The 72,089-nt window shown below is 41.5% G+C and overlaps 2 protein-coding genes across 2 annotated transcripts; both read left to right on the top strand.

Moving 5' to 3' along the window:
- Positions 1-13,395: 13,395 nt before the first annotated feature.
- LOC311060016 (GTPase IMAP family member 8-like) lies at positions 13,396-22,680 on the top strand (the record flags this gene model as incomplete). Its single annotated transcript, XM_084078141.1, has 4 exons — positions 13,396-13,426; positions 13,521-14,231; positions 16,465-17,160; positions 22,565-22,680. The coding sequence occupies 4 exons, from the start codon at positions 13,396-13,398 to the stop codon at positions 22,678-22,680; spliced, it is 1,554 nt and encodes a 517-aa protein (XP_083934267.1).
- A 76-nt stretch (positions 22,681-22,756) lies between these two features.
- LOC311060017 (uncharacterized protein) lies at positions 22,757-33,028 on the top strand (the record flags this gene model as incomplete). Its single annotated transcript, XM_084078142.1, has 13 exons — positions 22,757-23,186; positions 23,449-23,516; positions 23,613-23,691; positions 24,735-24,802; positions 25,784-25,961; positions 26,304-26,459; positions 27,935-28,025; positions 28,321-28,535; positions 29,584-29,831; positions 30,113-30,223; positions 30,350-30,500; positions 32,365-32,412; positions 32,508-33,028. The coding sequence occupies 13 exons, from the start codon at positions 22,757-22,759 to the stop codon at positions 32,762-32,764; spliced, it is 2,100 nt and encodes a 699-aa protein (XP_083934268.1). The 3' UTR covers positions 32,765-33,028.
- Positions 33,029-72,089: the final 39,061 nt, after the last annotated feature.

The following is a 72,089-nucleotide window of genomic DNA, read 5'->3' on the forward strand; positions in this document are numbered from 1 at the left end:
TACATGATCTGTGGGGACTATAAGTACACTGTTTAGGCTAATGTACATCACGGGGACATACATGTCATACTGAAGTTTCGATTCTTCTGCCTATTTCAAACACACTTTCAGTTTTAAGTTTTCTATGGGGACCTTTCCACTTAGCTCTCTCAGCTCAAGGTTTGGTGTGTTAGTGAACAGTAGCTAAAAACAGCAGATCTACAAGCTCAAACACATCACAATGCGACGTGTTTTGAGCTTGTAGATCTGCTATTTTCGGCTGAAAGGTTTGCTGTAGCTTTGTATAGACTGTGTGTATAGCTAAGGCAGTGGTTCTCAACCTTTTCAGGCCCTTACCCACAAAAATAATCATAATTTTGAACTTGGGACCTCCCACCCTGACAAGCTTGGTATGTAGGAGTTGAAGCATTACATTTAGTTTGACTCGGTCGCACACATGTTGTGAAAATAGCAGATCTACAAGCTCACAACGACTCACTCTGCAAGGGATTGTGAGCTTGTAGATCTGCTATTTTCGGCTAAGAGGTTTGCTTAAGGAAAATGAGCAAACCAAGTATATATAATTCCTACATTCAATCATAAGACTAACCAGTAACAGCCACCCATGCAATGACTATTAAATGCAAGGCTATTATGCCAGACTATTCAACTCAAAAGACCTGGTTCACTGGTGTGATCTGGTCTAATAATAATAATGTAAATAAATAAATAATTTCTAGCTAGAAGCAAAGCCAGTACTACTTAGATTGCAAACATAATCCAGCTACACACATTATGCTGTAAAGTTAACACACCTGCAGAGCAGCTCATGCAAGCTAGCCAGGTAGTCAACCAGAGTTATGTACAATCTAGTGCTAGTTAGCTTGTAGTTTATTATCTACCACCTACTCAAATGTAGTCTAAGGCCATGGTTCTCAAAGTGGGGTCCGGGGACCCCCAGGGGTCCTTGAGTGGGTTCCAGGGGGCACCCAGATAAATGTTGGATAGTTAGTAACCAAATGGACCCTTATGTTGCTGTAACTCTGAGAGTGTACAAATGGAACCAAATGGACCCTTACGGGTCCATTTGGTTCCATTAGTACACTCTCAGAGTTATGGTGGTCCGTGGTCTAATGCAGGGGTTCCTGCATTAGACCAGGGCCCTACATACCAGGGCCCTACATACATCAGCTATTTTCCAAAAATCTTGATATTCTTTGAAAATGTTTGAATATTTTTTACATTTTTAACACCACATCTGGAACTCTTTTCAGATGGGGGTCCGCGACCAAATCCGCATTCATTTAGGGGTACTTGACCTGAAAAAGTTTGAGAACCACTGGCCTTTCAAGACTTCATCTCTCTCAGCTAAGGGGTCCCTGCTTTATCTCTCTCTCAGCTAAGGGGTCCCTGCTTCATCTGTCTCTCAGCTAAGGGGTCCCTGCTTCATATCTCTCTCAGCTAGGGTTTGGTGTATGTGAACAGTAGCTAAAAATAGCCAATCTACAAGCTCAAACACATCACAATGCGACGTACTGACGCTTGATTGATTGATTGCTGTATTTCATTTAGTAAGACATGAGAACATCAGTACATGGAAGTACAAATTCACAATACACGGTCTACTAAACTGGAAGACTCATTAAGCACTGAACTTGTTTAAGATGAGATCCCCATGCACACAAATCATGATGAAAACACGCTAACACACGAGTCATTTGCGCACTTCCAAATAATCTTTTGATGAGTTTCTATACAAAAGAATCCACTCACTATCAGCGTAATCAAAGTTTTTCTTACCTTTTAAAGTAGTCACAAGCACATTTAGCTCCAGGAAGAACTCAAACACGCTTCAGCGTCGGTGAAAACATTTGTTACTGAAATGGTCGGTAGAATGGGAGAGCTCAGCTGTGCTAATCAATGAAGACTCACAGCTGAGTGGCGATATTGACTGAGTGACGCCCACGCCGACAGACATTGCTTTCAAAGCTACTCCTTGGGCCAGAGGGCCCATTCCCCTAGGCAAAGCCCGATTTTTGCGACCCCCCCCCCCCTCGCTACATATAAGGTAAAATATAAGGTGCTCATCCGCTTGCCCCAAATGTTAACAAGGTGTCCGAAGTATTTGTGTAATGTATTAGTCCATATTTTTCAATAAAAACGTGTTTTAATCCCGTCTGTGGCTGGACGCCTCCCCCCCCCCCCGTTCACTTCATGTTTACATTGAGTGTAATTACGGCTTTTACCAGATGCGCGTCGTCACTACCGCCCATTGGGAACTTCCGACAGAATCGGCCACAGACGGGATTAAAACACTTTTTTTATTACAAAATATGGACTAATACATTAAAGATACTCCGGACACCTAGTTAACATTTGGGGCAAGCGGGTAAGCACCTTATATTTTACCTTATATGTACGTTCATTTTCGGCCCCCCCCCCTCCCATGATAGCACATAGGCTGTGGACGTGGATATTGGCATTTGGTACCATTTTAGTCCAAACCTTACTATACTATACCAAATTGTTTATACTATAAACAACATAAACTTTATGGACATTATAAGTAAATTAATGATAGCCTTTCCATAGTAGTAGCATTTTATATTTTTGGGATTTTTTATTTGTTTTCATTAGCGGATTTTCATTATTTCCAAAAAGAACTCAACAGCCAATATCATATGAAAAGTAATGTAATCTTGAACCTAAGGCAACTAAAACAATTATAAATATTATAATATTATTTTTTTAATACTGTTTCATTCAAATGGCACAAAGCAAGTAAAAGTATTCCATAAATAAACAATAACCACATTGCTCCACATTTACCCATTGACAGGGGCGATTTTGTGTCCTTCAATGTGTGTTGATGTGATTTTCTCAATAGAGTCTATATGCAACCGCAGTAATAGTGTTTGTTTTTCTATACTAATGGGGACACAGTAGGGCGGGCTATGCAAATCTCTGACCTGTGATTGTGTGTGTGTGAGAGACTGCAGTACCAACTAACGTCTGATGGGGGCAGTACAGGCATCGTCCCCTTTAGTCAAAACACACACTTTTTCAGTCATGTTTCATATTTCCATGCATTATGAGACAAGGCCAAATTTTGGCACCAGACACATCAGTGACCTCTCCCCTACCCCCTGAATGATTTGTGTTGTGGGGACATACAAATTTGTCCCCATAAAGTTTTTGGTCCCCTGTACGTGACTGTGTAAACAGGTGTGTGTCCCCATCAGTATAGAAAAACAAACACACACACACACACACACACACACACACACACACACACACACACACACACACACACACACACACACACACACACACACACCCTATGCTTACTCCCCCACCCCCTCTCTCTCTCTCTCTCTCTCTCTGTATCTTAGGAGAAGTAGCTGTCCTACTGTCTGTCTCTCCTACACTGTCTGTCTCTCAGCTGTCCTACTGTCTGCCTCTCCTACACTGTCTGTCTCTCAGCTGTCCTACTGTCTGTCTCTCAGCTGTCCTACTGTCTGTCTCTCCTGCACTGTCTGTCTCTCCTACACTGTCTGTCTCTCAGCTGTCCTACTGTCTGTCTCTCCTACACTGTCTGTCTCTCAGCTGTCCTACTGTCTGTCTCTCAGCTGTCCTACTGTCTGCCTCTCCTACACTGTCTGTATCTCAGCTGTCCTACTGTCTGTCTCTCCTACACTGTCTGTCTCTCCTGCACTGTCTGTCTCTCCTACACTGTCTGTCTCTCAGCTGTCCTACTGTCTGTCTCTCCTGCACTGTCTGTCTCTCCTACACTGTCTGTGTCTCAGCTGTCCTACTGTCTGCCTCTCCTACACTGTCTGTATCTCAGCTGTCCTACTGTCTGTCTCTCCTGCACTGTCTGTCTCTCCTACACTGTCTGTCTCTCAGCTGTCCTACTGTCTGCCTCTCCTACACTGTCTGTCTCTCAGCTGTCCTACTGTCTGTCTCTCCTACACTGTCTGTCTCTCAGCTGTCCTACTGTCTGCCTCTCCTACACTGTCTGTATCTCAGCTGTCCTACTGTCTGTCTCTCCTACACTGTCTGTATCTCAGCTGTCCTACTGTCTGTCTCTCCTACACTGTCTGTCTCTCAGCTGTCCTACTGCCTGTCTCTCCTACACTGTCTCCCTCTCAGCTGTCCTACTGTCTGTCTCTCTTACACTGTCTGTCTCTCAGCTGTCCTACTGTCTGTCTCTCTTACACTGCCTGTCTCTCAGCTGTCCTACTGTCTGTCTCTCCTACATTGTCTGTCTCTCAGCTGTCCTACTGTCTGTCTCTCAGCTGTCCTCCTGTCTGTCTCTCCTACACTGTCTGTCTCTCAGCTGTCCTTCTGTCTGTCTCTCCTACTGTCTGTCTCTCAGCTGTCCTACTGTCTGCCTCTCCTACACTGTCTCCTTCTCACTCTGCCCTGTGTGTGTGTGTGTGTGTGTGTGTGTGTGTGTGTGTGTGTGTGTGTGTGTGTGTGTGTGTGTGTGTGTGTGTGTGTGTGTGTGTGTGTGTGTGTGTGTGTGTGTGTGTGTGTGTGTGTGTGTGTGAACACATTCACAGACACAGGTTTCCGTATCCGCTCTAGACCAGATCTGCAACCTGCAACGCCCTTTTCACCTCCTCTTGATTGGTTCTCATGTCTTTTCACCTCCTCTTGATTGGTTCTCATGTCTTTTCACCTCCTCTTGATTGGTTCTCGTGCCTTTTCACCTCCTCTTGATTGGTTCTCGTGTCTTTTCACCTCCTCTTGATTGGTTCTTGTGTCTTTTCACCTCCTCTTGATTGGTTCTCGTGTCTTTTCACCTCTTCTTGATTGGTTCTCGTGTCTTTTCACCTCCTCTTGATTGGTTCTCGTGTCTTTTCACCTCCTCTTGATTGGTTCTCATGTCTTTTCACCTCCTCTTGATTGGTTCTCATGTCTTTTCACCTCCTCTTGATTGGTTCTCACACACACACACACACACACACACCCTATGCTTACTCCCCCACCCCCTCTCTCTCTCTCTCTCTCTCTGTATCTTAGGAGAAGTAGCTGTCCTACTGTCTGTCTCTCCTACACTGTCTGTCTCTCCTACACTGTCTGTCTCTCAGCTGTCCTACTGTCTGCCTCTCCTACACTGTCTGTCTCTCAGCTGTCCTACTGTCTGTCTCTCCTGCACTGTCTGTCTCTCCTACACTGTCTGTCTCTCAGCTGTCCTACTGTCTGCCTCTCCTACACTGTCTGTCTCTCAGCTGTCCTACTGTCTGTCTCTCAGCTGTCCTACTGTCTGTCTCTCCTGCACTGTCTGTCTCTCCTACACTGTCTGTCTCTCAGCTGTCCTACTGTCTGCCTCTCCTACACTGTCTGTCTCTCAGCTGTCCTACTGTCTGTCTCTCAGCTGTCCTACTGTCTGTCTCTCAGCTGTCCTACTGTCTGCCTCTCCTACACTGTCTGTCTCTCAGCTGTCCTACTGTCTGTCTCTCCTACACTGTCTGTCTCTCAGCTGTCCTACTGCCTGTCTCTCCTACACTGTCTGTCTCTCAGCTGTCCTACTGTCTGTCTCTCTTACACTGTCTGTCTCTCAGCTGTCCTACTGTCTGTCTCTCTTACACTGCCTGTCTCTCAGCTGTCCTACTGTCTGTCTCTCCTACACTGTCTGTCTCTCAGCTGTCCTACTGTCTGTCTCTCCTACACTGTCTGTCTCTCAGCTGTCCTACTGTCTGTCTCTCCTACATTGTCTGTCTCTCAGCTGTCCTACTGTCTGTCTCTCAGCTGTCCTCCTGTCTGTCTCTCCTACACTGTCTGTCCTACACTGTCTGTCTCTCAGCTGTCCTTCTGTCTGTCTCTCCTACTGTCTGTCTCTCAGCTGTCCTACTGTCTGCCTCTCCTACACTGTCTCCTTCTCACTCTGCCCTGTGTGTGTGTGTGTGTGTGTGTGTGTGTGTGTGTGTGTGTGTGTGTGTGTGTGTGTGTGTGTGTGTGTGTGTGTGTGTGTGTGTGTGTGTGTGTGTGTGTGTGTGTGTGTGTGTGTGTGTGAACACATTCAGACACACAGACACAGGTTTCCGTATCCGCTCTAGACCAGATCTGCAACCTGCAACGCCCTTTTCACCTCCTCTTGATTGGTTCTCATGTCTTTTCACCTCCTCTTGATTGGTTCTCATGTCTTTTCACCTCCTCTTGATTGGTTCTCGTGCCTTTTCACCTCCTCTTGATTGGTTCTCGTGTCTTTTCACCTCCTCTTGATTGGTTCTTGTGTCTTTTCACCTCCTCTTGATTGGTTCTCGTGTCTTTTCACCTCTTCTTGATTGGTTCTCGTGTCTTTTCACCTCCTCTTGATTGGTTCTCGTGTCTTTTCACCTCCTCTTGATTGGTTCTCATGTCTTTTCACCTCCTCTTGATTGGTTCTCATGTCTTTTCACCTCCTCTTGATTGGTTCTCACACACACACACACACACACACACCCTATGCTTACTCCCCCACCCCCTCTCTCTCTCTCTCTCTCTCTGTATCTTAGGAGAAGTAGCTGTCCTACTGTCTGTCTCTCCTACACTGTCTGTCTCTCCTACACTGTCTGTCTCTCAGCTGTCCTACTGTCTGCCTCTCCTACACTGTCTGTCTCTCAGCTGTCCTACTGTCTGTCTCTCCTGCACTGTCTGTCTCTCCTACACTGTCTGTCTCTCAGCTGTCCTACTGTCTGCCTCTCCTACACTGTCTGTCTCTCAGCTGTCCTACTGTCTGTCTCTCAGCTGTCCTACTGTCTGTCTCTCCTGCACTGTCTGTCTCTCCTACACTGTCTGTCTCTCAGCTGTCCTACTGTCTGCCTCTCCTACACTGTCTGTCTCTCAGCTGTCCTACTGTCTGTCTCTCAGCTGTCCTACTGTCTGTCTCTCAGCTGTCCTACTGTCTGCCTCTCCTACACTGTCTGTCTCTCAGCTGTCCTACTGTCTGTCTCTCCTACACTGTCTGTCTCTCAGCTGTCCTACTGCCTGTCTCTCCTACACTGTCTCCCTCTCAGCTGTCCTACTGTCTATCTCTCTTACACTGTCTGTCTCTCAGCTGTCCTACTGTCTGTCTCTCTTACACTGCCTGTCTCTCAGCTGTCCTACTGTCTGTCTCTCCTACACTGTCTGTCTCTCAGCTGTCCTACTGTCTGTCTCTCCTACACTGTCTGTCTCTCAGCTGTCCTACTGTCTGTCTCTCCTACATTGTCTGTCTCTCAGCTGTCCTACTGTCTGTCTCTCAGCTGTCCTCCTGTCTGTCTCTCCTACACTGTCTGTCCTACACTGTCTGTCTCTCAGCTGTCCTTCTGTCTGTCTCTCCTACTGTCTGTCTCTCAGCTGTCCTACTGTCTGCCTCTCCTACACTGTCTCCTTCTCACTCTGCCCTGTGTGTGTGTGTGTGTGTGTGTGTGTGTGTGTGTGTGTGTGTGTGTGTGTGTGTGTGTGTGTGTGTGTGTGTGTGTGAGTATGGCGCTCTTATCGTGCCACGTCAAGGTGACGTTTCACATGAACGCGTGATTTTTTTATTGCTCTGCACTGTACCGTCTGAACTTGTTATTTTTTTCCCATTGACTTACAATGGGTACACGACGCGATGGGACGTGCATGCGTACCCTTCCCGCGTGACAACAGTAGGCGGGCAATGAGGGCAGCATAAAATCACACGTGAATATTGTTGATTCACAGCACCGTGCGTGCGTGTGTGTGCATGACAGATGCACACACACCCTTTTTTAAATACAGTGTTACAGTATCACAGTACCTGAGACAACATCTGTCCTACTCCGATCTGCTCCACTAGATTTTCTGAATCAGGAGCAGTAGGCTCATCGCCCCTATGTTACGGGCATCATCACATACAGTTTGCAACCCTTATTCATGCTTTGAAGAAAACAGACGGTGTTTTTACTTTTTTTTTCGCTTATAGAGTTCCGTCTCCATCAGGCCGCAGGCCGGGCAGTAGTCGGCTCCGTCCAGGAGCCCCCTCTTCGCGTGCTCGGACCCTAGGCGGGCCACACATGTGGGGTGCCCGTCGAAGCGCAACATCGGGGCGCTGCAGTTGTCACAGCGCCCCTGTAGTGTGGCGGTCATCCTTTTTCCGGACGCCATGCTCTCAGCGTCGAGAGCTAACTAGTAACAACGACGCTTGGTGCGAAGGTATCGTTTTTCTTTACGCAAGAGCCGTATTTCTACGGTGAAAAAAAAAGTCCGAAAGATCACCTGGATTCTGTCAGAGCCTTGTGGTCGCAAAGTTCAATCCTGGCCTAGTTAGTTAAGCTAACAATCCTGTGGTGAAAAAACTGAGCAGACCTTGAAGTGAAGTATTGAATATATAAAATACATATATATTCAAAGATTTGTACAAATCTTCCACGATTATTTAAAAAAATAGCAGATCTACAAACTCACAGCGTGGCACTCGGTGCCACAATATGAGCTTGTATATCTGATATTTTTAAATAGCCAAAGCAATCTTAAAATGACACTGGGATAGCATTAATTTAATGTCTCACACACACACACACACACACACACACACACACACACACACACACACACACACACACACACACACACATGCATACGCGCGCACACAGTGTCATTTTAATATTTCTTTGGCTATTCAAAAAATGCAGAAATACAAGCTCATATCTGTGCTATGAGCTTGTAGATCTGCTATTTTTGAAAAATCTTGAAAATGTGTGCACATTTTTGAATATATATTTTAGGGCTGGGACTTTAACTGATTAATTTAGATTAATCAATTACAGAAAATTAACGCGATTAAAAAAATGTATCGTATTTTAATCGCGCTTAGTTTATGCACCACAGATCACTGGACGAGTTTCAGGCGTACCGATCATACCAGTGCACCAAACAACAGCCAACACACCCCAGTGCACGCAATGGGACAAGAAGCCGATCAGACTGCTTTGCTTGGCCCAGTGGATGGGAAATTTAGATTTAAAAAACTCTCTGATGGAAGCGTGGATAAAAACACGGTTGTGTGCAAAACTATTTTTTGTTGCTTAAACGTATGTATTCACTCATTGATTCACTCATATACCAAAATCTGTTTTAACTGAAAAGAAATTGCTTCTCAGGTCAAATATTGATATGCGATTAAACATGCGATTAATTTAGATTAATTAATTACAAAGCCTCTAATTAACTAGATTAATTTTTTTAATCGAGTCCCAGCCCTAATATATTTTTTAAAGCGGACATTTGTAACTCAAATCTTTGCTTCTTGGGGTCCCTGGAACAAAATATTTTGAGATGGGGGTCTGCGGCCAAATACATATCTAAAAATGTTTTCTAAATCCTAACAGTATGTTGCTATATGCAGTGGTGCTCCAACTTTTCCATGTCAAGAACCCCAAAGGACCCCCATCTCAAAATATGTTGTTCCAGGGACCCCCAGAAGCACAGATCAGAGTTAAAAATGTTTGCTTTAAAACATATGTGACCAAATTTGACTGGGAGACAGTCATCTAGCATTTTTTCATTTTTTCATGTCATGAAAGCAGGGAATCATAGCAAAATAATGATATATTGGTTAATAAGATTGAGTGAATAGTTTTGAACAGTGTTGTGTTCTATTTTTTTTCGGAAGGTATACGCTACGATACGATGCGCGTGGTCGTGGGTATACGCTCTCGCGTTTTCAATGGATGAAACAGTTTTTGAAGGTATACGGTAGCGCCGAAAAAAAATCTCAAGGTATACGCCGTACACAGCATCTGACGGTAGAACACACCACTGGTTTTGAAACTACAGCTTATAGAACTGTCAAGTTAAAACTCTTCAGTAGAGAGAAGACCAGTTGAATGGATCTCATTCAGAGATAGTACTACTGGGCTATCAATCCCATCATGCATGCGGGATTTACATATCCTTTGATTAAAGGGTTAGGGTTAGGCTCTCTTTGTTATGTATGCTCTCTGAGACCAAGTATTTGCCACTGCCCCCTGCTGGAACCGGCTGGTTCCAGTGTGCAGGAGGACTTAACAAAGATACCTTTTCACAACAGTTTTAACAAAATATGAGTGTTTATACATCTTTATTTGACATTTACATTAGACACAAGCCAACAGACTAGTGATACCTTTCAAAACGATCGCGTAGAAATAGCGGATTTTACTGCGATTCTGGGATGTTTGGATGGAAACTGAGGATTTGGTTAGCAATGCTAGCAAATGCTAGCTCTAACCTTATATTTTATGCATTTATTTCATATATACATGTTGATTTAAGCTCTGAAATTTCTGTCAGACATACTCTTGTATGTGAAGAGTCTAACTGGGCTATTAACTCATTTTGTATAAAAAAAAAAGTTTTTCTCCTTTGCTGAACAATGGGCACCAACGAAATGACTGTCCTCCAGATATAAAGGGTCACATATACTGTATATATATATTCAAAGATTTGCACAAATGTTCCACGATAAAACAGATCTACAAGCTCATCGCGCGGCACTCAGTGCCACACTATGAGCTTGTATATCTGCTATTTTTGAATAGCAAAAGAAATCTTAAAATGACACAGATATGCGTTCCCGGTCTTAAAGGACAACTTATTTTTTTTACAACCAAGGTTTATATTTTAGCTTGTAATTAAAGTAAATAAAAGATGAGTGTTAATCTTTTTTCATTTACTGCTTTCTATAGTTTTAGATATAAATCAATCTGGTTTCAGAGCCAACCTTAGCACTATAACAGCCGTTACTCTAGTCACCAACACCATTTTATCTGCACTGGACAATAAACTGCATTGCACCGCGCTCTTTGTAGATTTATCCAAGGCTTTCGACACCGTCAACCACAATATTCTACTACAGAAACTGCACAACATTGGTTTTAGCGAGTTAGCCTCCGACTGGTTTCAAAATGATTTACTCAATAGACACCAATCTGTAAAATCTGGGAGCACTCAGTCTGAGTTCCGTCCGGTCTCCATGGGTGTCCCCCAAGGCTCCATCTTAGGCCCCGTTCTTTTTACTTTATATATCAATAATATAATTTCTTCCCTTAATGACTGCTATGCACATCTCTATGCGGATGACACGGTCATATATTGTATTGCCAAAAGACAGCCCAGCTTGCCAATAGGAAGCTGCAGCTTGCCTTCAATGTCCTCCAGGAAGCCCTGGTTGAGCTTAGGCTGGTTTTGAACTCAAAGAAAACTAAGTTTATGATATTCACCAGGGCTAGAAACTCCAACCATGAGAACTTAGACATAATCTCTTCAAGTGGCTCTCCAATTGAGAGAGTCTTAGAATATAAGTACCTTGGAATATGGCTCGATGAAAAATTATCATTTAAACTTCATGTTGACAACCTGGTCACAAAACTTAGACAAAAAATGAGCTTTCTTTATAGAAATAAAACATGCTTTCCAGTTTCGTGTAAAAGAAACATTATTGAAGCCACTTTTCTGTCTGTCCTGGATTATGGGGACACTATTTATAGGACTGCTGCGCCATCAATTTTAAAGCGCCTTGATACAGTATACCACTCTGCCTTAAAATGGATAACTGGTGACAGTTACGGCACCCATCACTGTACCCTTTATGGGAATGCTAGCTTATCCTCTCTCTCTGAGAGGCGTGATAAACACTGGTATCTCTTAATTTTTAAAGCCATCTCAGGTATGCTCCCGCCTTATATTTGTGGTATGTTGGAGCAGAACCCTAGCTCCTACCAGACCCGCTCAAGTGATTTCCTAACACTTAAGGTTCCTTTTGCTCATTCAGACCTAGGCAAAGCAGCATTTTCTGTTAGTGCTCCATCTACTTGGAATGAGCTCCAGAAGTCCCTAAAAATTAGATCACTGCCTTCCTTGGGTCAATTTAGGGCAATGGTTTCCAACACTTTTATTTCAGACTGTAACTGCTTTATTTAATTTTCTATGTATCTGTTTTAGTTCTGGTAAATATTTTGAGTATACTGTATTTTGAGTATTCTTTGTCTTCTGTTATTTAAATTAATATATTTGATATGGAATCGTATATTTGTATCTCTGTGGATAAAATTGTTGTATCTCGGCTACATTGAAAATGAGGGTCTGGCCCTCAACTGTATTCCGAGTTGAAATAAAGGTTATGATGATGATGATGATGATAGTTTTAGCAAATTTCGCGATCTTTTTTACAGTGGGTGGGGGCATTCGGGCAGGTGGCTAAATATGTATTTATTTACACAATAACCGGGCGATTTCTTTATTATTATTTACAGTAGCTCTTCTGGCCCCCAATAACTCACATCTGGCCATCAAATATCACAGACCCTTTTTAATAGGTCAATGCATACATATTTAGCCACCTGCCTGAATGCCCCCGCCCACTGTAAAAAAAAAAAGATTGCTAAAATTGCTAAAACTATAGAAAGCAGTAAAAATAAATATTTTAACACTCACCTTTTATTTACTTTAATTACCAGCTAAAATATAAACCTTGGTTGTAAAAAACAATGTTGACCTTTAATTGATTAAATACAAAAAAGAACACCTGGGGAGACCGACAGACATACTCCCTTTTGAACAGAGATAAACAAGCTCTTTCATTGAATAGGAGCTCTAAGGTCTCTATTTAGATATGGAGAGAGAGATTTAGATATGAGACAGAGGTACAGACCTTTTAAGGGTCCATTTAATTACAATCTACAATTTAGCTGGGGACCCCCTGGAAGCCCTTCAATGACCCCTGGGGGTCCCTGCACCCCACTTAGATATTGTAAAGTAATGATACACGGGCCACCTGTTGCCTAACACTGCTCTATAGTAAAACAGACCTAAGTTTCACTGTACTTTGTGCATTATTTTTTGATCTAAATCAAATCTCTTCGCCAAAATGGCCGATCTACAAGCTCACAACGCGTCCCGTTGGGAGTGGGACGACTGGGACGCGTTGTAGATCGGCTATTTTTAGTGAACGTTCCAACTGGAACAGGGATGCTGGGGTTCAAGTGGTTAAATAAAGTTAAAAAAAAGTTATTTACAATCTGTCCTAATCTCTCAAGTTCACCTCGTGACATACTGTATCTTAGGGGGAAAGATGTACATATATGCGTACTTTATATATAAATGTACAGTAAGGTGCTCTAAAGTAACAATGTAATTCAGGGGTGCTGTGGATGAAAAAGTTATTTACAGGGGTGTCCTGAGACAAAACAAGTTTGAGAACCAATGTGTTATCAAACGTTTACATTTCAAGGCTGATAATGTACAAACCAAATGGACCCACAAGGGTCCATTTGTACACGCTCAGCGTTACAGACCTGTAAGGGTCCATTTAGAACGTCTCAAGGTATTCATTATATTGTCAAATGTGTGATATAACAGTAATAACAACAAAACTATAATAACAGCAGATTATTGTGACTAACTGTATGTTACTGTTTTACAGTTCAAACAACAGCTGTAGACAGGATGGCCAGTGGAACCTCAGCTTCCATCAGAGGTGCGTTCTATTAAAACACATGAAACCAGCAAAATGACACTGGTTTAGTTACATCTGTGATCTTTATTAATATTATATTTATTTTTCCAACCAGGGAAGGACAGAGAATCAACAGAACTGAGAATTGTTCTGATCGGGGGAAGAGATGATGATAAACCCATTGGAAAGAGTTCAGTAGGAAACATCATCCTGGGCAGAGATGTTTTTGAAACAAACAGAAGAACAGTCAAGAGTGTCATGAGACAAGAGGTAGTGTCTGGTAGACAGGTCACTGTGGTCGACACTCCAGGATGGGAGTCTTATCATCCCCTAGATATGACCCCAAAACTGACTCAGTTAGAAATCCAACAGAGTGTGTATCTGTGTCCTCCAGGAGGACCCCATGCCTTTGTCCTAGTGATGCCATTGGACGAGCCATATGCAGGAACAGATATGTCAGTAGAGGAGCATTTGAGTCTTCTCCTCAGTGACCGAGTGTGGAAACACACTATTGTAGTGTTCACTGTAGCTGATAAAAACAAAATGAGACCTGATCTCATTAGATCTAGCTATGAGTTAAGATATCTTAGTGAGAAATGTGAAGGCCGCTTCCATGTTCTTAACATTAGTGACAGAGGAGATAGAAGTCAGGTCACAGAGCTGATGGAGAAGATAGATCAGATGGTGACTAGTAATGGTTGTCACTATGAGACAGAAAAACACGTCTCAGAGGAACTGAAGGAGATGGAGAGAACTATCAGCAGAAGAGCAGAACAAAGGAGGGCAGACGCTCAGAAACAAACAACTGGACTTCCAAAAGATACTGGTATGTTTTGTTTTACTTTAATAATGATAATATTTCATTAATCTCTGCCAAGAGGTTTATGAGTTCATGTCTGTCTGTCTGTCTGTCTGTCTGTCTGTCTGTCTGTCTGTCTGTCTGTCTGTGTGTCTGTCAGTCAGAGTAATGTGAATGACAAAATTGAAAAACTAGTGTTAGAGACAGATTTTTCATACTCCATTTTTCTCCTAGGCTCATAAAAAATTGCCATATCGCCTTCTCTCATGAAAGTGTGTGTGTGTGTGTGTGTGTGTGTGTGTGTGTGTGTGTGTGTGTGTGTGTGTGTGTGTGTGTGTGTGTGTGTGTGTGTGTGTGTGTGTGTGTGTGTGTGTGCGTGTGCATATCGCTACTGTTGGGCAGAAACCTCATATCTCCATATCAACTTTTTATCTTATTCCTTAAATGAACGCCTTACTTTGTCAAACTACAGTTTCACACAAAAGTAGCAAAAATATCAGATCTACAAGCTCACAACACGTTGCATCGTGATGAGAGGAAAGTGTTAATTCTGTGAGGGTTTTATAAATATTTATGTAAACACTTTAACCATTATCACTTTAACCAATAATATGTATTTTAAAATTGCAGCTCTAAAAGCTCATAGTGCGGCACTCGGTGCCGCACTATGAGCTTTTAGAGCTGCAATTTTAAAATACATATTATTTTGGGTGGTCCTTGACATGAAAAAAGTTTGAGAACCACTGATATATAGCAACATAAGTAAAATAAAAAAAACTGTTAGGATTCAGAAGACACTGAAGCAAAGATTTGAATTGAATGAAGATTTACAAATGTTTGCTTTAAAATATGTATATATATTCAGAGAGATTTATACAAATTGAATGTTCACGATTTAAAAAAAAAATGCAGATATACAAGCTCATAGCGCGGCACTCGGTGCCGCGCTATGAGCTTGTAGATCTGCTATTTTTGAATAGCCAAAGAAATCTTAAAATGACAGATGCGTTCCTGGTCTTAATGGGTTAACAAGAGCTTGTGACTAAATAATAATTACAATACAGTAAATACATTGGAACACAGGCTGTTTTTTCTATTTCATATCAAGCAGTGTTCATTTTGTCGACTAAAACTATGACGAAAAATGTTCATCCACTACCTTTATTCACTGACAAAAAAAAAAAAAAAAACATGAAATAAAAATTAAGCTATGATGACTAAAACTAGGACCAAATATATTTACAATTTCATCAACAAAGAAAAATAATAAAATGACTACAATGTTAGATGGAGGGACTGGTGTTCTTGCATGTAATTTTATTATGTCATTCAACAAGCTCACAACACGTCACAGACTTGTTGTGAGCTTGTAAATCGGCTATTTTCGGCACACAGCTAAGTATAAATCAGGCATTACAACGCTATCACAGCCCGCTAAAATACATATTTTCGTCATTTAAATTAACTGTAGATCTAGTTGACTAAAATCCTATGATACTAAAACTAAAACTAGACTAAAACTAAAACATTTCAAATGACTTAAATATGACTAAAACTAAATGGAATTTTATTCTAAAGACTATGACTAAAACTACAAACTAAAACTGATGACAAGTAATGGTTTTGGACATACAAGGTTTCCACCCGACAATGAGGATATGTGACAATAAATGGAGGTACTTCCTGGTTCTACTGGCAGTGTGTACTAGATAGATGAAGCTGATCAGTCCTGCACACACACACACACACACACACACACACACACACACACACACACACACACACACACACACACACACACACACACACACACACACACACACACACACACACACACACACACACACACAAACAGACACACAGACACACAGTTACATGAGTCTAGTCTAGGTAGTAATGTACATTATTATTATTCTATGATGTCTCCTGGTGGGTATTTGTTCTGAACTGTACACTGAACACACCTTTCTGCTGTTAATATGTTCAGTCATTTCAGATATTAAGAACAACATATAGACCTGGACATTTTAGCCTTGTTTCTTAATCATATCAATCCTGGCATGCCTAATTTCCGCATGTTGTTATGCTGTAGGTGATCATTTTCATACAAATCTACAAGCTCACAACACATTGTGTTGTGAGCTTATAGATTTGCTATTTTCACTATTTGTTGTGTGATGAATTGTGAAATAATTAAATGTCTTAAGTGGTTAAATAAGAAGCTGTCAAAGTGAAAGTAAACAATCTTTTTCTCTGACAGGACTGACAGACCTCAGGATTGTGTTGTTGGGAGAGGAGGACTCTGGGAAGAGTTCAGCAGGAAACACCATTCTGGGAGGAAGTGGTTTTAAAGTTAGTCTGAGGTCAGTGCAGTGTGAGGTGAGACATGGTGAAGTAGCAGGGAGACATTTGACAGTGGTGGACTCACCAGGCTGGTGGTACAACAGTCCACTACAGGACACCTCAGATATGGACAAACTGGAGATCCAGAACAGTGTGTCTCTCTGTCCTCCTGGACCACATGCTGTTCTTGTGATGGTTCCTCTTAATAGAGCATTCACCAAAACACAGAGAGTAGCATTAGAGGAACACATGACACTTCTGTCACAGACTGTATGGAGTCATGCTATAGTACTGTTCAACTATGGAGACTGTCTGGGAGACAGAAGCATTGAGCAGCACATTGAGGCTGAAGGAGAAGACCTCCACTGGCTTGTTGACAAATGTGGGAACAGGTATCATGTCTTCAACAATCAGAAGACAGATGACACTCAGGTCACAGAGTTGCTGGGGAAGATAGAGGAGATGGTGACAGGAAACAGAGGTGGACACTATGAAGATGATGGAGATGTTTCAGAGACGTTGTCAGAGAGGAAGAAGATCACAGAGGAACATGTCCAGACATTCCTGACCAAGACACAGAGACAAAGAACTGCTCTGAAAGCTCTGTTTGAAGGTGATGTTTATCAAGTGTGTGTGTGTGTGTGTGTGTGTGTGTGTGTGTGTGTGTGTGTGTGTGTGTGTGTGTGTGTGTGTGTGTGTGTGTGTGTGTGTGTGTGTGTGTGTGTGTGTGTGTGTGTGTGTGCGCGTGCGCGCGCGCACACGCGCGTGTCTGTCAGTGTGTCTCTCTCTCCCTGACCTTGATTTTTATATTGATTAATAATGTATATTCTACATTAACCACTTGAACCCTAGCATCCCTATTCTGAGGGGAACATTAGCCAAAAACAGCAGATCTACAAGCTTGTAGATCTGCTATTTTCGACAAAGAGGTTTGGTGTAGACAGAGGGGGGAAAAAGAGAAGACCAAGTACAGAGTCACAGGTCAAGTTTACTCAGTATTGAGGGTTTAAGTGGTTAAATGTCTGAAAATACACATTAACATGAATCCAACATATTAATAGATACGATAATGTATAAACAAACATTCATTTACACAACATTGATGATAGTGCTGTCAAACTAATCTATGAAGCTATCTATGAAATCTATGAAAAAGTTTAATCTGCAGCATAATTGTATCCATATATTGGGGGTCCCTGCTTCATTTCTCTATCAGCTAAGGGCTCCTTGGCCTGAAAAACGTTGAAGAGCCCTGTTATAACATATGGTCGAAAGTAACTAATTACATTTACTCAAGTACTAATGCAAATTGAGATAAATAATACATGATAAGCAATACATACATTAGGAGCATTATTAGATTAAGACTGAGTGCCGCGCTATGAGGTTGTATATCTGCTATTTGATAAAAATTGTGAAAATGTTTTTCTTTTTTATATATATATTCTTTTACTCAAATCTTTGCTTCTGGGGGGTCCCTGGAACAACATATTTTGAGATGGGGGTCCGCGGCCAAATACATATCATTTTGTGGTCCTTGACATGAAAACCACTGATATTTTAGCAACAAGTTTTTTCTTCGAATTTTTGTTATAGGATTTAGACAATTGTAGAATCCCCAGAAGCAAAGATTTGAGTTAAAAATGTTTGCTTTAAAAATATATATATTCAAAGATTTTCAAAAAATCCCATGATTTTTCAAAAAATAACAGATCTACAAGCTCATAGCGCGGCACTCGGTGCCACGCTATGAGCTTGTATATCTGCTATTTTTGAATAGCCCAAAGAAATCTTAAAATGACAGAGATGCGTCCCAGGTTTTAATGGGTTAAGTGAAAATGTCTATGCAGGACTTCCTCCATTGAAATGATCTAGTGACCAACAGATTGACACATTGGTGATTTAATTCATGTATGTTCAACTCATTTGCATAATTGATCACATAATATTCAGTATAACTTCAAATTATTGATTCATTTTTTTTTACTGTTCTGTGGTTAGTGTTGTTGCAGAATTATTATACAATGTAATAACTCATTTAGCTGAATCTCTGAATCCAATCCTAAATCAGTGTAAAGTGAACTAATGCTGTGTGTGTGTGTGTGTGTGTGTGTGTGTGTGTGTGTCTGTGTGTGTGTGTGTGTGTATGTGTATGTGTATGTGTATGTGTGTGTGTGTGTGTGTGTGTGTGTGTGTGTGTGTGTGTGTGTGTGTGTGTGTGTGTGTGTGTGTGTCAGGAGAACATCAGAGTCTACCAGATGTGAAGGTGATGTTGGTTGGTGGAGAACAGGAGCAGAGCTGGAGATGACATACTGCAGGATAATGTGTTTAAAGAAACTCTATTCAAGGTGAGTAATATTATATGAATGTTATGTTATAATGAATGATTTCACTCAAAGTAAGTAAACAGTAAAGTGATCAAATGTGTTTTCTGAAGATAATGTAAAAGTATCTGCTGTCATGAATGTTCATTGATCATGTGATCAATGAACTGTCAGTGATCAATACACACAGATGTTCATTTTCAAATGAACATGGAGTCCAACACATGTAGATTCTCATCATGTCTGTAATCTTTAATGCAAACCATGACTGTGTGTTAGCTCTGTGGTTCTCAAACTTTTTCATGTCCAGGACCCCCAAAATGATACATATTAGTCTGTGGACCCCCATTTGAAAAGATATGTCAGGGACCCCCAGAAGGGAAGATTATTATAGCTATAGCAGTGATTCTCAACCATTTTAACTTCAAGGAGCCACAATTTGATATGCATTAAACCACTGTCCCCCGTTTATCTCTGGAACCCCATCTACACAGTAAAATCATCAGTGTTCATTTAACTCTGAGAGTGTACAAATGGAACTAAATGGACCCGTGAGGGTTCATTTGGTTGCATTTGTACACTCTCTGAGTTACAGACCCATAAGGTCCCATTCGGTTCCTAACTATCAATCATTTGGCTGGGGACCCTCTAGAACCCCCTCAAGGACCCCTGGGGGTCCCCGGACCCCACTTTGAGAACCACTGTGTTGGCTAACTTTATAGGAGTACACAGTAACAACAACACACTAATCAATTTATTTAAAAAAGGAAAAATCGATAATCGATTATTAAATAAAATAATACATTAATAATCATGACCTATTTTGAGCATATAAGACCTCGAACGCAGGTTGTCACTTTTTATTTGTCACTGTGTCACTTTTTGATTTGAGCTAAAAGCATAATTTTACACTTTGGCTAATCTAAAATAGCAGATATACAAGCTCGTAGCGCGGCACCGAGTGCCGCGCTACGAGCTTGTAGATCTGCTATATTTGAAAAAATTTAAAGCAAACATTTTTAACTAAAATCTTTGCTTCTGGGGGTCCCTGGAACAAAATATTTTGAGATGGGGGTCGGTGGCCGAATAAATATAATTTTGAGGGTCCTTGAGATGAAAAAGTTTAAGCACCACATATAGCAACATACGTTTTTCAGAGAACTGTAGGGATGTAGAAGACATTTGTAGAATCTGCTTCAGGTCTTATTGGGTTAAAGTCTCAAAAACGTTTTAAAAAACGTAAAAGTTTTAAAATAGCCGATCTTCAAGGTCACAACACGTCGCATCACGACGCGTTGTGAGCTTGTAGAATTGATATTCACTGTCTTTGCATGATATTGTTGTCTGACGAAGTATGAAATAACCCTTAAATGGTTAATCAATGTGGTAATAAATAACATTTTCTTATAAGAAAAATACCTGCACAACTCGAGTATTTGATTAATTGAAAAAGTAATCGATAAAGTAAATCTGTCACTGTTAGTTATTCTGTTTACTTCCATACAGTAGCTCTTTGCTGGTACTGATCAATAACCTGTGTGGACAAAGTAGGCTACCCAACCTCAATATTTGAGTCGAAATACTCCTGGTCAAATATTTACTCAACTACAAATGAAAGTTGAATAATGATGCTCTCTGCTTCAGTGGTTTAAAGTAGCTAAGTACATTTACTCAAGTACTCAAAGTATAGTTTTTAGGATTTTTTACTTAGTAGTTAGTAGTAGCTTACTAGAATATTTCCCATTTTCAGTACTTTTACTTCTACTCCACTACATCTCAGAGGCAAATATTGTACTTTTACTCCACTACAATTATTTGAAAATGTTACAATAGTTACTTTTCAGATATAACTTATGATATGATGAAACATACATTAACCACTCTTGCCCTATTTTATACATAGGCTATTTGAAAATAGCCGATGTACAAGCTCACAACGCGTTGTGTTGCAACGCGTTGTGAGCTTATCTGCTCTTTTCTTTTTTTTATCTGCTCTTTTCAAACATTTGAGTACTTTTAATGTAGGTACTTTAAGTATATTTTGATGCCAATACTTTTGTACTTTTACTCAAGTAACATTTAGAAAACAGGCATTTTACTTGTAACAGAGTATTTTTATATTGTGATATTGCTACTTTTACTTAAGTAATATATGTGAGTACTTCTTCCACCACTGCTCTGTTTAATAAAACGTGCTCAGAACATATTCTGTGGAGAAGATAGAATGTCAAATTGACTTATGCACACCTGTACGTCAAGCTTTCAAACACAGAGTTTCAACTTTTAGAACTTTTTTCAGTTTCAGAAGTCATTATGACATGATATTAATCCCATATTACTGTGGCATTGTTAGACAAAGTGATGGAGAACTAGAAAAAGTGCTCTTCGGAGCACAGGTCTCCGCCAGGTCAGGTAGGCTATTGTGGCCTCCTGGTGGCGCTATAATAGGCCAACGTGAAAAGGGTGCCGTTTCTTCTTAGGCCTTGCACGACAATCGGACACTGACTGCATTCATGATTTGAGGCATTTTGTTAACAACATTGGTAGTTTCGCTAAATTAGACCTGCTGGTGGCGTTATAACAGGCCAATGTTAAAAGGGTGGCATTTGTTCCTCAACATAGTGTGAATGTGCATGGACAGTTTGACCGCAATCGGACTGTGCGTTCATGATTTGCGAAATTTTGTTCAAAACAAGCCAATAATGCAAACTTTAGATGTCAATCTTAGCCAATCAGTATGGAATATGAAAAATCAAACACATCCGTCGTGATCACATGACTATAGAGATCAAGTGTACCGATTTGCGTGAAATTTGGATAAAATTGGAAGGAGTGGTATAAAATAATATGTTTTACATAAGTCGGCCTCCTGGTGGCGCTATAAAAGGCAAATGTGAAAAATGCAGGGCAGAGGTTTTTCCTTGACCTCTAGGGAGTGCGCATACAAAGTTGTACACAGATTGGTGCAGTTATAGGTAAAAACACGAATCGGCCTGTTATAGCGCCACCATGAGGCTGATTTGAAAAAAATCAAATGGTAGTTCTTCCTCGGCCTAGTGGGAATGTGCTTGCAAAATGTCACGGAAATTGCATGCTGTGTTCATGATTTGAGGCATTTTGTTCAAAACGGAGCACTCCTGCAAACTTTGGAAGACATTTTTAGCCAATCAGGATGAAATATGAGAAATATGAAAGACCTGTTTGGTTTAATAACTATAGAGATACTGTGTACCGATTTGCGTGACTTTTGGACAAAATCTGTAGGAGTACTGTCAAAAAATATGTTTTGCACAAATCGGCCTCCTGGTGGCGCTATAAAAGGCCCATGAGAACAATTTGGGGCAAAGGTTCTAAATTGGCATCCAGGGAGTGTGTGTGCACAGTTTCGCTGCGATCAAGACAACGGTGCCGGAGATTAGCTGGTCACAGACGGACGGACACACGGACACACACACACACACGGACACACGGACGGACGGACGGACGGGGTGGAAAACATACTCTCTCGCCATGCCTTCGGCCTGGCGGAGACAATAATACATTCAGTGAGTTAATTTCTGGTAGGATTGAAGAGGAACTCCAGTGAAGACAGAATAGAGTGAATGTTTTTATTATTATGACTAACATACAGTAAACTTCATATTCCAGGAGTTTAAAACCCAGACTAAACTGACAGAATGTGTCAGACAACAGAGACGAGTTGCTGGAAGAAAAGTGAGTGTGGTGAACTGTCCAGACTGGTCGACTACACCTCCATCACAGAAGATCAAAGACGTCCTTCTACACGGTGTGACTCTGTGTTCTCCTGAACCCCATGCTGTCCTGTTGACTGTTGATGTCAGGTCCAGTTTCTCTGAAGCTGACAGGAGATCAGTGGAGGAACACATGGAGCTGCTGGGGGACAGAGTCTGGAGACACACTCTGGTTCTGTTCACATATGGATGGTGGCTGGGAGGGAGACGTGTTGAGGAGTACATAGAGTCTGAAGGAGAACCTCTGAGGTGGATCCTGGAGAAATGTAGATACAGATACCATGTTCTAAACTCCATCAAGTTGGACACTTCAGAAGTAGAAAAGCTGATGGAGAAAATAGAAGACATGGTGATGAGGAACAGAGGACATTTTGGACAGATGCCACTGTTTGAAAGATTAAAAGGAATAACAGAAGAACAATGGAAGAAGAGAGAGCAGGAGATGATAGAGAGGATGTTGAAGTCTGTGGTGACGGAGACAGAAGAACCAACCCTACCAGCTGTCAGGAGAAGGAACAGCATGGACCAAGAGGATGCACAGAGCAAGGACTTTCCTCCCGATAGTGTGTGTGTGTGTGTGTGTGTGTGTGTGTGTGTGTGTGTGTGTGTGTGTGTGTGTGTGTGTGTGTGTGTGTGTGTGTGTGTGTGTGTGTGTGTGTGCACGTGTGCGTGCGTGCGTACAATTTACATAAGAATGGATGGGTTTATTTTCATGAAACTTGTAGGGAATGACTAACTTTTGTGTGGAAGAGGTCAAGGTCAAAATGACATCATGTTTCATATTATCATTGTAAATGTCTTGCTGTCTGTTGTCTTCTGTTCCAGTGAGTGGTGGAACACGCTCTTCAGGAGTTGGAACCATGAGTGAAGTTTACAGCCTGGCAGACACTGATGTAAGTGAGAGAGATGAACATGTTTCATTGCATCTTCATAGATGTTTCATTAAAACACATTATAATTCTTTATTTGATGTTTTATTGTATTCTAAGTCTGTGGTGAAGGAGCCAGTAGAATCAACCCTACCAGCTGTCAGGAGAAGGAACAGCAAGCCGTGGCATCCTCCAAGCAGTGAGTATCAATATCCTGTTTACAGTATATCATCATGTCAGGTGGAAACCTTGCATGCTCATTACCTTTTTCAGGAATTGAAAAAAAAACTACCTGTGTTTCAATGGATCCAATATAATACATTATTTACTAATATTAATGAATACTATTTACTCAAGTTTTACTTTTCATCGGATCAATATTTATAAAAACCACAGAGACTATTTTCAATACTTGGGAATTAATTCATGAAAATTCAAAGTTGAAATATGGAGATACCTGACAGTGATGATTTTGTAATCGTGTGTGTGTGTGTGTGTGTGTGTGTGTGTGTGTGTGTGTGTGTGTGTGTGTGTGTGTGTGTGTGTGTGTGTGTGTGTGTGTGTGTGTGTGTGTGTGTGTGTGTGTGTGTGTGTGTGTGTGTGTGTGTGTGTTTGTGCATACGTGTTTGCGCGCGCGCGTGTGTGTGTGTGTGTGTGTGTGTGTTTGTGGGCATACGTGTTTGCGCACGTGCGTGTGTGTGTGTGTATATATATATGTTACAGTATGATTGGAAAACCAGTCAGATTGAAAAAGGAGTGCTTGTTTTCACCTCCCGCACTCCCCCGTGGCAAGGCGGGGTAGCACACCAAAAAAAAAAGAAATGACGTCTTGGAGGTACAGAGACTAGGGGGAGACGATGATTTACGATTATGTCCCTATCGGGACATAACTCGGACGGCGCTGAGTCAACTGAAGGTGACTTCACAACGCTCGGCACGGAGACTCGCTCGCCTAAGCTCGCTCGTCGGTTTCTCTCGTGGCTCAAGTCCTTTCAGACGGCACGTCTCCGTTCGGTGAAAACGAGTGCACCTTTTTCAATCTGACTGGTTTTCCAATCATACTGTAGCATATACACAAATGACATAAGAATGGATGGGTGTATTTTCATTAAACTTGTAGGGAATGATCAGCAGGTTGCCCTGAAAAGATGAACTTCTTTGTAGAAGAGGTCAAGGTCAAAATGACATCGTGGTTCATATTATCATTGTAAATGTCTTGCTGTCTGTTGTCTTCTGTTCCAGTGAGTGGTGGAACACGCTCTTCAGGATTTGACACCATGAGTGAAGTTTCCAGCCTGGCAGACTCTGATGTAAGTGTGAGAGAGGAAGATGTTTCATAGATGAAACTTAATTGGACATCAATCCCACTCATGTTTATCCTTATTTCTTTACCTTATATACTATATCATACATGATCCTTGTAACAGATTTATTGTGTATCATTATTGATGTTATGTCTCCATCATACCTGATCATTATAAGAACACTGATGTATTTTATATCTTTATTCATGGCATTTGTAAGAACAATAATATGTGTTCCTTTTTCCTCCCTGGCTCTTACATCTTTATTAACATTTCATTACATTTAGTTAAACATGTGTGTGATTAAACATGTAGTTTATTAATGATACAGCAATAATCTGTTGATAACCAAGAGCTTTGGTGTTTCAAATATTTTTTATTGTGAAGCACAGGATAGGATTATACATTTCTGTTCATATACATGGATTGCTTCCTTTTTTCCCAAAAAACAAACAGACATTTAATAGACAGATAAAATGAAACGAATTACACTCAAACTTAAAGCAAAAAACAAAAGGACCCCCCCGCCTCCCTTCCCCCTCCCCAGAAGTGCTGCCCCAAATTATGTATGACACAGGTCATCCACAAGGATTAGCCTTTCAACCTTTAAGAAAGGAGACTAAAGGCTTCCAAATCTTTTCAAAATCTTGGTTACAAATTAAAATATTTTTGATCATATTTTTCCATTGTTGATTGTAAGATAAATCAGATTTAAGTACAGACAATTGATATACCATCCGGCCGATCTATCAGGATGATATTTTTTCAATAATTGACATGTCAGTGAATATTCCCTATCTTTCAGTCAGGCTCTGGTCTAAAAATGTTACATTTTATACATTTACAACCAGATAAGCTTATATTGAAGTGAACATACAGTATTTCAGCGTTATTATATCAGCGTTATTACAATATTTGTAAAAGCTCAAGTTTATTGTTTTATGCAGTTTGATGGATCCTGTATTAATGTACACTGTTGTGTTTCAGTCTTCTTACAGAGGACACTTTGGACATTCGTCTTCATCGCATGAGACACGACAGAAGACACTGTTTGAAAGACTGACAGGAAGTAGAACTTTAACACCAGAAGAATGGAAGAAGAGAGAGGAGGAGGTGATAGAGAAGATGTTGAAGTTTGTGATGATGGAGCCACAAGAACCAAGTAGTGAGTCTTACTTTTATCCTCTTATGTGGACATTAATTGTTTACTAAAATAATATTTTATTTTATAATGTGTGGGTATGTGCGTGCATGCATGTGTCCTTGCATAAATTAACAAGAATGGACGAGTGGATTTTCATGAAACTTAGAGGGAATGATCAGTAGGCTGTCTTGAAGAGATTATTAACTTTTGGGTGTAAAAGGTCAAAGGTCAAAATGACATCATGGTTCATATGTGAGGAACAGAGACATGTAGAGATGTTGTGCTGGGCTGCAGGGTTTTCACATCCAGGTGTGTTTTTATTATCATCGTAAATGTCTTGCTGTCTGTTGTCTTCTGTTCCAGTGAGTGGTGGAACACCGTCTGAAACAGGAAGTCTATACTGCTGGTCACCTGCCAAGGTCTCTGATTGGCTGACAACACATCCTGGACCAACAGCGCCCTCTTCAGGATATGACACCATGAGTATAGCTCCCAGCCAGGCAGACACTGATGTGATGAGTGTGAGAGATGAAGATGTTTCATAGATTAAACTTCAGTTTGACATCAGTCTGACACATTTTAATTTCTTATTGTTTCATTAAGAGAAACATTAGCACCTCCAAATTCATTCTTAGGTATAAAAATCTATCCCAACCCACGTCTCATAACAACACATTAATGTCACATTAATTCTGACCATTCCAAAAAGCTACATATCTTCACAAGTCAGCTATTTTAACAACAATCTCAACTATATAAAATGCTATTATTATAGTTGTGTGCATGTACAGTAGACCAGGAATTATCTATCTATCTATCTATCTATCTATCTATCTATCTATATAGACACACACACACACACACACACACACACACACACACACACACACACACACACACACACACACACACACACACACACACACACACTGGCCCTCATTTATCAACGTGTGCAGACCAAATAATGGGCGTACGGCAAGATCACCGCAACTTTTGGCATTTATCAATATATCCTGACGTTGGCTTCATCCTACCGTACGCTGAGATCTCACGTCTGGTCGAGACCAGTTGTTGACGTTGGCTGTGCCCGTTTATTCCATTGTAGACCTGCAGAGCAACATTGTCTGACTGTCTGACAGGCATCTGGACACATAATCCACTCCAAAATGTATATCTACACTAATGAATAATCCCTGTAAAAATATAATATTTTATAGACTAATTTAAACAAACTGCTTTAACAGTCATTCGGTTAAGCTCTGATCTCAGATCTGGCTGCATTGGCTATTTGAAAATAGCAGATCTACAAGTTCACAACAGGTCGCATCGCATGGACAGTTATGTGATGGATGTGACATATTAACTCCTTAGAGACCACCTCATACACACCTCTTTGATAACCAGTTGGACGTGTGGCCAATGAGAGGAGAGGAGAGGACCACACAGTGTTAAACAGTGTAACCTGCACTCTGAACCGGATCTGTAAAGGTTTATTTTTTAACATGGGTTTGAATGGGGGACTAAATAGGGGGCGTGGCTACGTGGTTTTGCCGATTATGTCGGCGTGGTAACGCGAAACGGTAATACAAGTAATAGCCTGGTTGGCCCGGTCGTTCCGCACGCTTTGATGTATACATTGCCAGGGACGTGTAAACCGTGTGGGAGGAGTAGCATTTGGGGCGCCGCGTGCCGCCAAAATGGGTAGTTTTTTGCGAATAACGTCGCAATGGTAACGCTCAACGGCAAAACACTTCCGAGCACACGATTCCCGGCCAAGTCGCACATTTTGATGTATATATTGCCGGTAAACCGTAAACCGCGCGTCAGTTACGGACGGACAAAGTTTTGTGGCGTGAAATAAGTATTATGATTAAGTATGGCGGATTACAATAAGTGTTTTGCCATTACATGGCCTTTGAAAGAGGTTGATCATTCCATGGACATTGTGAGTAAAACCAGCTCCATACAGAATAATCACACTGACTGAACATCAGGAAAGTTACTGATTGTTTGTTTTCTGCTTTTTATCTTTCAGACCAGTTTTTCCCCCATCGTGCACACAGAACACACAACCAATGAATACAGGTAGGTCATCCTCAACAGCTTCCTCCACATGTAGAAGTTGTGTCTTTGAGAACATCAGCTGATCATTCACCACAGCTGAGTCTTCCTGTTTCCACTAACATGTTGTTTCTATTCAAACAACCACTGTGATGGTACATGAACTGGATACAACATGTGGCAACATGACACCTCATGAAGTCAATAGATGATATATTCCACGACTCTCTTCCTGTTTTTGTCCACTGTACTAACTAAATAAAGGCAGAAAGGCCCCAAACATATCTTAATACAAATAAATGCTTGTTTTGTGTCACAGGTTCACGTTCCCAGAGGCGGGGCTGTTCCAGTGCAAAAAGACAGGGTTGGCGTTTGGAACGACAGGGGAAGGAGAAGTCCTCTACAGGACTGTGCAGTGGGTTGAGGACCAGCTCCAGTCAACAAGAGGGACTCCTGCAGGTCCTCTGTTTGACATTCAGTGTCCTCACCAGTGTGTCTGCCAGCTACACTTGCCACACTGTGACGTCACACCTGGTGAGGCATCCAATCACTTTCAAGTTTCTTGTTCAAAGTCACTCTGTATAACAAATCTGTTGAAATACAACACCTTCTGCCTTATGTGTACTGAGAATGAAACTTAGTGTGTCTGACACACAGCAAGGAAGAGGCGGATCGAAGGTTAAAGGTCACAATGGTGAGTCTGTTGACCAAATGGTGAAAAACAAAGGATAGATGAGGGGCGTGGCTCCGCTGGCTGCCACGGCTCAGCTCTGATCCAGTGTACTGTAGTGTAGAGGAGAAGCTGAGTCAGCCATAATTATCACGATGATAAACAAATGAAGCAAGCGCACTGCAACTGCATAAAGGTTAAGCAGGCTGGAAGCGCTACAACACTAGAAAGCTAAGTGTAGAGTAGCTGAACTTTACCATACGTAAAGATTGGATAAGACCTGGTTGGTGCGCAGACCAGGTTGTTGTGGAGCGTGGAGGTGATTAGAGACGAGGGGCAGGTGTGATGATGATCGTAGATGAGAGGCAGGTGGAGCTGTCAACACCGGCTGATGAGCGCGGAGTGAGCGCCAAATGTAGATGAAGAGGTGAGGATGGCCGAGTCGTAACACACAGCCAGCTAATGTAAAACTACGTAGATGTAGAGGTGGGTCGTAATGTAAACTATGTAGATGTAGAGGTGAGTCGTAATGTAAAACTATGTAGATTTAGAGTTGAGTCGTAATGTAAAAATATGTAGATGAAGAGGTGAGTCGTAACGTAAACTATGTAGATGTAGAGGTGGGTCGTAATGTAAACTATGTACATGTAGAGGTGAGTCGTAATGTAAAACTATGTAGATGTAGAGGTGAGTCGTAATGTAAAACTATGTAGGTTTAGAGTTGAGTCGTAATGTAAAACTATGTAGATGTAGAGAGTCGTAACACACAGCCAGCTAATGTAAAACTATGTACTGTGGGCGAGCTCTCAGCACACAGAACACATTGGGAAGTGTTGAGTCTGCTTTTCACATCCTCCTCACAACAAAATGTTTTATGTAAAATATCTGTAAAATGTGCAAAACTTTTCACAGGTGATGACCTTTGTGTGGCCAACATCACAGATGAGGGGATACACTTCTTAAAACCTCTGAAAGTGACCCAGACTCACGTGATTGTAAATGTGACCCACCTGTCTCTCTTTGGGCTGACCTGGATTCTCGACCTCTTTAACCCTAAACCTAAACACATTGTTGGTCAAGTTCTGCTGTTCCTGCGACCGCCAAGCGAAAGATATGAGATGAATGTATTCCTGCTGCCGAGAAATGTGCATCCCGAAGAGGTAAAATGTGTTATCTAATGCTAAGTAGCCTCATCCCTTAAAGTTTGATTATCTTCATACGTATTGTACTTCAACATAAAATGGATTGTGATTCTGAAGAGATGCTAGTCTGTAGGTTTGGGCACATTGACAGCCAATATCAGGCCAAAGTCCATAACTTGTACTAAAGAGCCATGTCAAAATAGACTGTCCATCAACAGTGACAAATAATGGTCTGCAGACTAGCTAGTCTATACCAGGCATTATGATGGAACCATGTGGTAAAGTGTGTGTCATTGTAGGTGGAAAAACAATATCAACAGGATGTACGGATCATGAATACACCTACATGTTCACTCACCGCAGACACATCGTACAGTCTGCACTGTCTTCCACATGAAGCACAACCAAAGGTATCACACACTTGTTGGTCTAGTCCTACTACTTCTGCTACTACTGCTACTATTACTACTGTAAAGTGACTGCCACTACTACAGTAATCCAATGCAATAGTAATAAATGTATGTGTGTGTCTTCAGGCTGGGCTTTATTATTTGGACTTTGGGAATAATTACCAGCCAACATTTGAGGTGTTCATGGATTTGAAGACAGAATACTTCTCATTGGAGCTACGAGGACCTGAGGGTGAGCGTGAGCCGGTGTGGAATGGACACAAGCTCAGAGTTAAAGGTACAATTATGTTTCTTAAGCTACATTAAGTACATTTGCACATACCTGTAATTGTGTCTGGGTTTTCGCCTGTTTATTAGGAGCATATACTGAACAGCACACAGTGATCAGTGTCTCAGATCCTGATTCCACAATTAATTGTATTTGAATACATGGAGCTCCTCTTAATATGCAGGAGACAGCTTAGTCCTTTGAGTAAGAGGATGAAAACATTGATGCTGCAACATTTAAATACACCATAAAAGTCAGAGATGTGTATAACTATAATTTAAACAATATGAAATGTGAAATACACACATTTGGTTTGGCGATGAATGAATCCTCTTTTAGATACTCTGGGGGAGCAAGTTGCTTTTCCCCTACCAATCGTGGCCTTCTGAATCCCCCCATCTTTACCTTTAAATGCACTAAATCTCTGTCTGTGAGTGTTTCCACTGCAAAACTCCAGAACTGTCTCACTACTATGATAATGTGTATGGAGGATGAGCAGCAGTTTCTAGAAGGGCAGCAGCAGCATGAGATAAGGCAGCAACAAAGCTAATGAAATGTTAACCTTTTAAATGGGTTGCTGTATAAGTGAAGTGTGTGTGTGATTGACTGAGAATAGAAGCGTGAAGATGAGACAGACCAATGGTCAGCCACCAGATCCTGCACTGAGTTTCCTGACTGAACTTGCTCTACACATTAAATTAAGTGCATGCCGGTGTCACGCATTGCATTTTCATGTGTCATGCCGGAATGCACTCCATCTCCAATCTCCTCACACAACTCAACTTTTAGACATCGATAAAAACACAATTTGACTTTGGACCCAACTGACTTTACCTTGATTTAATGGTTCATTTATTTACATTTATAAATGACATAAAAAAGTGATTTTATGATAGATTTTATATTTATGGTTTATTTTTGTATTTTCAAGTATATTTGACTGTGTGACTGATGGGCAAAAGTAAACTCTTAACACTACAGTGAAATATCCTTCAGTCTTTAACATGTGCTCAGCCTCTCCCATACCCATGCTCATGAACGCATTAAAAAAGCTTTCATTGAATGTTTTTTTGGTGAACGGTGAGCTGTACACATCTGTTTGCAACTAATGAACGCAAACATGAGTGTCGTTGACTCCTGCATGTTTCAGTCAACAGTTGTACATCTGAGTTAAGTATTCAGTGTTATCATTTTATCCATAATTGTGCATTCAGCTACTACTTTGATGACTAAAATAATGTCGTATAATTAGAGGATGTTATTAAGCTGAGTCAGCCATAATTATCACGATGATAAACAAATGAAGCAAGCGCACTGCAACTGCATAAAGGTTAAGCAGGCTGGAAGCGCTACAACACTAGAAAGCTAAGTGTAGAGTAGCTGAACTTTACCATACGTAAAGATTGGATAAGACCTGGTTGGTGTGCAGACCAGGTTGTTGTGGAGCGTGGAGGTGATTAGAGACGAGGGGCAGGTGCTCGCCGATCGGGCTTCAGATCACTTGGAATACACAACGACGATAACTGTTCGTCATCCAGACCAAATAAAATAGAAGTGGAGCTCTCTAAAATGCCTAAAAAAGGCCTTTCCGAGAACCGGAAACGGAATCTGCGTCATGAATCCGGAACCCGGTGAGTGTGAAGTAAACAGCTGGCGAAACTGATGCTGAAAAATATACAGAACAGCGCGATCACAGATTAAACAATGAAAAAGCTATCAGCGCGTCTAACGTGTCGACGGCCAAGTGGACAAACTAGCAATTGACTCGATAACGCGTCGACGGCAGTCAAAGAGTTAAGATTAATATTTAAGTATAATATTAATCATGTGTGTAAACCCTGCAGTAAAGGCTTTCACTTCATGTCATCCACAGGACAAATCAAACCAACGATAATGAAGCCCATCAGCCATTCTGTTTCAGGTACACACCCATTATCTTCATATATATGTTTTTTCCTTTCTTTCAACTTAACAATCTTAAGATTTACAGTATGTTATCCTTTGATTTGCATAAAGTCAAACAGGGTTTATTGATGGAAAATCGCGACGCTTTAGTCAGTAAAGTGAAGAACGTGGGTCCCATCCTTGATTATCTGCAAAGTAAGGGCTTCCCTCCTGAAATGGCCGCCAACGTCCAAGCTGAGACCACACCTCAACAAAGCATGAGGAGGATCCTTGACAGTGTGACCACCGCTGAAGCAGCAGAGACCTTGTACGAAGCTCTTGTCATAAATGAGAAGTTGGTCATGGAGGAGATACTGGGTCTGGGATAATACCAGGGGTGGATCTACGGTGGGTGGACCTGCACCTGAGAGGCACAGGCCCACCCAGATTGACTCTGAATGGGCCTACCCAGAGTTACACATTTGTCCTAATGTCAATCAAATGAACTGAAGCATGCATAATGGGACAATGTACATTGTTGTTGGAACATAAACACAGACAGGGTGACGCTGAGCCTTCCTCACATTTGTTTATATGTTTCATGTGCAGAACATTTAAAATGTTAACCAATATCTGCTTTGTTTCATTATTTATCAGGCTGTAGGTTTATATGGGGAAATATTTTGTAATAAATGAAACTAACCCTTGGATAAGATGTGACTTATTTTTGTAATGAAATGATTTGGTCTACAGTTCAAACATGTACATTGTAACCTATTCACTAGAAACACATTTTCTACGAAAATTCAAGTGTGCCTGCTTTAGCTGGCTGAGGTGGGAAGGGGACAGAGCGTGTGTGTGTGTGTGTGTGTGTGTGTGTGTGTGTGTGTGTGTGTGTGTGTGTGTGTGTGTGTGTGTGTGTGTGTGTGTGTGTGTGTGTGTGTGTGTGTGTGTGTGTGTGTGTGTGTGTGTGTGTGTGTGTGTGTGTGTGTGTGTGTTGACAGCAAATGACAGCAGCAAAGGTCTTTAATCTGACCACCTGCAGTTTATTTACATTAAATGTCTTATAATACAGAAGATACTTTGAATGTATAATTATACATATTGCCATTTACATTTGCCTCATTGCAGAGCAGCCGGTGGCCACAAACATCGACGAGCGCAAGACCTCACATCTGAATCAATCGTGAATTCTGGTAAAAAAAAAAAACACTCTCGTAGAAGTCATGTTTTTAGTTTGGTTAATCTTCATTTTGAAGCTTACCTGTGAACATCCAGGTAGTTTGTTGTGCTCTGGATCTCCCCAAAGCATTAATATAGAGTTTTACGACTAAAATCTGGTCTGCAGAGACGAGTCAGACTAGCATCAACTGAAAACAGGTTTGACGCAGGGCACACAACTCAGAAGAGGTGAAACGCCACACACCAAACGCAAATCAGAGTCTCACTAAATGAATGAGAAAGTACTGTATGCAGAGATGTTGAGTGAAACAAAACAATTGCTCTCCCGCAACCTGACAACACTGCGTTCCTTCAATGAGGAAGTCACTGGCTTGTTGTTTTTGTTGTGGTGTGTTTTGTCTCTTGAATTACCCAAATTCTGGAGGATTAAACACATGGATAATTCATGGGATATGCAATACTAAATGAGGACAAACCTAGAGCAAAGAAAAGGGTGTTGTTGCTCCTTTAGTGATTTTTTTGGAGGTAGAAAAAATAATTGATATATAGGCCTACATTTTTGAACAGATAGGATTTAAACCATACTATTGGACACTCGTTCTTTATAACACACAGGAGGATATTCCAGCCGCCATTCAAATGATTCTAATCACTGTTTCTCGACATCGGGTTTGGGGACCACCAGGTGTTCAAATAGATGTGAGCTCCAGTCCTGGACATGTGTTTGGAGTGAACGTTGAATGAGTCACTCAAACAGACCCCCATAGTGTGTGGAAGTGCTTCTCGGTGGACAGGGGTGTTGCAAGAGCTCCCTTCCTGATGTGGTAATGACCTCTTCCTGGAATGGGATTATTTAAAAGGTAGACTAGAAGGTGAAATACAAATGGAACAAGAATCTTAAACATTTTCAAAAAAGATAAAAAATTGTGATAGCGAAAATAGACAATATACAAGCTCAAAATGTGTTGCATCGTAACAAGTTATGAGCTTAGTGATTGATATTTTTGCATTCACTATTTTTTAAAATAATGATAGCGATGGTGGTTAAAAATCAGGACACATCGGCTGCAAAACTGCCTCTACCAATGTCCTCAAAAAAGTCAAATAACAGCCGATATTTCGGTTATTATACAACAGGCTTAACAGGCATAATTTCGCAGTGTGTCATAGTGACACATTGGCCTACCCTGTGAAAGCTGACCAGATCGGCCAGAGTGGCGTGTTGGATCTGGTCGAGGCCGATGAAGCTGTAATAATCAGTGGAGGCGTCCACCAGGAAGTGTTTGAAGGCGTCGGCTGTGCGATAGGAGAGAGTGAAGCCCCAGATACACTCACTGACCCTAAGCAGAAAGCTGCCCTCTGGCTGCTCTGCAAGCAAAGACTCAGCCTCCTGACGGGAGATGATGCCTGGAGGGAGAGAGAGCAGACCAGAGATCCATTTCAGAAAACACTGTCCACTTACGCCCACTTCTTTTAAATAGTAAAAATAGCCAATTTACAAGCTCACAACGTGTCATATGACATGCTGTGAACTTGTAGATCGGCTATACTCACTATTATTTTTATTGAAAAAAAAAACATTTTGGTCAAAATCCTTATTGAATTTCAAGCAGCATCTAAAAGAGAAAGGCTATGTCGTACATAGAAAATGTTTACATACCCATCAAACACATCATAGTATTGTACTTCCAAATATAAAACATCAGAGCTACTTGAACATAAACAAATACCATAGATAGACCAATATGCAGAAAGTCCTTTTGAGAATGTTCACCTACATGCCAAAATAGGGATTCCAGGTTGAAGTGGCTGAAGAATGTATGGTTGCCGACAAGAAATGTGTCTATAACATGTTTGTCACATGTCCCATGTAGATGGACGGGTGATGGGTGTGGATTGAGATGCACTCAGTGCAGATCTAAAGTTCAGAGGTATAGGGGTGGCAATTGCCCTGGGACCCCGAATGACACCCCTCAGAGCAGAGCAGAGCATGCAATGTTTCTCAAAAACATCTCAAAATAGTAAGTGATGGGGAGGAGAGAAAAAGGCTTGTTTGGTGCAGAAGGAGAGTGGTGGTTATTGAGTTAGCACATGGTACCCCCTGGGCCGCCAAAACCTGCTTCTTTTCGCCCGCCTACTTTTTCATCTCCTTGTTGACCACCTCACTCCTCCATTTCCCTGCCAGGAGACAGGCCTTCTGCTTGGCCAGGGTGTCCCGAAACCTCTTCTCCATCTCCTCCTGCTGGACACGACTGTGTGAGACAAACAGGTTTAGAATGAGACACAGGACAGTCCTGTGATGAGACAGACATGTTTAGAAAGAGATTATGCAACATGAGACAGAAGACAATGAGTGGGAGGAGCAATGTGAGTAATGTGTTTACCTGTGGTGCACAATTCAATGTACCTACATGTATAACATTTCAGTGGGCCAAATTGCTGCATGTAAATTGCTTTTAAGCCACAGAGCAATTTGCACCTTTTACTGTACATACATCTGTCCCAGACTATTCATTTCTAATTAGAAACAGTTAACCACTTAAACCCCAGTATGTTATGGGTCTGTTTATGAAAGCTATTTTTTTGTCTCTGTAGTTGTCCTGGAAATGGGGTTACCCTGCTCGCATTATCAACTGAGGGGATGAGGATATTTATTTAAGTATTTTATTTGCATATTTTTTTCTTTTTTTACATACACTTGCAGTTGCATGCTGTATACTACAGTTTATTAGGAAATCTATTTTGCTTGTAATTTCCTCTCTCATCAGTTATATTATCTAAATAAGGCAAACATCTACCAGGGGGAAACATTTATAATAATGCTTGTCATGTATTTGGTCTCTAAAACAATGTGTTTGAGATTATAATACAATTTAGACAAGACCCACACTACTACTCACTAGTGGTGGAAACGGGTAAAGAATAGTCCACTGCCACCCTCTAGTGGTGAATTGGGAGTTGTGACAAATATATCGCAGTCTCTGATCTAATTCTGTTCCAGTGTACCGTCCTGTTTCAATATGTAATGGCAATAATTCTGAAAAGAGCGAAACTGTGCACAGAGATCACTGGCTCTTAGATACATCATACACAACCTATTTTTCACACTCATACACAGTTTTAAACTAACAATATGTACGTAGTTTAGGTTTGTCATTGATTTCTTCCAACCATTTAGATAGGCCTACTTTTTTAATAAAAGAAATGTGAGCTAAATGGGTCCTTCCGAGTATTCGGTGCCATTTGTGTCCCCATGACATAATACAGCCTTGTGTAAAAAAAAAAAAAAGCTTATCTTATACTGTTAGCCTCTCTGCCATTGTGTTCTGTATTGTTTTCCAGCATCACATGAAGCGTTGGCAGCAGGATTTACTCAAATGAACCAGGATGTGATGGCCATGACTCATGTTCATTGGCGGAGCAATAAAAGCCTTTAAAAACCTTAAAGACAATCCATCCAAGGTCTTCACAGCCTTTCATCTGTTCGGCCAGTTCACGAACACCAGCTTGGCATCGGTCAGAGCTAGAGCCCTCCATGTGGTCCAGACACCCTCATGGTCCCTGAAGGTTCCAAATGGCCCTTTACGGGTGTGTAACTCTGAGAGTGTAGGCTACAAATGGAACCAAATGGAAGGCTCCGTCTTTACTTGGAGTTGGAGCTGTCAATCAAGCTATAGTTTGTGCACGCCCACACACACAGCCCTGAGAAGAGGTGTAATCACCAATCAGAGTAAATGAAAACACCTGTATGAGTGTTCAGGAACTTTAGAGTTGAGGGTTCAAGGCATTATTACACAGCATTTATCAAGACAAGACAGTGATAAAATGGCACAGCGAGTTAAACTGGACAAGCAACAGTTTTGTTGTGCTATCTGCCTGGGTTTGTTCAATGTCCCTGTGACTATTCCCTGTGGACACAGCTACTGCCGAAGGTAGCATACTTAGCATACTACATACAAGGACCAACCAGTTTGTTATGCATTAGGCCATGGATGCTCCCCCTGGCTCCACAAAAAACACCCTTTACAGGCCTTTAAGGGTCCATTTGGTTCTTAACTATCAGTCATTTAGCTGGGGGTCCCCAGACCCCACTTTGAGAACCACTGGTATTAGTGCTTTTACTATGCAAGTCTGCATACAGTATAAGATATTGCATAGTCCAAGTGTGGAGGGCCAGGTAAATAATTATTTTTGTTCAGTAGTACCGGGTACTCCTTTTCTAGTTCAGTATGTTGCTTTTTTTTTCATTCTTCTTTTTCATTACTTTTCGCATCTTGTTGCTACCCATAGCTGTATCTTGTCTGTGTCTGCCCTGTGTTTCTTACTGCTGTACTGCCTTTGGCAACTGAACTTCCCATGCTTTGTGGGAGGTCTTATCTGTATATCTGTCTATCTAGGTGTATCGGCATCAACTGGAATGGGGATGATCAACATGGAAGATACAGCTGTCCACAATGCAGAAGGATCTCTATCCAAAGACCCTTCTGAAGAAAAACAGCATGTTGGTGGAGGTGTGTGAAACATTTGATGTCTGATTTACCCACATGAACCCTAGCGTCCCTATTCTGGGGTGAACTGTTGACACACATGGCAGATGCACAAGCTCACAATGTAACGCAACATGTCATCTTTTAGACAGAGTTTTATTGTAGAGGGGGGAAAGGCCACTGTATGTAGGGTTTAATGGTTAATGTCAAATAACCCATTCAAACCGGGAAAGCGTCTGAATCATTTTAGATTTTTTTCCCGCATTGGATGTTCAAAAATATCAGACAAGCTCACAGCTTGAACTTGTACATCTGCTATTTTGGACTTTTTGAAAGAAAAATCTTGAAAGTGTGAAAACTAGTGATTTAGAAGGTATTTGTAGAATGGGCCTCAGGTCTTTATTTCACTGCTCTGTGTGTGTGTGTGTGTGTGTGTGTGTGTGTGTGTGTGTGTGTGTGTGTGTGTGTGTGTGTGTGTGTGTGTGTGTGTGTGTGTGTGTGTGTGTGTGTGTGTGTGTGTGTGTGTGTGTGTGTGTGTGTGTGTGTCATTGGACCCACTGGCCCCATGAACTAACCCTTTGACTTCTACCACTACATCTCAGAGGAAAATATTGTACTATTACTCTAGTTTTTCTTTAGTTACCAAATGGACCCGTACCGGTCCATATGGTTACATGTGTGGTTACATCACAAATAGATACATTTACTTTTTACCGTGTTTACAGAAGATCAAAGTATTAGTCAAATGAGGGCAAAAGGAAAAAAAAATAGACATGCATAATAAAACACTAGAAGTGAAAGAATTGTATGGCTGGTGGTTATAGACAATAGAGATTATGAATGATAATAAATAATATAAATATATTAGAAATAAAGTGGAGGTGTTTGATGTGATCAATATCATCAATAAGATTAGTGTTGCTCCTCATATTATTATATGTGACATTTGTACCAATGAATTGTTCCTATTCTGGACGTTTAGCATGAAGTTAAATAAATACCATGAAAATTCACTTAAAGCTACAATCCAGGACTTTTTCCAATGAAAACATTTATATTTTAACCAATGAGCGTGTTAATATACAGTATAACGTGTACATTAACAGTGGTTGGAGGTGGTCTCTCTCTACTCTTCTATTGAGACATTTAGACCCTGGTGTCAGGTAGGACACCTACTGGTTGACAATCTCAATAAAGTTATTTGAAGAAGACAGAGCACTGATTAGGACACTAGATGTGTCTCTATTGTATTTCAGACATTGAACTGTTCTCATAATTGTGTTTATGCTTTCTGCTGCTAGCATAAAAGGCCTCTCCATCTTAATGTCATCTTTCAGTAGGACTTTTGGGGCTCTGTTATCAACATGAATGACTGAGCCCTTTGACAAGAAACGTCACTCAAAGGCTCTGGCTCAGGACATCCCTGACACAAGGTTAGAACAACAAGGCAGGCTGCGGCCGACAGTGAGTCTTTGAGGATGATGATGCACCTGAGTGAGAGACAGAGTGGCATCAGTTATTACATCATCTTGTAGAAACTGTCAACTGGTTTCGGTGTGATCTGTGTACAGTCAGTGATTACATTCCAGCTGGTTCATGTTTGTATGTGGAGTAAATGACAGACAGTGAGGAATGTACTCTGACTATCACTGTAACAGTTTTGTTATTAGTTATGTTTATGGTTTATGTACTTATTTTATTAATTAATGTTTGGTGCAATCTGCAGGACAGTGAATTGAAGTTTTACATAAATCTTTGAAATGTAGGCCGTTTTTTTTTTTGATCCGTGAAGATCTCTAGCGCACACTACTGAACCATATACATATACATAGACTGTAGAAAGGGATCAGTTTGCTTTGCCGGTCTGGGTCTGGAGTTCATACAGAAACGGTGCAGCATACTGTGTGTGCAGGGGTGTAGTGGAGGGGGGACACGGGGGAGCGGTGCTCCCTCACTTCTCTAACTGCTGAAAAGTATACATTTTATTTTTTATGATTTTTTTCTTCTTTCTTTTTTTGCTATCACGGGGCTTCAGAGGTGTGCTCCCCCACTTCCAAAATTAGCACTACAACACTGTGTGTGTGTGTGTGTGTGTGTGTGTGTGTGTGTGTGTGTGTGTGTGTGTGTGTGTGTGTGTGTGTGTGTGTGTGTGTGTGTGTGTGTGTGTGTGTGTGTGTGTGTGTGTGTGTGTGTGCGTGCGTGCGTGCGTGCGTGCGTGCGTGTGCGTGTGCGTGCATAAATTACCAGATAAAGGTAAGCAAATCTTTGCTTCTGGGGGGTCCCTGGAACAAAACATTCTGAGATGGGGGTCCGCGGCGTAATACATTTCTAAATCCTAACAGTATGTTGCTACATGCAGTGGTGCTCAAACCTTATGTCAAGGACCCCCAAAATGATATGTACTTGGCCACGGACCCCCATCTCAAAATATGTTGTTCGAGGGACCCCCAGAAGCACAGATCGGAGTTGGTTAGTTTATTTGTTTCGGTCATGGTTTAGAAAAACAAACAGTTGAGCATACAAAATATTTTCAACAAGATCATTTGACCGAAAAGGTTTGGGCTGAAGCCGAAGCTTATTATGCCCACCTTATTAATATTCACGTTAAATTACTTGTCAGAAAAGAAAAGGAAACAAAGGAGTAAAAAGAAAACAAACAAAAGACAACCAAGTGTCAACGATGCTACAAGTCTTACATATCAAAACAAACGAAACAGAACGAAGAGAAACATCTTTAGCTTTGCATCAATTACACAGAAAAAACAAAACAAAAAAGTGACTAATTGTTATAGTGTATTTTTAACTAATTTCATATTTATAATGATAATGTATCACTATTACTATTTAGTAATAATAGTAATAATATGTAATAACTACCCTATGACATGATATAAAATTATGTTAATATGTGATGCATTTGCATAAAGACAAAACCATTATAAAACAAATACAAAACAAATACCCCCACTACCACGTTTTATATGAAGTGGTAGCTTCATATATAAATATGTTCATTGTTTATGTGACCAGGGCACTGAGGCCCGGAAACAGGATACCAGACTACGCCACTCTGGGAGTTTCACCCAGAGAATATTATATAATACACAATACACCTTGAATACTAGACCACAGGTTATTTATAATAAGAGGAGCAGAGACGTGTGTTTCCAGTTGAAAGAAAATATTCATTTTTATTTATAACTCAAGGCAGAATAAGCCATTCATTCAAACTGGAAGGGGTCAAGTTTAAGAGTTATATTTATTATCAATTACAAAGACTACGTAAAATGTAATCCAACATTCTATCAAACAGTATCAAAAAGGGATAAAATGGGGCAATAGCCTAGAGTACCAGTAACCAGGGGCATAGGTGTCCTTACACACAGGCGGGAGGCAGGGAGTGAGGGAGTGAGGAGAGAGGGGTTTCACCGCCACCAAAAGCGCACAAACGGCACACGCACTAAAAGACAAGAGAAAACATGTTAAAAACAACACAACACTGAAATCTTAAAAGACTAAATCAGCATGCAGCCAAAACAGTAAATCATGCACTAAAACTAACACAAACTCCAATACAGCCTATCACCAGTGACCACCCACCTGTCGGGACTACAACTATAGCCCCCTAGTACTGGTACGGCCGGAGCCAAAGATACCTCAGTTTATACTATTATATATCTTTTATCGAGCAGCTGGTTTGCACAAACACAATAAATCAAAGTAAACAAAATCAAATAACCAAATCAAATAACCAAAAATAAACCTAAATCAAATAACCAAAATAATAAGGACAAATACAGCAGCGGCAAACGGAGCTTCACCTCTATAAACAGTTAGAGCAGCACAGACTGGACAAACAGACAGACAGCACGCCACGCACACCTCTCGCTCACAAAGAGAACAGGTCGGGAAGGGGGGAGCAGTGAGCACCTTAAACGAGACACTGAACCGCGACGCTCCCGCACACAACCCACGACCAGGCAGACGGACAAACGCCAACTAACTAGCGGCTGCGTAGAGCTGCCTATTAATCAGCCTGGTGATTATGGGGGCGTTGCTCTGCGTTGCGTTGCCAGGGGTAACCAGAGAAGCTCAACCCACTACAATCTACCCCTACTTTCTATCGGTGTCGCAACGATAAACTACAGACATTTATTTCCAGGGCCTAAACATAGAGTGCATACTGCCAGACCCAGGGACCCGAGAGGTTGCAGCCGTCGTCCCCCTTTGTCCCACCGCCACGGGGAGATGGTGAGGGTTAGCATGCCTTCCAGCTGTTTCACGTTGACTTCTGCGTACGGAACTCAGTCCTGTATTACTGGTGCCTTCCATGGTGTCAGTGATCTCGATGCTTCCAGAGGGGGTGGCTACAGCAACCGGCCCGGGTACTGGTGTCGGTAGCTGAGGGGAGGTAACAGATGGAACGAGGCCGACTGGGGTCACTGTTTCTCTGGCTGGTTGAGGAGCGATGTACCACTCACCACTCTGGTCTTCACCCTCCTCCCTCGGGAGTGCAGTCTCTGGCTCCATCGGGTCGAACTCACCAGGCGGGGAAGTGGGTTGGGGAGCTGGCCGCAACTGGGTTCGGTGGACATGCTTGACCTTTGCTGGGTTATCCAAGGGGGCGATGGAGTAGACTGCTCCCCCCTCAGAAGGAGCTTTAATGATCCGATATTTCAAGGCACCCCAGGTGTCTTGGATCTTCACTCTTCCTCGCACAGAATGGTCTCGCAGATAGACTACTTCACCTTCTGCCAAACTGCCACCGGACACATGCTCGTCATGCCGCTCCTTCCTACGACGAGCCGCTGTTTGAATCCGTTCCCTGGCGCCATCAAAGGCAGTCTGAAGACGTGTTTGGTGTTCCTGCATCCAGTCGTTAACTGTGCCCCCAGTTGGTTCCCGGATTCTGCCAAGGAGGAAATCAACAGGGAGTGAGGGTTCTTGACCAAACATTAACAGGTGTGGTGACTCACCAGTGGTTTGATGGATGGTGGTGTTATAGGAGAAGGTGACATGTGGGAGGTAGTTAGGCCAATCCAGCTTCTTGGAAGGCGGGAGCGTTTGCAACAGTCCATGTAAGGTCCTATTAAACCTCTCGCACTGGCCATTCCCCTGGGGGTGGTAAGGGGTGGTGTGGGTCTTCTGGATGCCATATAAACTACAAAGCTGTTGGATCAGCAGACTTTCAAAGTTACGACCCTGAGGGGCACGGTGGCGCAGTCGGTAGCGCTGTCGCCTCACAGCTAGAAGGTCCTGGGTTCGATTCCCGCCAGGGACGCTGTGGGCGCTGGGGGCGTGTTCTCTCCTCCACGTCATCGGCGCCCATACCCTAGGTGGGGTTGGTGAAAGGGCCTACTCTGTGTAGAGTTTGCATGTTCTCCCCGTGTCTCCTAGGGTAGTTAATACCCTCACAAAAACATGTAGTAATCCTGGTCACTATACTGCCTCCCCCTGGTCAGCCGGGGCGCCTGATGGAGGAGAAGGGAACTGGTTGGAATAACGTGTTCCTTCCACGCGCTATGTCCGACCAGGGAAACTCCCCCCTGTCAGGTGATAAGAAGCGGCCTGCTTGCTCCTCATGCATTGAAGGAGGCATGAGCTTCAGCTTGGGCTCTCCCTAGGCTGGCAGAGGGTAGGTAGTGCCCAGGATTACATAGGCAATTGGCACTGGGTGAAAAAATGTGGGTTACAAAATCGTGGGATAAAAATTATAAAAAAAAAAAAAAAAAAAAGTTACGACCCTGGTCCGAATGAATCCGGGCTGGCACCCCATATCTGTAGAACCACTCCCGGACCAGCACCCCTGCTACTGTGGATGCACGCTGATCACAGGTAGATACAGCTTGTGTGAATTTGGAAAATACATCAGTCATTACAAGGACATGTTCTCTTCTAGCCTGGTTCCAGCCCATAGACCCCGCCCACTCTCTGAGTGAGCTCCTCTTGGTCTGGCATTATAATGTCAGCCTATGGCTTTTCGCGATCGAAGAGATACCTGACAAATCAGAGTCGGAGGTGGGAGTGGTCTAACGACAAGCCAATCAGTGAATATCTGCTAAAACAAGCTGTACGATGACGTCAGATGTAGGCGGATCCGTGAATCTCTTGTGATTGATTTAGGGAAATTCCAATCCCCTCCCTCTGGTAATCGCGGACACAGCAGCCAATGTCAGACTGAAGCTCCACGCAGCTTCTGTCTGATAATCAGGCTAGTTCTCTTCCATCACGGGAACGTTCCAACAGTGAGAAGTCTATGGCCAGAATCTGGTTTGGTCTGGAGGCCAACAGGTGGCCCACGGGCGTTCTCACATTCGGGTGTATGGGTTTAGCTAGGGTACATCTATCACACCGTTTGCACCAGTCCTTCACATCTTGGTACATGCCCGGCCAGAAGCATCGTTCCCTCACCAGGTCAGTCGTTCTCTCCACTCCCTGGTGTCCGTGGCCCTGGTGTAATTGGTGGAGGACCTCCTCCCTCAAGGAAACGGGTAACAGCAGCTGGTAGACTTCTTCTCCACCGTCCGGCCGCCAGACGCGCCGGTATAGGAGCCCTTCTTTCTCAACCAACCGATTCCACTGCCGGACCAGTTCCCGTACTGGTTTTGAAAGGGCCTGGTGTTTGCTCCTGTCAGGGACACTGCCGCGGCGCCAGAACTGGAGGAAGGCCTCCAACACCGGGTCTGCACGCTGGAGGGTAATCAGATGGTCAGAGGAGTGAGAGGGGAGGACGGACATCGACATCTGGGTCACCTGTAAGGGTCTTTCGGTGTCTCGGCACCTCAGGGAATCAGGGAGGGCGGTTCCCGGAGCTGGAAGAGTGCTGGGCACTTGGTGCTGCCTGGAGAGAGAATCAGCGTTAGCATTAGAACGGCCTGAGCGGTACCGGATGGTGAAATTGAACACCGCCAGTTCTGAGGCCCACCGCTGTTCTACGGCGCCTAACTTTGCAGTGTTCAGATGACTGAGGGGATTATTGTCCGTCCACACTACACATTTTTGACCTATCAAATACTCCCTGAACTTTTCCGTCATGGCCCATTTTAGGGCGAGAAATTCAAGTTTCATTGAACTGTAGTTAGGCATGTTTCTTTCTGACGGACTCAGAGATCTACTGGCATAAGCTACAGGCCTTACTTTACCCTCCTGCTCTTGGGAGAGCACCGCCCCCAAGCCACTAAGACTGGCATCCACTTCCAGGATAAACGGTAACGAAAAGTTAGCATAGGCCAACACAGGGGCACTAACTAATCTGCACTTAAGTTCCTGGAAGCTTTTCTCGCATTGGTCATCCCAAAGTTCTCCAATTAACCTGCGGGATGGTCTCTTTGTGTGGGGGTCTGTAAGCTCTGCTTTACCACGGTTGAGAGGGGCTGCAATCTTGGCAAAGCCATCCACATATCGGCGATAGTAGCCGCAGAATCCCAGATAAGAATTCCTTGACACTAGAGGGCCTGGGCCACTCCTTCACTGCAGCAATCTTCCCCGGGTCTGTAGCCACCCCCTCGTTCGAAATCACATGGCCCAGATAGTTCACCTCCGTTCGGAAGAAGCAACACTTCTCCAGCTTCACCTTCAACTGTTCGCGGCTCAGACGGGACAGCACTGCTTCCAGGCGCTCCAGATGTTCATCTACTGAGGACGAGAACACAATGACATCATCTAAGTACAACAATAGAGTCTGAAAGTGCTGGGCCCCGAAGATGCGCTCCATCAGCCTCTGAAATGTACCTGGCGCATTACAGAGGCCGAAGGGCATGCGGTTGAATTCAAACAGGCCGAACGGAGTACAAAAGGCTGTTTTTGCCTTGTCTTTCTCGGCAACCGGTACCTGGTTATAGCCGCTCGCCAAATCTAAGGTTGAGAACCACTGTGCACCAGACAGGGCATCCAGGGATTCGTCTATTCGCGGTAGCGGGAAGGCATCTCTGCGGGTCTTGCTGTTGAGCTGCCGGTAGTCCACACACATCCGCAGGCTGCCGTCCTTCTTCTTGACAAGGACTATGGGGGACGCATAAGGGCTGCAACTCTCCCGGATCACCTGGGCCTCTAAAAGCTGGTTAATATGGGCCTTCACAGAATCATAGTCAGAGGGGGGAACTCTCCTGAAACGCTGTCGCACAGGCACTTCGTCTAACAACGGGATTTCATGTTCTAGGAGGTTAGTACACCCCAGGTCTCCTTCCCCCGTTGAAAAGACAGGCTGATATCTGGTTAACAAGGACCTGACCTTAGCCTGCTCTGCCTCTGGGACGTTTGTTAAATCAAGGGACTGTATGGTATCTGAGATTTTGCTCACCTGCCCTGCCTGAGAACTCATGGTGGCCACAGTACGCAACCCTTCTGGCACCTGGGGGACCTCGCTGATGCCTGCGGGTAAACTCACTATCTGGGCGTGGATCAACATTCCTAGGGCAAAACGGGGATAAAGTTTAGCATCAGTAATTCCAACATTTACCACTGGGATGTATGCAGTACCACGATGCACTGTGACTATGGTAGGAGATACTAATAAGCCTGAGGGGAGGGTATCGTGATTAATGAAAGGTTCGAACAAAGCATGAAGAGAGGAGAAGAATTTCTGTGTACAAGTCGTTGCTATTAACTTAACTGTCCCCCCCGGTATGTAAACTGCGCGTCTCCCCCTCACCCTAGCAACACCGCTGTCACGTGCTGCTGGTTGGACTCTGGCTTCATGGCACTGCTGTAGGGCCTGTCTCCATACTTCTGGAGCCTCTTTCACCAGTGGGGTATCGAAAAGGGAGGAAGCATGTTTACCGAACAGTTCAGCATAACATTCATGGACTACATTCATGCCTAGTACACCCGGGACATCTACTTCAGAGGACCCAGGGGGGTCCTTTACAACCAGGATTCCCCTCTTGGAAATGACTGTACCTAGTACACAAACATCAAGTTCTACATATCCCACATAGGGAATGCTAAGTCCATTAGCTGCTGTCAATTGTAACCACTGGCAGCTGTGAGTAGAGTTGCTAAAGTGCTAACGGAAAAAGGATTCTCTAATAGTGGAAACCATGAACCCAGTATCAAGTAGACATTTTACCTCTACCCCCCCCCCATATCTACAGTGACATGTGGACATGGACTTACAAGCTGAGAAAGGGTTTGTTCATTTGAGCCTGTGATGCCCCCTTCCTAGCCTTATCCAACACCCGAGATGTATGGGTGGCACAAATTGAGGGGACCGAAAAACTACGTGGCCTACCTTCTGGCAGTGTACCTTCCCTCTCCCATCTGATCGCCTCACCTCGCACATCCAAGAGCGTAGCTGTTGGTTTGGTACGAACACACTGCTTTAGAGCCCTGCGGAGATCTGGATCATTAACATGCTCAACAAATTGATCTCTCAATAAGACAGATGAGTTAGGTATGGCCTGAGGTGCATTTCTCATGATTTTTTCCATGAGTTCAAATAAAGCATGGGAATACTCTTGGAGTGACTCTCCATCAAGCTGTTTCCTAGAAAAGAAATCTTTTTGAAGGGCAACATAAGACAGGGGACACCCATACACTTCCTGCAAAATAGATAAGACTCTCTCAGGGTCCTCACGATCTTGTTTAGGCCTATACTTTATCTCATCTTTGGCAGGCCCTTCCAAGTTGTCATAGATGAAGTAGGCCTGATCTACTGGGGCTAGACGTCGGGCCCGCATACTAGCACGGACCTCTTCGACCCACTCTACTATACCTATACCCATAGTCCCACGAAACATGGGGCACCTCCTTTCTCTAGGTGCATAGAGGAGGCGGTCAGGGACCACACCAGGTGGGTTAGAGTGACCAGCAGGGCTGGCAGCCCCGTTTGTTGGAGCAGAGGTTGAGTTCATAGTGTTAACAGAAGCAAGCTCCTGTACAAGGTTCTCCTTTTCAGCCCGGAGCTGTATCACCAGGTCCCGCAGATCCTGTTCCTCGCTCATGATGACCAGGCAGATGTCCACAGGTGCCTCCTAGTCGAGGAATCCAAGGCCAACTGCTGTTTTTGTCCTTCTTAACAAACTAACAATGGTTATTTTTAAATCAAAAAGCTCATACATATATCGACAAAAAATAGGAAAAACAAAGTGCAAACCAACTGAGAGAAAAACTAGAATTACACGTCTCTGCTTTACAATTGTCCTGCCGACATACGCCAAATGTGACCAGGGCACTGAGGCCCGGAAACAGGATACCAGACTACGCCACTCTGGGAGTTTCACCCAGAGAATATTATATAATACACAATACACCTTGAATACTAGACCACAGGTTATTTATAATAAGAGGAGCAGAGACGTGTGTTTCCAGTTGAAAGAAAATATTCATTTTTATTTATAACTCAAGGCAGAATAAGCCATTCATTCAAACTGGAAGGGGTCAAGTTTAAGAGTTATATTTATTATCAATTACTACGTAAAATGTAATCCAACATTCTATCAAACAGTATCAAAAAGGGATAAAATGGGGCAATAGCCTAGAGTACCAGTAACCAGGGGCATAGGTGTCCTTACACACAGGCGGGAGGCAGGGAGTGAGGGAGTGAGGAGAGAGGGGTTTCACCGCCACCAAAAGCGCACAAACGGCACACGCACTAAAAGACAAGAGAAAACATGTTAAAAACAACACAACACTGAAATCTTAAAAGACTAAATCAGCATGCAGCCAAAACAGTAAATCATGCACTAAAACTAACACAAACTCCAATACAGCCTATCACCAGTGACCACCCACCTGTCGGGACTACAACTATAGCCCCCTAGTAGGCTACTGGTACGGCCGGAGCCAAAGATACCTCAGTTTATACTATTATATATCTTTTATCGAGCAGCTGGTTTGCACAAACACAATAAATCAAAGTAAACAAAATCAAATAACCAAATCAAATAACCAAAAATAAACCTAAATCAAATAACCAAAATAATAAGGACAAAAACAGCAGCGGCAAACGGAGCTTCACCTCTATAAACAGTTAGAGCAGCACAGACTGGACAAACAGACAGACAGCACGCCACGCACACCTCTCGCTCACAAAGAGAACAGGTCGGGAAGGGGGGAGCAGACTGTGTTGCCTTAAACGAGACGCTGAACCGCGACGCTCCCGCACACAACCCACGACCAGGCAGACGGACAAACGCCAACTAACTAGCGGCTGCGTAGAGCTGCCTATTAATCAGCCTGGTGATTATGGGGGCGTTGCGTTGCCAGGGGTAACCAGAGAAGCTCAACCCACTACATTTATATTACATTTAAATTTAAGATAATTAGTGAGTGTGTGTGTGTGTGTGTGTGTGTGTGTGTGTGTGTGTGTGTGTGTGTGTGTGTGTGTGTGTGTGTGTGTGTGTGTGTGTGTGTGTGTGTGTGTGTGTGTGTGTGTGTTGTGACGGCCCGAAATGGTCCGCGAGCCGCCTGTTACCCAACGGCCCGAAATGGTCCGCGAGCCGCCCGTCAATCACCCCGTTGACACCCCATTGTCATTAAATGCTCCGGTGCTGGCATCTGCGGTGCGAGAGAGTGAGCGTGGGAAGTGTGGAGGACGAGGAAGTCAGACCCTCGTTCCCTCAGTGTTAGTACCGTCCGTTTTAGACCGAAAACAAGTGTTCGTAGCCCTCCGTGAAGTGGACGTTGATCCCACGACAGAAGGAGCCACACACCCCGCCATCGGATCCTGAACAACTGTATTATTTCCCCGAATTCTGGCCGTCCTGCTGAAACAACAAACAAAGTGTTTGTTGTGACTGACAAGCAGGGAACCGTTCCAGATCACCTCCGCTGCCTGCCTTACTGGTATTTCATTATTATTTGAGCTCATAGGCCTACTTTTGTTTTGGGGAGAGTGAATTTTATTTTGTTTTATTTGTTTATTGTTTGGGGAACCTCAGAAAGCAGCCGATCTACTCGGTGAAGAGGAATAAACAATAACGTGCGTTGCGTCTTGCGTGCTGCGTGCGTGTTAAGGACAGGGCACGGACTATTAAAGCCCGTTGTACGTGACTTTATCTATCAAATAACTTGGTGTATGATGGCATTGTGTTGAGCGCTGTTGGTAATGGTAATCCATTGCGTTGTGTTTTAGCGTTGAAAACGAGGGGTTACACACGTAACCTGGGTTTTGTGAATTATTTTTTTTCTTTTTTGTTTCTTTTCTGAAACTGATGATCTCTGGTTGACTTTTGGTTTATTTTGGCAATTAATGAATTGAAATGAATTGTTTGAACTGCTTGGTTGGTTTAATATGACGTTTCTTCACTAAAACAATTGCAACTGAACTTAAAACGTGTGTTGGTTGGTTTATTCTCAATGACAAAAGGGTTTATATTTTATATATATATGAGTCCTTTGTGTGGTTTCACTAATGGTTAAAAACTCAGATGAGGAAGAACTCACTAAATACAAAAAGGAGGAATAAGGAGTATTATTTCTCTGGTAGACAGAGTCTACCTGGCACCCCGAATACAAATTAACCAATTCAGTGGAAACCGTTACTGTGTGTGTGTGTGTGTGTGTGTGTGTGTGTGTGTGTGTGTGTGTGTGTGTGTGTGTGTGTGTGTGTGTGTGTGTGTGTGTGTGTGTGTGTGTGTGTGTGTGTGTGTATTTATATAAATACGCTTTATATAAAACGTGTGCTCGTATGCACACGTACATATGTGGAAAGATGTAATTAACTATATCACTAGAGATTAGACATATCTATTTATTACTTTTACTTTATAGGTTAATTTAAAATGTCTTATGGAGTTTCTCAGTTTAAGTTCTTTGTCTAATTTATTCCAAATATTTACCCCGGTGGCAGATAGGCATCTTTCTCTAGTGTTTGTCCTTGCAATTAAAAGAAATATATATAGCTGTTCCCCTGAGTTTGTACCTGCTTTCTCTGGGCTCAAACCGCTCCTGCAAGCAGATTGGAAGGGTCCTATTGTGAACCTTGTACATTATTGCTGAGATATTAAGACTAAATCTTCAAATTTCAATGTGCGGTTATTTATGAATAATGGGTTTGTTGGTGCATAATAGTCAGCCAAGTTGACAATTCGTATTGTTTTTTTTTTTGTAAAATAATAATGGGATGAATTATTGTTTTATATGTGGTTCCCCAGACTTCAACACAGTAAGTTAAATAGGGCATTAAAGCGTGTTACAGTGTCTGAAGTGAGTTTTTATTAATGGTGTTTTTCATTTTGTATAAGATTGCAATTGTTTTTAGCTAATTTTGTTTTTAAATTGTCTATATGGGCTTAAAAATGTTCGCTTTAAAACATATATATATATATAATCAAAGATTTGAAAAAACGTAACTCAAATTTTCAAAAAATAGCAGATCTAAAAGCTCATACCCAATATTGATGAAAACATTCTTACGGTGGGTGTAGATTCTATATTTTAACATGATAGTAGAATGCTTCTCAAACGTTTTAATTAAAAGGATCTACAGTTTGGTGCAAGTTTAGGCCACAGACCCCCATAACTCTGAGAGTGTCTCTCTCTGAGACAGAGGTACAGACCTTTTAAGGGTCCATTTAGTTACAAACTACAATTTAGCTGGGGACCCCCTGGAAGCCCTTCAGTGACCCCCGTGGGGGGCCCTGGACCCCACTTTGACAATCAATAGCATATGTGGACTATCAGATATTGTAAAGTATTTACAAAATCATTTGCCTGTCATCACTGGTGGGACAATTTTGGCCCACGGGCCACCTGTTGCCTAACACTGCTCTATAAAATCTACTTCAAATCTCTTTGATCTACAGTCTACACAACGTGTCCTGTTGGGAGTGGGACGCGTTGTGAGCTTGTAGATTGGCTATTTTTGGTAAAAGTTATTTACAATCTGTCCTAATCTCTCAAGTTCACCTCGTGACGCACTGTATCTTAGGGGGAAAGATTTACATATTTGCGTACTTTATTATATACTGTAATATCACATAAATGTACAGTAAGGTGCTCTATATAGTAACAATGTAATTCAGGGGTGCCGTGGATGAAACAGTTATTTACAGGGGTGTCCTGAGCCAAAACAAGTTTGAGAACCAATGTGTTATCAGACGTTTACATTTCAAGGACCCCTATAACCCTGAGAATGTACAACCAAATCGAGCCAAAAGGGTCCATTTGGTTCCATTTGTACACTCTCAGGGTTACAGACCTGTAAGGGTCCATTTAGAACCTCTCAAGGTATTCATTATATTGTCAAATATGTGATATAACGGTAATAACAACAAAACTATAATAACAGCAGACTATTGTGACTTACTGTATGTTACTGTTTTACAGTTCAAACAGCTGTAGACAGGATGGCCAGTGGAACCTCAGCTTCCATCAGAGGTGAGTTCTATTAAAACACTTGAAACCATCAAAATGACACTGGTTTAGTTATATCTGTGATCTTTATTAATATTATATTTATTCAGCTGGGAGACTGAACAAAACTGTCATTCATTTTGTGTAAAAGAATTACGGCCGGCGTTTTTGCCGTTACTGCGCATGCATGCACAGCCACGTACGTGCGCATGCACGACCACGGGTTCCCCAGAGTATGTTGTTAGCTTTTGGTGCTAAGCGTTAGCGTCGTTCACTCACTGTCTGACACGTGCATGTGCAGCCATGTAGCATGCACAGTCTCTGCAACTTGAACATCAGTAGTGCAGCATGTTCTCTCTCTCTCTCTCTCTCTCTCTCTCTCTCTCTCTCCTCTTCCGCCCAAACTGTCACTTTTTCTGAACAGGAAATAGAAACGTGCTGATGCTGTGTGACTACAGTTCATCTACTAAACAACTAGATTAAATCTCAATCTACAGACCAATCGTTGAAAGACAGAACTCGTTGACATGTACACATGCTACATTGAATGTATATGACTGTACATTATATAGTATAGATGATACCGATGAAACATTTTTAAATGTCTTCATTAAATACAAAAATGTAAAGTCTATTGAAAGCCGTCTGTAAAGTCATATCAGCTGTTTCACTGGGATGGGCATGGCAGTGCTCCCTACTGAACAATATAGACTGAGATCAGTTTGCTGATCCGGTCTGAGTCTAGAGTTCATACAGAAAAAGAGCAGCATTTACTCTGTGTGTGTGTGTGTGTGTGTGTGTGTGTGTGTGTGTGTGTGTGTGTGTGTGTGTGTGTGTGTGTGTGTGTGTGTGTGTGTGTGTGTGTGTGTGTGTGTGTGTGTGTGTGTGTGTGTGTGTGTGTGTGTGTGTGTGTGTGAGAGTGTGCAAATTACCAGATACAGTAGACAGGCTCTACTGTAGTTTCTAGTATATTATAATAGAAACAGGTACTGTGGAAAGCCTGGTGACACCCATAGACACATGATGAGACAATGGACCCCTGGGCAGTGGGCTTATAAATCCTGGGCTGAGGCCCAGTAGGTCATCCTTGGTGACACGAGGTTAGAACAACAAGGCAGGCTGAGGCCGACATGAGGCTTTGAGGATGATGATGCACACTTGAGTCAGAGTTGCATCAGTTATTACATCATTTTGTAGCAGATCTGATCACCTGCTGGTAGATCAGATCTGTGTCAACATTTCAGTGAGATCTGTGTACAGTGATTACATTCCAGCTGCTTCATGTTTGTATGTGGAGCAAATGACAGACAGTGAGGATTGTACTCTGACTATCACTGTAACAGTTTTGTTATTAGTTATGTTTATGGTTTATGTACTTATGTTATTAACTATTGTTGGTTGGTGCAATCTGCAGGACAGTGAACTTAACATGTTGATGAAGTTGTACATCTGAGCTTTGAGGTATAGCCCCCCCCCCCCTTTTTGTTACCACATATAATTTTGTTAAAAACACATTTTCTATTTGTGTGAGCCACTCTTGGGCAGACTGAAATAATAGACGATTGTTGCAGATTGAAGAATAGAATGTCCACTCCAGGTTTGGTTAGATTTCAACTTAAAGATGTTTATTTTTCTTCTGTTTACAAATAGATAAATTAAAAGAAAACTAAACTTGTCTTGTAGGCTAATAGAATAGAATAAAAGATCACAAAATAAATCTCCCGCACGCAAGCAAGGTCTAAAGGCTGTGTGCTTCTCAGTCTGTCACGCCCCCTAGCATGACTCACCTCTCCTTATAAAGAGACCTGCGATGGTGCTTGGGTGGTGCAGTGGTAAAGTCCCTGCCCACCACCAAGGAGGTTGCATCAGGCTTTGTCGAGTGTCTGCACGAACACAATTGGCCCGTGTAGGGGGGAAGCCGGGCTGGGAGGGTGATACTGGTCATTGCATGTACTCCTACGGCCTGGGGCGGCACCTGTCAGCGGGGAGTGTTGGGCGGGAGGAGAAGGGCGAAGGTTCTACATCCTCCTGGTGGGGGCTCCTCACTGGCAGGTGAGCCAGTAGGATAAATCAGCAGTGACAACACACAAATGTGTGTGGGGAGGAAATAATTGGCATGACGACTAAATTGGGGAGAAAAAGGGGTACAAAATAAAAATAATAATAATAATAAATAAATAAAGAGACCTGCGGAGGGTTGAGCACACTACAGCCATTAGTAGACACACACCACACTATACAAGAAGGACAATAAATAAATACAATATTATTTTTGAATATAAACTAAAAAATTGGCTCCTATACACTGTTTGTTACAAGCAAATGTGTTCATTATAAATATGATACATTTTATGAATAGTATAAGTAGTTTAGTTTCCAAACCCCAGGCCTAGGCTAGAATTGTATTATCTACACAAATAAAATACACATTCATATTGCTTCAAACTTCTTCTTGAGCTTCTTGAGCAACATGGAAGGAGATGACAGTAATAATAATAATAGCTCAGATTTGTAGCCTTATTTATAGACTTTACATGAAGAAAAGGAAGGAACCACACACACATGTGCGCCCCACATGACGCACGCGCGCTCCACAGACACGCGCCGTCCTCGACACCTAAAACAACAGCCTCTACCTGGCTGCTTTGCATAATATTAGGCTACTCGAGAAAAGCCATGGTCTTGAATTGAATGTGTGAGGAATGTATCCTCTCACAATGAGAGACACTAGTCTCTGCACTGCAGAGTGTGAAAGGGTTAATCAGCAGAGGACCCAAGAACAAGAGCTGTAGCCAACCAGACACTCACAAACGTATGACTGTCCGTTGTTGCAAGTTCTTATGACTGTTCATATGATTGTTTTAAAACCTCTGTTTTGAAAGCAATGTAGGCTAAGTCTTAAATTAAAAAAAAGTAATTCAAGTAAAGACAAGTTGTCTGATTATTTTAAGCACTTATGTGTGGGTGAGTCTATGTAAAGGGCTTTTATATAAAACTAAAAGGAAAAATAATAATAATATATTGAAACAAAATTAAAAACAACACGTTAACAATGCAACTAAATAATAAGAAATATTAATTACATACAAAATCACATGTTGAGTACAGTATTTCAGCTAGCACTGAGCTGATCGGCTATGTGCACATGCGTGAGCGTGCGCATGCACGTGACGTCATTAAAAAGAGCCCCGCTAGCTCAAAAATCCACAGCTCATCACTGCGCACGCACAAACCCACGCACGCACACACACACACACACACACATGGACACACACGGACACACACGGACACACACACGGACACACACGGACACTTTACTTGTACATCTGAGCTTTGGGGCATAGGCCCTACTTAACCTCGCGTCACCAGTCTTTCCACCTCGGAGGAAAGCCTGGTGTGCGTTACTAAAGACCCGTGTGATCCGGTCTAGGCCACGCCTACTGAAAAAAAAAAAAAAAAAAGAGAATCCTCTTTCCGGATTGTCGCGATCCGGTTTTGCGGTGCCGCTTTGTTTTGGTTCCCCAATCCCTATTTAAATGGAATAGAATTTCCCCGTGGGATAATACGGATAATACAGACGCTAAATAGTCTCCGGAAAGTACACTCACATTTATATTTAAAAAATAAGCTAAAATACGCCGCATCAAGGATTTTATTAGGACGGACCTATTTTGGGGTGACGTCTTTCCGGATTGTCGCGATCCGGTCACCTGATGACGCGGATGACGCGCCTGGTGATGTAGGGCTACTTCCGCTCCCGACCGGATCATAGACCCGAAAAGCTTTGCTTCCCAGGCTAGGCCCTACTGTATGTTACAAGCAAATGTGTAGTTTATAAATATGATATGCATTGTATTTTGAATCTATATCTGTCATTTTTAAGTAGTTTAGTTTCTCCACCTCAGGCCTAGGGTAAACATATTTTATCATCTACATAAGGCTGTAGGTTTATTATAATCAGCTGACTTTCATGTTGGTATTCTTAAACCTCTTGAGCTTCTTGAGCAACATGGAAGGAGATGAGTGTTTAGATATCATGGAAGGGTTAAGTTCTAAGAATAATCACATCTATCCCTGTACATGCAGTTCTATATCATAACCAGTGGTGTAGTGGGGATTTTTTTTTACAGGGATAGCGCTTTTTTAATGTTGCACATACACACACACACACACACACATTCACACACACACACACACACACACACACACACACACACGCGCACGCACGCACGCACGCACGCAAACACACGCACGCACGCACGCTTATGAAATGTAGCTTCATGAACTGTTCTCATAATTGTGTTTATGCTTTCTGCTGCTAGCATAAAATGCCTCCATCTTAATGTCTTCATAATATCCAACCTAAACCGGGAAAGCATCCGTGTCATTTTAGATTTGAGCTATACTGTATAGTAACATACGTTTCTCAGAGAACTTAGGATTTAGAACAGTGGTTTAGAACAGTGGTTGTCAAAGTAGCAGATCTACAAGCTCACAGAGCGTCACTTTGTGCCGCGCTGCAAGCTTGTACATCTGCTATCTTTGAAAAATCTTGAAAATGTTTGAAAAATGTTTAATAATTTTGGTCATTTTGGGGGTCGTTGGCCCGAAAATATTTGACATCTACTGGTTTGGACATCCTCAGGTCTTAATGGGTTAATGTCTCTTTATCACCTTCTATGTGACGTTTCGTCTTTCAATGATAACTTCCCTGCTCTGTAGAGTCTTTGCAACATCAGTTCAGCATGTGTGGTTAACCATCTCTCTCTCTCTCTCTCTCTCTCTCTCTCTCTCTCTCTCTCTCTCTCTCTCTCTCTCTCTCCGCCACTTTTTCTGAACAGGAAATGAAACGTGTATCTGATGCTGTGTGACTACAGTTCATCTACTAAACAACTAGACTAAATCTCAATATACAGACAAGGACCGTTGACAGACAGAAGTCATTAAAAGGTAAGGACTGAACCAGAAAATCAAACACAATTACATTGTACAATAGAACTGTATATGACTTTATAGTTTAAGATGATGCTGGTGAAATATTTTAAAATGTTTTCATAAGAACAAAAGTCTATTGAAAGCAGTTTGTGAAGACAAATAATATATATCAGGTGTTTCACTGGGATGGGTGTGGCAGTGTGTGATACTGAATAATATAGACTGGGATCAGTTTGCTCTGCAGGGAGCTGATCCACTAGAACGGATAAGGAAACAGTGATGCATGTACTGTATGTGTGTGTGCAAATTACAGGATACAGTAGGCGGGCTCTAGACCGGATCAGAGCTCTGAACAGTAAATAGAAACTAGTCTTTCCACAACACTGCAGAAAGCCTGGTGACATGAGGTTAGAACAACAAGGCAGACATCGAGGCCTTGAGGCCTGTGAGGCACAACCCAGTGAGCTGCTGTCTGAGTTACATACTGATGGGTGGCAGAATCACTTATAATATAACTTTTAAATGTTATCATACTAAATACTATTTGATTCAAAAACATCAACATGATTCAATGGAGCTAACTTAGCTTCTTAGCTTGACAAGAAGGATCAATGAGAGTCAATGGGAATGCACACGTGTGTGAGGGGCGGTTCCCTGGGCAGTCCATGTGTGAATACCCTGGTTTTGTGACTTGCCTAAAATGTATCTAAAGGCAAGTCACACCTGGTGGTTGATCAGATCTGCGTCAACTTTTCAGTGTGATTTGTGTTCAGTGATTACATTCCAGCTGGTTTAACGCTTATGGAATGAAGCTTCATGAACTGCTCTCATAATTGTGTTTATGCCTTCTGCTGCTAATATAAAAGGCCTCTCCATCTTAAAGTCTTATCAATATCCAACTTATTGTCCCATTCTTGTCCCAACTCCATTAGTGGTATGCCAAATACCACTAATGAAAATCCACTAATGAAAATGTAAGACTATTTCAATACAAATGAATGACAAGAATGTATTACACTGTTAATACATTTGATTCTACGTCCTCTGATATGTTTAAATGTGGCACGCAAAGGGACTTCTGGTACTGTGAGAAAGTTAGAAAAACTTGTGAGAATAGAGGTTTTTAATTTAGGAATTGAGTATGCGCAGTTGTGTACACATCTATCATTTGTTTCTTTCAAAATTTGGTGAGAAAAAAATATTTAACAGGACGGCAAATCATTTTTTCATCCTTGGCATATAAAAATCTGAAACTGAAAAAATAAAGAAAAAAACTTCCATCCAAAACACTAATGAAATATTGCTTAAGTTAAAGGGGCTACACCATGAATTTAAAAAGATATATATATTTAATATCATATTGTTTATGTCCCTCAAACGTTTTTCAAAAGGTTTGAGCCTAAATCAAGCCTCAGATAGATATACTCATTCCAACTAACTTCTCTCTGGCTTATAAAGCACTTTCAGCTGCAATACCAAAACGTCCTTTTGGGCAGAGGGGTGCTAATGAGCAATTCTGTCTGTCAAAACACATGGGCAGAAATGCAAGTGATGTCACTTGCATTGCCATTCTGAGATGGCCTGTGCAGACACGCCCATTCTGAAAACCTCTGAAATGAGAATGAATGACTGAATGTTAAAAAAATATATAATAAATAAACTTTTGTAGATACCAAGCATATTTTCCACTCCCATGTTAGGGGCGGCCATAGCTGAGTGGATAGTGATCCCGCCTACGGAGCCAGAGACCCTGGTTGCCGCAGGTTCGATTCCCGGCCAGGACAGCATATGTGTCGATGAAATGAAATTTGTCCCTGAGCAAGACTCTTAACCCCTAATTGCTCACAGGTTCTCATTGGAAACAAGACCGCAAGGACTTTCATGAACGACCTGTTAAAAGGAATTATCCTTTATGTTAATAGGGGTATAAAATATACCTCTAAGGTACATTTTGAACAGATAAAAAAATGGATTACTTATTTGCGATTAATCGCCCGATTAACTATGCCAAAGCATGAGATTAATCGCAATTAAACAATTTAATAGTTTGACAGCACTAATTAAAATACATGTCTTATTATTACAGCTAATAGACCGTGATCTACAGTAGGCGACCGGGGGTTTCACACAACATAATAAAAGAACCAAAATTAAACCCAAAACCAGGGCTGACGGTCAGGAGGTGAAACTACACCCAGGCAAAGCAGCAGCGTTGTGTTCCTCTTCACCAAGCCCTGGAAACACAAGCAGCAGTATCAGCCCACTATTCAATAGTGCTTAAGATCAATGAGACAAAACAGAGACAGACACATTTAAACCCACCGCAACATTCAACGGCAAAACACACAGTTAATGCCCGCGGACACACTTCTCTGCGTGGTCCAGTCACACACACACAGCCAAGGGTAGACAGACAACCTGAGGGAGAGGGACACAGGGACTAAAACGACATAAAACAAACGGTCAAGTTCATGACCAGAACATACTATAATTATGCACTGCAGGCTGCTCACTAAACAACAAGATAGAAGACATACCAGCACTGATACATAGTGACAACAAACTAAACTGCAGCCCAACAGGCCAGCTTTGTTTGAGGAAGTTACACGCTCAGTGATGAAACACACACGACAAGCGTGGCAACTGAAGCCCAACGGGCCAGCTTGGCAGTGGTTGTAAAGTAACTAAGTACATTTACTCAAGTACTGTACTTAAGTACACTTTTGAGGATTTTTTACTTTACTGGGGTATTTCCCATTTCCAATACTTTTACTTCTACTCCACTACATCTCAGACGCAAATATTGTACTTTTACTCCACTACATTTATTTGACAACTTTATTTATTAGTTACTTTGCTGATTTAGATTATTATCACAAAACATACATTAACCACTTAAGCCCTATATACATTTCGGCCTTCATCCGATCATCCGATCTACAAGCTCACACATCATTGTCATTGTAGATATATTTGACTATTCAAAAATAGCAGATCTAAGCTCATAGCGCAGAGTGCAGCGCTATGAGCTTGTAGATCTGCTATTTTTGAAAGATCTTGAAAATGTGTGCAAATCTTTGAATATATATATATTTTTAAAGCGAATATTTGTAACTCAAATCTTTGTTTCTGGGGGGTCCCTGGAACAAAACATTTTGAGATGGGGGTCCGCGGCCTAATACATATCTAAAAATGTTTTCTAAATCCTAACAGTATGTTGCTATGCAGTGTTGCTCCAACTTTTCCATGTAATAGACCCCCAAATGTATATGTACTTGGCCACGGACCCCCATCTTAAAATATGTTGTTCCAGGGACCCCCAGAAGCACAGATCGGAGTTAAGAATGTTAGCTTTAAAACATATATATATATATTGAAAGATTTGCTCAAATCTTCAGCGATTTTTCAATATATTGAAGATCTAAGCTCATAGTGCGGCACTCAGTGCCGCGCTATGAGATTGTATATCTGCTATTTTTTAATAGCCAAATAAATCTTATAATGACACAGATGCGTTCCCGGTCTTAATGGATTAAGTACAAAAAAAGAACACCTGGGGGACAGACAGACAGACTCCCTTTTGAACAGAGATAAACAAGCTCTTTCATTGAATAGGAGCTCTAAGGTCTCTATTTAGATATGGAGAGAGGCTTTATGAAACACATGCCTGTGAAGCACTCCTAACATTGATAAAAACATTCTTACGGTGGGTGTAGATTCTCTATTTTGACATGATAGTAGAGTGTTTCTCAAACGTTTTAATTAAAAGGATCTACAGTTTGGTGCAAATTTAGGCCTGTTCCCTAACACTGCTCTAAAACGAACTTGAGTTTCACTGTACTTTGTGCATTCTTTCTTGATCTACATCAAATCTCTTCGCCAAAAATAGCCGATCTACAAGCTCACAACACGTCCCGTTGGGAGTGGGACGTGTTGTGAGCTTGTAGATCGGCTCTTTTTGGTGAATGTTCCACCCAGAATAGGGATGCTGGGGTTCAAGTGGTTAAACATAGTTAAATAAAGTAATTTACAATCTGTCCTAATCTCTCAAGTTCACCTTGTGACATACTGTATCTTAGGGGGAAAGATTTACATATATGCGTACTTTATTTACATACTGTAATATCACATAAATGTACAGTAAGGTGCTCTAAAGTAACAATGTAATTCAGGGGTGCCGTGGATGAAAAAGTTATTTACAGGGGTGTCCTGAGACAAAACAAGTTTGAGAACCAATGTGTTGTCAAACGTTTTAATTTGAAGGACCCCTATAACCCTGAGAGTGTACAAATGGAACCAAATGGACCCACAAGGGTCCATTTGGTTCCATGTGTACACTCTCAGAGTTACAGACCTGTAAGGGTCCATTTAGAACCCTCTCAAGGAACCCAGAGGGTCCCTGGACCCCACTTTGAGAACCACTGGTCAGATAGTATTCATTATATTGTCAAATGTGTGATATAACAGTAATGACAACAAAACTATAATAACAGCAGATTATTGTGACTTACTGTATGTTACTGTTTTACAGTTCAAACAACAGCTGTAGACAGGATGGCCAGTGGAACCTCAGCTTCCATCAGAGGTGAGTTCTATTAAAACACATGAAACCAGCAAAATGACACTGGTTTAGTTATATATGTGATCTTTATTAATATTATATTTATTTTTCCAACCAGGCAAGAACAGAGAACCAACAGAACTGAAAATTGTTCTGATCGGGGGAAGACGTGGAGATAAACCTATTGGAAAGAGTTCAGTAGGAAACATCATCCTGGGCAGAGATGTTTTTGAAACAAACAGTAGAACAGTCAAGAGTGTCATGAGACAAGAGGTAGTGTCTGGTAGACAGGTCACTGTGGTTGACACTCCAGGATGGAGGTCTTCTTTTCCCCTAGATCTGACCCCAAAACTAACTCAGTTAGAAATCCAACAGAGTGTGAATCTGTGTCCTCCAGGAGGACCCCATGCCTTTGTCCTAGTGATGCCATTAGACATCCCATCTGTAGGAACAGATATGTCAGCAGAGGAGCATTTGAGTCTTCTCCTCAGTGACCGAGTGTGGAAACACACTATTGTGGTGTTCACTGTAGCTGATAAAAACAAAGTGAGACCTGATCTCATTAGATCTATGTATAGCTTAAGCTATCTTACTGAGAAATGTGAAGGTCGCTTCCATGTTCTTAACATTAGTGACAGAGGAGATAGAAGTCAGGTCACAGAGCTGATGGAGAAGATAGATCAGATGGTGACTAGTAATGGTTGTCACTATGAGACAGAAAAACACGTCTCAGAGGAATTGAAGGAGATGGAGAGAACTATCAGCAGAAGAGCAGAACAAAGGAGGGCAGACGCTCAGAAACAAACAACTGGACTTCCAAAAGATACTGGTATGTTTTGTTTTACTTTAATAATGATAATATTTCATTAATCTCTGCCAGGAGGTTTTTGAGTTCGTGTGTGTGTGTGTGTGTGTGTGTGTGTGTGTGTGTGTGTGTGTGTGTGTGTGTGTGTGTGTGTGTGTGTGTGTGTGTGTGTGTGTGTGTGTGTGTGTGTGTGTGTGTGTGTGTGTGTGTGTGTGTGTGTGTGTGTGTGTGTGTGTGTGTGCGCGTGCGTGCGTGCGTGCGTGCGTGCGCAACATATCACTACTGTTGGGCAGAAACCTCATATCTCCATATTTCAACTTTTTATCTTATTCCTTAAATAAATGCCTTACTTTGTCACACTACAGTTTCACACAAAAGTAGCAAAAATATCAGATCTACAAGCTCACAACACGTTGCATCGTGTTATGAGGTTTCTGCCCAACTACTGTTGGGCAGAAACCTCATATCTCCATATTTCAACTTTTTATCTTATTCCTTAAATAAATGCCTTACTTTGTCACACTACAGTTTCACACAAAAGTAGCAAAAATATCAGATCTACAAGCTCACAACACGTTGCATCGTGACGAGAGGAAAGTGGTTAATTCTGTCTGAGGGTTTTATAAATATTTAACCAGTGGAAAGCTTTAACCCATTAAGACCGGGAAAACATCTGTGTAAACACTTTAACCATTATTTTATACTTTGGTTAAGCTCATAGCGCGGCACTCGGTGCCGCGCTATGAGCTTTTAGATCTGCCTTTTTTTTTCAAATTATGAACATTGCAAATCTTTGAATATATTTTTTTAAGCGAACATTTTTAACTCAAATCTTTGCATGTGGGGGTCCCTGAAAAAAAATAATTGAGATGGGGGGGTTACAAATGTTTGCTTTAAAAATATGTATATATATATTCAAAGATTTGCACAAATTTAATGTTCACGATAAAAAAAAATAGCAGATATACAAGCTCATAGCGCGGCACTCTCGGTGCCGCGCTATGAGCTTGTATATCTGCTATTTTTGAATAGCCAAAGAAATCTTAAAATGACAGATGCGTTCCCGGTCTTAATGGGTTAACAAGAGCTTTTGACTAAATAATAATTACATTACAGTAAATACATTGGAACACAGGCTGTTTTTTCTATTTCATATCAAGCAGTGTTCATTTTGTCGACTAAAACTATGACGAAAAATGTTCATCCACTACCTTTTTATACTGACGGAAAAAAAAAGAAACCATGAAATAAAAACTAAGCTATGATGACTAAAACTATAGGACCAAATATATTTACAATTTCATAAAAAAAAAAAATAATAATAAAAATGTTAGATGGAGGGACTGGTGTTCTTTCATGTAATTTATTATGTCATTCTACAAGCTCACAACACGTCACAGACTTGTTGTGAGCTTGTAAATCGTCTATTTTCGGCACACAGCTAATTATAAATCAGGCATTACAACGCTATCACAGCCCACTAAAATACATATTTTTTGTCGTCTAAAGTAACTGTAGATCTAGTTGACTAAAATCCTATGATACTAAAACTAAAACTAGACTAAAACTAAAACATTTCAAATGACTTAAATATGACTAAAACTAAATGGAATTTTATTCAAAAGACTACGACTAAAACTACAAACTAAAACTGATGACAAGTAATGGTTTTGGACATACAAGGTTTCCACCCGACAATGAGGATATGTGAAAATAAATGGAGGTACTTCCTGGTTCTACTGGCAGTGTGTACTAGATAGATGAAGCTGATCAGTCCTGCACACACACACACGCACACACACACACACACACACACACACACACACACACACACACACACACACACACACACACACACACACACACACACACACACACACACACACACACACACACACTGTTGCATGAGTGTAGTCTAGGTAGTAATGTACATTATTATTATTCTATGATGTATCCTGGTGGACATTTGTTCTGAACTGTACACTGAACACACCTTTCTGCTGTTAATATGTTCAGCAATTTCATTATTAGATATTAAGAACAACATATAGACCTGGACATTTTAGCCTTGTTTCTTAATCATGTCAATCCTGGCATGCCTAATTTGCACATGTTTTTATGCTGTAGGTGATCATTTCCATACAAATCTACAAGCTCACAACACATTGTGTTTTGAGCTTATAGATCTGCTATTTTCACTATTTGTCGTGTGATGAATTGTGAAATAATTAAATGTCTTAAGTGGTTAAATAAGAAGCTGTCAAAGTGAAAGTAAACAATCTTTTTCTCTGACAGGACTGACTGACCTCAGGATTGTGTTGTTGGGAAGGCGTTGGTCTGGGAAGACTTCAGCAGGAAACACCATTCTGGGAGGAACTGGTTTTAAAGTTAGTCAGAGGTCAGTGCAGTGTGAGGTGAGACATGGTGAAGTATCAGGGAGACATGTGACAGTGGTGGACTCACCAGGCTGGTACTACAACAGTCCACTACAGGACACCTCAGAGATGGACAAACTGGAGATCCAGAACAGTGTGTCTCTCTGTCCTCCTGGACCACATGCTGTTCTTGTGATGGTTCCTCTTCATGAAGCATTCACCAAAACAAAGAGAGTAGCATTAGAGGAACACATGACACTTCTGTCACAGAGCGTGTGGAGTCATGCTATAGTACTGTTCAACTATGGAGACTATCTGGGAGACAGAAGCATTGAGCAGCACATTGAGGCTGAAGGAGAAGACCTCCGCTGGCTTGTTGACAAATGTGGGAACAGGTATCATGTCTTCAACAATCAGAAGACAGATGACACTCAGGTCACAGAGTTGCTGGGGAAGATAGAGGAGATGGTGACAGGAAACAGAGGTGGACACTATGAAGATGATGGAGATGTTTCAGAGACGTTGTCAGAGAGGAAGAAGATCACAGAGGAACATGTCCAGACATTCATGACCAAGACACAGAGACAAAGAACTGCTCTGAAAGCTCTGTTTGAAGGTGATGTTTATGAAGTGTGTGTGTGAGAGTGTGTGAGTGTGTGAGTGTGTGAGTGTGTGTGTGTGTGTGTGTGTGCGCGCGCGTGACCGTGCGTGTGTGCGAGTGTGTCTCTCTCTCCTTGACCTTGATTTTTATATTGATTAATAATGTATATTCTCAATATTGTGCCACATTCTATATAAAAAGATGCTGTAAAAATGTAAAGCTTAATATTATAAAACATGGGTTTTCAACAGGGGGTCTGGGACCCCTAGGGGTCCTCAGAGTTACTACAAGGGGGCCGCCAAATCTTTCTGTGATTGGAACATTTTTTTTTTACATTAACCACTTGAACCCTAGCATCCCTATTCTGAGGGGAACATTAGCCAAAAACAGCAGATCTACAAGCTTGTAGATTGGCTATTTTCGGCAAAGAGGTTTGTTGTAGACAGAGGGGGAAAAAAGAGAAGACCAAGTACAGAGTCACAGGTCAAGTTTACTCAGTATTGAGGGTTTAAATGGTTAAATGTCTGAAAATACACATTAACATGAATCCAACATATTAATAGATAAGATAATGTACAAACAAACATTAATTTACACAACATTGATGATAGTGCTGTCAAACTAATCTATGAAGCTATTTATGAAATCTATGAAAAAGTTTAATCTGCAGCATAATTGTATCCATGTATTGGGGGTTCTTGCTTCATTTCTCTATCAGCTAAGGGGTCCTTGGCCTGAAAAACGTTGAAGAGCCCTGTTATAACGGATGGTCGAAGTAACTAATTACATTTACTCAAGTATTCTATGCAAATTGAGATAAATAATACATGATAAGCAATACATACATTAGGAGCATTATTAGATTAAGACTGAGTGCCGAGCTATGAGCTTGTATATCTGCTATTTTATAAAAATTGTGAAAATGTTTTCCAATTGTTGATTACATTTTATTTTTTATATATATATTTTTTTACTCAAATCTTTGCTTCTGGGGGGTCCCTGGAACAACATATTTTGAGATGGGGGTCTGCGCCCAAATACATATCATTTTGTGGTCCTTCCTTGACATGAAAACCACTGATATTTTAGCAACAAGTTTTTTCTTCGAATTTTTGTTCTAGGATTTAGACAATTGTAGAATCCCCAGAAGCAAAGATTTGAGTTAAAAATGTTTGCTTTACAAATATATATATTCAAAGATTTGCAAAAAATCCCATGATTTTTCAAAAAATCGCAGATCTACAAGCTCATAGCGCGGCACTCGGTGCCGCGCTATGAGCTTGTACATCTGCTATTTTTGAATAGCCCAAAGAAATCTTAAAATGAAAGAGATGCGTCCCAGGTTTTAATGGGTTAAGTGAAAATGTCTATGCAGGACTTTTACTTTTAACAGTATCTCTACACTGTGGTATTTTTTACTAAAGTAAAATATCTGAGTACTTCTTCCTCCATTTTGAACTGATCTAATGACCAACAGATTGACACATTGGTGATTTAATTCATGTATTTTCAACTCATTTGCATAATTGATCACATAATGTCAGTGTTGTTGCAGAATTGTTAAACATGTAATAACTAATTTAGCTGAATCTGTGAATCCAATCCTAAATCAATGTAAAGTGAACTAATGCTGTGTGTGTGTGTGTGTGTGTGTGTGTGTGTGTGTGTGTGTGTGTGTGTGTGTGTGTGTGTGTGTGTGTGTGTGTGTGTGTGTGTGTGTGTGTGTGTGTGTGTGTGTGTGTGTGTGTGTGTGTGTGTGTGTGTCAGGAGAACATCAGAGTCTACCAGATGTGAAGGTGATGTTGGTTGGTGGAGAACAGGAGCAGAGGAGCGACGCTGGAGATGTCATACTGCAGGATAATGTGTTTAAACAAACTCCATTCAAGGTGAGTAATATTATATGAATGTGATGTTATAATGAATGACTTCACTCAAAGTAAGTAAACAGTAAAGTGATCAAATATGTTTTCTGAAGATAATGTAAAAGTATCTGCTGTCATGAATGTTCATTGATCATGTGATCAATGAACTGTCAGTGATCAAAACACACAGATGTTCATTTTCAAATGAACATGGAGTCCAACACATGTAGATTCTCATCATGTCTGTAATCTTTAATGTAAACCATGACTGTGTGTTAGCTCGGTGGTTCTCAAACTTTTTCATGTCAAGGACCCCCAAAACAATACATATTAGTCCGTGGACCCCCTTTGAAAAGATATGGCAGGGACCCCCAGAAGGGAAGATTATTATAGCTATAGCAGTGATTCTCAACCATTTTAACTTCAAGGAGCCACAGTTTGATATGCATTAAACCACTGTCCCCCGTTTATCACTGGAACCCCATCTACACAGTAAAATCATCAGTGTTTATTTAACTCTGAGAGTGTACAAATGGAACCAAATGGACCCGTGAGGGTTCATTTGGTTGCATTTGTACACTCTCTGAGTTACAGACCCATAAGGTCCCATTCGGTTCCTAACTATCAATCATTTGACTGGGGACCCTCTAGAACCCCCTCAAGGACCCCTGGGGGTCCCCGGACCCCACTTTGAGAACCACTGTGTTGGCTAACTTTATAGGAGTACACAGTAACAACAACACACTAATCAATTTATTTAAAAAAGGGGAAAAAAAGAAAAAAAAGAAAAAAAAGATTATTAAATAAAATAATACATTATTAATCATGACCTTTTTTGAGCATATCATGGTTTAACCCATTAAGACCTCGAACGCAGGTTGTCACTTTTTATTTGTCACTGTGTCACTTTTTGATTTGAGCTAAAAGCATAATTTTACACTTTGGCTAATCTAAAATAGCAGATATACAAGCTCGTAGCACGGCACCGAGTGCCGCGCTACGAGCTTGTAGATCTGCTATTTTTGAAAGATCGTGAAAATGTGTGCAAATAATTAAAAATATAAAATATAAGAAAAATACCCGCACAACTCGATTATTTGATTAATTGAAAAAGTAATCGATAAAGTAAATCTGTCACTGTTAGTTATTCTGTTTACTTCCATACAGTAGCTCTTTGCTGGTACTGATCAATAACCTGTGTGGACAAAGTAGGCTACCCAACCTCAATATTTGAGTCGAAATACTCCTGGTCAAATATTTACTCAACTACAAATGAAAGTTGAATAATGATGCTCTCTGTTTCAGTGGTTTAAAGTAACTAAGTACATTTACTCAAGTACTCAAAGTATAGTTTTTAGGAATTTTTACTTAGTAGTTAGTAGTAGCTTACTAGAGTATTTCCCATTTTCAGTACTTTTACTTCTACTCCACTACATCTCAGAGGCAAATATTGTACTTTTACTCCACTACAATTATTTGAAAATGTTACAATAGTTACTTTTCAGATATAAATTATGATATTATGAAACATACATTAACCACTCTTGCCCTATTTTATACATAGGCTATTTGAAAATAGCCGATGTACAAGCTCTCAACGCGTTGTGTTGCAACGCGTTGTGAGCTTGTAGATCTGCTCTTTTCTTTTTTTTATCTGCTCTTTTCAAACATTTGAGTACTTTTAAGTATATTTTGATGCCAATACTTTTGTCCTTTTACTCAAGTAACATTTAGAAAACAGGCCTTTTACTTGTAACAGAGTATTTTTTATATTGTGGTATTGCTACTTTTACTTAAGTAAAGATTCTGAGTACTTCTTCCACCACTGCTCTGTTTAATAAAGTCCTCTGAACATATTCTGTGGAGAAGATAGAATGTCAAATTAACTTATGCACACCTGTACTTCAAGCTTTCAAACACAGAGTTTCAACTTTTAGAGCTTTTTCAGTTTCAGAAGTCATTATGACATGATATTAATCCCATATTACTGTGGCATTGTTAGACAAAGTGATGGAGAATAATACATTCAGTGAGTTAATTTCTGCTAATCTTGAAGAGGAACTCCAGTGAAGACAGAATAGAGTGAATGTTTTTATTATCATGACTAACATACAGTAAACTTCATATTCCAGGAGTTTAAAACCCAGACTAAACTGACAGAATGTGTCAGAGAACAGAGACGAGTTGCTGGAAGAAAAGTGAGTGTGGTGAACTGTCCAGACTGGTCGACTACACCTCCATCACAGAAGATCAAAGACGTCCTTCTACACGGTGTGACTCTGTGTTCTCCTGAACTCCATGCTGTCCTGTTGACTGTTGATGTCAGGTCCAGTTTCTCTGAAGCTGACAGGAGATCAGTGGAGGAACACATGGAGCTGCTGGGGGACAGAGTCTGGAGACACACTCTGGTTCTGTTCACAGAGGGATGGTGGCTGGGAGAGAGACGTGTTGAGGAGTACATAGAGTCTGAAGGAGAACCTCTGAGGTGGATCCTGGAGAAATGTGGATACAGATACCATGTTCTCCAGTTCAACGAGCCGAGCATTTCAGAAGTCACAGAGCTGATGGTGAAAATAGAAGACATGGTGATGAGGGACAGAGGACATTTTGGACCTTCGAGACAGATGACGCTGATTGAAAGACTGAAAGGACAGAAAACCTTATCAGAAAAAGAATGGAAGAAGAGAGAGCAGGAGATGGTAGAGAGGATGTTGAAGTCTGTGGTGACGGAGCCAGAAGAACCAACCCTTCCAGCTGTCAGGAGAAGGAACAACATGGACCTAGAGGATGCACGGAGCATGGACTTTCCTCCCCATAGTGAGTATCAATGTGTGTGTGTGTGTGTGTGTGTGTGTGTGTGTGTGTGTGTGTGTGTGTGCGTGTGCGTGTGCGTGTGCGTGTGCGTGTGCGTGCGCGTGCGCGTGCGCGCGCGTGCGTGCGTGTGTGATGTTGGAGCCTCAAGAGTCTTACAAGTAAAATAACATTAGATGGGTCCATTTTCATGAAACTAGGAGGGAATGATCAGTAGTGTGCTCTGAAGAGATGATGAACTTTTGTGTGTAAGAGTTCAAGGTCAAAATGACATCATGGTTGATATGTGAGGAACAGAGACATGTAGAGATGTTGTGCTGGGCTGCAGGGTTTTCACATCCAGGTGTGTTTTTATTATCATAGTAAATGTCTTGCTGTCTGTTGTCTTCTGTTCCAGTGAGTGGTGGAACACGCTCTTCAGGATATGACACCATGAGTGAAGCTCCTACCCAGACTGATGCTGATGTAAGTGTGAGAGATGAAGATGTTTCATAGCATCTATATAGATAAACAATAATAAAACAAAGTTTTTTTTTTTTAGTCTGTGATGAAGGAGCCAGTAGAATCAACCCTACCAGCTGTCAGAAGAAGGAATAGCAATCCATTGCGTCCTCCAAGCTTCTCCAAGTCTCTTCCTCCAAGCAGTGAGTATCAATATCCTGTTTACAGCATATCATCATGTCAGGTGGAAACCTTGTATGTTCAATACTGTTACTTTTCAGGAAATGGAAAAAAATATCCTGATTAAATGGGTAGTTATATTATTATTTACTCACTAGCTCGTTAATATTTTGTATTGGTTCAACATTTATAAAGTCAACGGACACACTATTTTACTACTTAGGGTATTCATTTAGGAAAAAGTTGAAATATGGAGAAACGGCTTCTGCCCGACAGCAATGATTTAGTAATCGTGTGTGTCCATGCGCGCGTGTGTGTGTGTGTGCGTGCGTGCGTGCGTGCTTGCGTGCGTGCTTGCGTGCGTTTGTGTATACAAATTACATGAGAATGGATGGGTGTATATTCCTTTAACTGGTAGGGAATGATCAGCAGGCTGCCATGAAAAGTGTTTGTGTGGAAGAGGTCAAGGTCAAAATGACATCATGGTTCATATTATCATTGTAAATGTCTTGCTGTCTGTTGTCTTCTGTTCCAGTGAGTGGTGGAACACGCTCTTCAGGATTTGACACCATGAGTGAAGTTTCCAGCCTGGCAGACTCTGATGTAAGTGAGAGAGAGGAAGATGTTTCATAGATGAAACTTAATTTGACATCAATCACACTCATGTTTATTCTTGCCGTATATTTTATATCATACATGATCCTTGTAATGGATTTATTTCGTATCATAATTGATGTTATTTCTCCATCATACATGATCATTGTAAGAACACTGTTTTCCATTTGGTTGAACATGTGTGTGATGTTTATTGATGTACAGTAATAATCTGTTGATAACCAAGAGCTTTGGTTAAAAATGTAAATATATTTGACAAATTTCACAAAAATCGCACATCAGTCACACTCTGGTCTAAACATGTTACATTTTATACGTTTACAACTATGAGCGTTCATTGAAGTGAACTTGTACAGTATGTCAGCGTTATTACAATATTTGTACAAGCTCAAGTTTAGTGTTTTATGACGTTTGATGGATCCTGTATTAATGTATACTGTTGTGTTTCAGTCTTCTTACAGAGGACACTTTGGACCTTCGTCTTAATCACATGAGACACGACAAAAGACACTGTTTGAAAGACTGACAGGAAAGAAAACTTTAACACCAGAAGAATGGAAGAAG

This window comes from Gymnoscopelus microlampas, assembly GCF_963454915.1.
Source record: "Gymnoscopelus microlampas genome assembly, chromosome: 14".
In the NCBI taxonomy this organism is placed as follows: domain Eukaryota; kingdom Metazoa; phylum Chordata; class Actinopteri; order Myctophiformes; family Myctophidae; genus Gymnoscopelus; species Gymnoscopelus microlampas.